The sequence below is a fragment of the Schistocerca serialis genome, chromosome 1, assembly GCF_023864345.2.
Source record: "Schistocerca serialis cubense isolate TAMUIC-IGC-003099 chromosome 1, iqSchSeri2.2, whole genome shotgun sequence".
NCBI classification, from domain to species: domain Eukaryota; kingdom Metazoa; phylum Arthropoda; class Insecta; order Orthoptera; family Acrididae; genus Schistocerca; species Schistocerca serialis.
The window spans coordinates 423353802-423425890 of record NC_064638.1 but is presented as its reverse complement, the minus strand read 5'-3'; positions in this window follow the sequence as shown (position 1 = coordinate 423425890).

Sequence of the window (72089 nt, the reverse complement as noted above, 5' to 3'; positions counted from 1 at the left end):
CGTGGGAATAGCTGTGGAGAAATTGTTATTGTTGGAATCTGAGAACCTGTTTAATCCTCATGGTCGATTGCCGGTGACACCCTTAACACAATACAGAATTCCGACTGGAGGTAAATCACCTGTGTATCGACGAACTTATACAGTTCCCAATCACTTACAACTGTTAATGGAAGAATTTATCAACCAGTAACTGACTATGGAAGAATTTGTCAACCAGCAACTGAAAGATGGCATAATAGAGTGCTAGTCTCTGAGGAGCTGCTGTCTTTATTGTATCAAAGAAGTCATCAGCCATAATGAAGAAGTATAGATTCGGTTGTGATAATAAAACAGTGACAGGTGTATATCTCACATCTAAAATTACAGGAACTCTGGTTAATTTACATTAGTGCTAAGTACTTTTATACAATAGGCCTAAAGAGTGTGCTGAGGGGACCTAAATAAGGAGTATATTTCGGCCAACTGACACACCTTATGTTAAAGTCCACTAGTAGGGGTCCAGATATTTTTGATCAGATGCTGTATGCACAATGTAGATCACACAGCACACTATGAGCAACTAAAAGCGTGTGTTGTACTCAAGAGAGAGGATGCATACAGTACCCCTAGCTGAAAATCTACGGCAGTTCATTAAAATAAAGTGTTGGAATTGCACTGCAGCTCATGATTTCTTACTTATATTGTGCTATGTAATATGTAACAGCGTTTGGCCAGAACTACATTGTCTTTCTTCCATGGAATCCTATTTAAGTTCCTATAAAACACATGCAGGTAGCTGATCATAATATACTGTCATGATTATAAATCTCTGACCGTTTTGACAGTGTTAGAATTATCGAACTTAAATGAGGGAAAGCTTTGAAATTGACAGGATATGCTCCTAGCAAAATATAGATGGCTGTCGACAATGCCACCTGACAGAATTTCTGTTAAGTTATTTGAACAACTTTAATAATGTATAGCGCTTTTTCACTGTCCCTATGTACAGCGAACGTTCACTTTCTAATTCCCTAATATATCTCTATAATAACTACAGATTTAGGGTATTACACCAGTTGTCCCCTCCCCCATGAACTATGGACCTTGCCGTTGGTGGGGAGGCTTGCGTGCCTCAGCGATACAGATAGCCGTACCGTAGGTGCAACCACAACAGAGGGGTATCTGTTGAGATGCCAGACAAATGTGTGGTTCCTGAAGAGGGGCAGCAGCCTTTTCAGTAGTTGCAAGGGCAACAGTATGGATGATTGACTGATCTGGCCTTGTAACAATAACCAAAACGGCCTTGCTGTGCTGGTACTGCGAACGGCTGAAAGCAAGGGGAAACTACAGCCGTAATTTTTCCCAAGGGCATGCAGCTTTACTGTATGATTAAATGATGATGGCGTCCTCTTGCGTAAAATATTCCGGAGGTAAAACAGTCCCCCATTTGGATCTCCGGGCGGGGACTACTCAAGAGGATGTCGTTATCAGGAGAAAGAAAACTGGCGTTCTACGGATCGGAGTGTGGAATGTCAGATCCCTTAATCGGGCAGGTAGGTTAGAAAATTTAAAAAGGGAAATGGATAGGTTGAAGTTAGATATAGTGGGAATTAGTGAAGTTCGGTGGCAGGAGGAACAAGACTTCTGGTCAGGTGACTACAGGGTTATAAACACAAAATCAAATAGGGGTAATGCAGGAGTAGGTTTAATAATGAATAGGAAAATAGGTATGCGAGTCAGCTACTACAAACAGCATAGTGAACGCATTATTGTGGCCAAGATAGATACGAAGCCCACACCTACTACAGTAGTACAAGTTTATATGCCAACTAGCTCTGCAGATGACGAAGAAATTGAAGAAATGTATGATGAAATAAAAGAAATTATTCAGATTGTGAAGGGAGACGAAAATTTAATAGTCATGGGTGACTGGAATTCGAGTGTAGGAAAAGGGAGAGAAGGAAACATAGTAGGTGAATATGGATTGGGGCTAAGAAATGAAAGAGGAAGCCGCCTGGTAGAATTTTGTACAGAGCACAACATAATCAAAACTAACACTTGGTTTAAGAATCATGAAAGAAGGTTGTATACATGGAAGAACCTTGGAGATACTAAAAGGTATCAGATAGATTATATAATGGTAAGACAGAGATTTAGGAACCAGGTTTTAAATTGTAAGACATTTCCAGGGGCAGATGTGGATTCTGACCACAATCTATTGGTTATGAACTGCAGATTGAGACTCATGAAACAGCAAAAAGGTGGGAATTTAAGGAGATGGGACCTGGATAAACTGAAAGAACCAGAGGTTGTAGAGAGTTTCAGGGAGAGCATAAGGGAACAATTGACAGGAATGGGGGAAATAAATACAGTAGAAGAAGAATGGGTAGCTCTGAGGGATGAAGTAGTGAAGGCAGCAGAGGATCAAGTAGGTAAAAAGACGAGGGCTAATAGAAATCCTTGGGTAACAGAAGAAATATTGAATTTAACTGATGAAAGAAGAAAATATAAAAATGCAGTAAATGAAGCAGTCAAAAAGGAATACAAACGTCTCAAAAATGAGATCGACAGGAAGTGCAAAATGGCTAAGCAGTGATGGCTAGAGGACAAATGTAAGGATGTAGAGGCTTGTCTCACTAGGGGTAAGATAGATACTGCCTACAGGAAAATGAAAGAGACCTTTGGAGAGAAGAGTACCACTTGTATGAATATCAAGAGCTCAGATGGCAACCCCAGTTCTAAGCAAAGAAGGGAAGGCAGAAAGGTGGAAGGAGTATATAGAGGGTTTATACAAGGGCGATGTACGTGAGGACAATATTATGCAAATGGAAGAAGATGTAGATGATGATGAAATGGGAGATAAGATACTGCGTGAAGAGTTTGACAGAGCTCTCAAAGACCTGAGTCGAAACAAGGCCCTGGGAGTAGACAACATTCCATTAGAACTACTGATGGCCTTGGGAGAGCCAGTCATGACAAAACTCTACCATCTGGTGAGCAAGATGTATGAGACAGGCGAAATACCCACAGACTTCAAGAAGAATATAATAATTCCAATCCCAAGGAAAGCAGGTGTTGACAGATGTGAAAATTACCGAACTATCAGTTTAATAAGTCACAGCTGCAAAATACTAACACGAATTCTTTGCAGACGAATGGAAAAACTAGTAGAAGCCAACCTCGGGGAACATCAGTTTGGATTCCGTAGAAACACTGGAACACGTGAGGCAATACTGACCTTACGACTTATCTTAGAAGAAAGATTAAGGAAAGGCAAACCTACGTTTCTAGCATTTGTAGACTTAGAGAAAGCTTCTGACTGGAATACTCTCTTTCAAATTCTAAAGGTGGCAGGGGTAAAATACAGGGAGCGAAAGGCTATTTACAATTTGTACAGAAACCAGATAGCAGTTATAAGAGTCGAGGGGCATGAAAGGGAAGCAGTGGTTGGGAAGGGAGTAAGACAGGGTTGTAGCCTCTCCCCGATGTATATTGAGCAAGCAGTAAAGGAAACAAAAGAAAATTTTTTTATTAAAATTCATGGAGAAGAAATAAAAACTTTGAGGTTCGCCGATGACATTGTAATTCTGTCAGAGACAGCAAAGGACTTGGAAGAGCAGCTGAATGGAATGGACAGTGTCTTGAAAGGAGGATATAAGATGAACATCAACAAAAGCAAAACAAGGATAATGGAATGTAGTCTAATTAAGTCGGGTGATGCTGAGGGAATTAGATTAGATTAGGAAATGAGGCACTTAAAGTAGTAAAGGAGTTTTGCTATTTGGGGAGTAAAATAACTGATGATGGTCGAAGTAGAGAGGATATAAAATGTAGGCTGGCAATGGCAAGGAAAGCGTTTCTGAAGAAGAGAAATTTGTTAACATCCAGTATTGATTTAAGTGTCAGGGAGTCATTTCTGAAAGTATTCATATGGAGTGTAGCCATGTATGGAAGTGAAACATGGACGATAAATAGTTTGGACAAGAAGAGAATAGAAGCTTTCGAAATGTGGTGCTACAGAAGAATGCTGAAGATTAGATGGGTAGATCACATAACTAATGAGGAAGTATTGAATAGGATTGGGGAGAAGAGAAGTTTGTGGCACAACTTGACCAGAAGAATGGATCGGTTGGTAGGACATGTTGTGAGGCATCAAGGGATCACCAATTTAGTATTGGAGGGCAGCCTGGAGGGTAAAAATCGTAGAGGGAGACCAAGAGATGAATACACTAAGCAGATTCAGAAGGATGTAGGTTGCAGTAGGTACTGGGAGATGAAAAAGCTTGCACAGGATAGAGTAGCATGGAGAGCTGCATCAAACCAGTCTCAGGACTGAAGACCACAACAACAACAAACAACACCAGTTGTTAAATAACAATGTATAGCAGTCTGAAAAAACTATGTGGAGCTAACAGTGTTATAATATACACATTTCTTTAGTTCCTACTTGGTGCAATGTATATGCTACATATGTCATAAACATACCTTTTGTTCCGCGTGTTTTTGAAGTATAGCAACTGCACAGTGAATTTTTTATAATTATACCCGATTTTGTAAAGCGTTATACAACGTTCTCAAAGTACCGGCGTTCGTTTAGCCAGGACATTGTGTTCCAAGAAACAGTTCCTTCTTGAAACTGATGACGATACTGAAGAATAAAAAAAGATATATCTTTTATCTGCAATGGAAAGCCCAAAGACTTTATGAGGGACTTCTGACCTTGGTGGTTGCATGTGGTATCTACAGCCTCTATGTGTTTACTAAACAGGAGTTTATCCTCTTTTAACTTTTACGACAAAAATGTATGTGGAGTTCTATGCAGGGGAACCTTGCTAGGAATAGTACGTACAGGGGTTGGGCGAAAACAACGCGTGCTCGATCATAAACGCAGATGGCCCTGTTGCATTTGATCTTGAAACGGCACCTGTTTAGTGTCCTCAATATGTTGCAAGTGTCTCTCGTGGTCATAACAGTGTTCTGTGCGGTTGTGAATGTATTACGTCGGACCTAAGTAGAAGCTGGGCAAATTGTTGGTGGTCATATGGTGGCTGGTTCGATAACCTAGTCAACTGAAATGTTTGGTGTTTCAAGAGACACCATGTCGAAGATTTATACGGCATACACGGAGAGTGAGAAAACACATCCACCAAGTCACAATGCTGACGAAACTGAGTGTTGAGTGATCGTGACAGCCGGTCATTGAAGAGCTTGTGACGAAAACTGGGAGGACGATAGCTGCCAAAGTCACTGCAGAACTGGATGTCGAGAACCCTGTCAGCACCAAAACAACACGAAGGGGGCTCCATAAGCTGGGGGCTGCGGGAAGAACTGGAATTGCAGAACCACGTACCAGGGATACAAATGCCCTTAACAGGAAGACGTGGTGCTGAAGCTATAAAACCTGGACTATGGCGCAATTGAAGACTGTTTTTTGGTCAGATTAGTCTTGTCTCATACTGTTTCCAACTTCTGGCAAAGTCTGCGTCTGATGTACGTCATCCCAAGACTATGATGCAGGCTGCTTGCTGCCAAAACTGAAAGATGGGGGGGGGGGGGGGGGGGGGAGGATCGGTGCTGATTTTGGCAGCCAAATCGTAGCATTTGACGGACACGTGATCAACTATGCAAGGTTACATTACTGCCAAGGTTTGTGTGACCATTTTTTCTGATCAGTGCCCATCTCATGGCACAATGTTTGCTCGCTATTGGTGATGTTTTTCAAGATGAAAGGGCCGTTTTCCACACAGCTCGAATCGTCCAAGATTGGTTTTGTGATCATGAGGATGAATTTTGTATCTCCCTTGTACACAACACTCAGCTAGCAGCCTCTGTAGTCTACTTTGGAGAGAAGGGAGCAAAATCACCATCCGCCTAATCATCGTCACCTGAACTGACCACTATTTTGAGAAAGTATGGTATAAGATTCCCCTCAAAATCTTCCGAGACCTGTATCTACCCATTCCAAGACGACTGGAACCTGTTTTGAATGTAGGCTTTTTTCCATCACCATACTAGGCAGGGTAAAGTGTGTTTTTTGGTGTTTCTGTATTTTTGTCCACCCCTTTATGCCAGGGTGATGGAGTGTTAATAATGACGTCAAATTCCCGTAAATATTCCAGATGACTTAGGGGTAGCTATAAAATTACTGTGTGCTTTAGGTGTAGGACTGGTGGCTGCTCCCTACATACAGAGGTCAGGCCATATGCTGACTCTGGTGGCCAGACCAAAGAGACCCAGAGACCCTTATCTGTTCCCAGAGTGAAAGGTACAGTGTAATTCGTTTACGCACGTGCACTGCTGTCTGTGTGTCACCCGGCACACACTTCCTTGCACAGCAGTCACTTAGCTGTATTTATTGCGAGAGGAGCACGGCTAGCGCAGTAGGTGGTAGCCAGTGGTATGGATGAGGTACTGTCACCACATGGCCCTGACACTCTGGTGGCGGCATGATGCAGATGAGTGCATTTATGGAGAGGTCCAACGAGAGGACTTCACGCATTTTAGTTGTTTTAAATAAAGGTGTAACAGTTCCTATTATCACAAACTGCCTATTAGCTTCTATCTCGGATTCTTCGGTCGACGTTCGTCTGATGATTTTACTGACGTTTCACCAGCACGAGTGGCTGGCATTGTCAAAGCTTCACCCTCTATTGCTGGTGGTGAACTGGAGCCGAGCTCGCGGCCGCAGACTATATGTACCTGGTGCGCAAACGTCCGAGGGCTTCTCCGCGGCCATTTCCGGTGCGGTTCTCCTCTTGCTACCTGCGACGGTCGTTCGCTGCAATACGGATCCGTTTACCTGAAGGCTTTCCTCTTTCTTTTTGAAACTATTCGCGTGTTTTTGTATTTCTACAGCTTCTCTGAACAAGCGGGTGTGATAGTGCTTCTCTACAGCCAGAACTTCCGTGTCGGCGAATCCACTCGGGGCCGAACCGCACAATAACCCTGGGTTCGGCGTGGGGCACTGAGAACTATGGCGGGACGAAGCCTTTCCGTCGTTTCTAGGTCCCCAGTTCAATACACATACACACACATGGCCATCCTGAGCCATCAATTCTGTATTTGCATGACAGTGTTGGGATCAGGACCAAGGCGAGAAGTAATATCGTGGAACTGTAAACTGAGGTCGCTGGTTCGAATCCTGCCTCGGGCATGGGTGTGTGTGATGCCCTTAGGTTTAAGTAGTTCTAAGTTCTAGGGGAGTGATGACCTCAGATGTTAAGTTCCATAGTGCCCAGAGCCATTTGAACTGTAAACTGCATTCTTGATAGGCCAGAATCCTGCCGCTGTCGGATATCCATGTGCTGGTAGATGTTTCTCCTTCTTACATGAGACATAACATGATACTGTCACAAACGACCGTCACTCAACTGCGATTTCTCAATGAGGAATCCGCTGCATAATCTTATCTTGTATGCAAAATGTAGGTGGCGTTGCTCCAACCTGCTTTGCGTTGTTGTAATAAAAAGCACACTTCATGCCAATATGTCGTTAGTTACATGCCATCTTTATGGTGTTGCAGTTTTAATGGACAGTTGCGTACACTATCTCATCAAGAGCATCTGGCCATACAGGGTGGTTCAGGAGGAACGTCACATAATTTTAGAGGTGATTCTACAAGAGAAAACAAAATGAAAAAATTCTATGAACATGTGTCCGATTTTCGATCGTTATGGAACTAGGGTGGGTCAAAGACTACACACATCCATGAATGAATATGAAAACAAATGTGAATATTTATTACCGAAATGCTATGTAGGCGCGGTGGTAGACGAGCAGGTCCATTGTGTCCATGAATATCAACATGCCACATACGTTCACCCTGGCAGAATACGCAGACATATTCTTTGCGTGCGGGTACTGTGTAGACAGTGCCCGTGCGGCTGTGACAGAGTACTAGAGACGATTTCCCGACTGACGAACCCCCAGTACCAGGGTATTTCCCAGGTTTTTTAAAACATTATCTGAACCCAGAGTACTACCCAGTGTACACATAACATCTGAACGTGAGGCCATCCAGTCAGTTGAGGAATGGGAAGACATTATTGCAATGGTACAATGGAGTCCCACCTTCAGTACACGGCACAATAGGCATTATGCGATATTCCACTAATGCAGGTGTGGCGTACATTAGATTCCAATGGGTTGTACCCATTCCAAGTGTAGCCCATGCAATATCTGTGTCCAGGTGGCTCGGTAAGCAGGCTCATATCCGCCCATTTCCTGATAGAAGACCTATCTCCACTTTTGGAAGACGTCACATTAGAGCAACAATGGGAAATGTATCTGCAACATGATGGATCGTCTGTTCACTGTACCAGGCAAGTATCCCATAATTTCAATAACACATTTCCTCAATGGTGGATTGTCTGTGGCAGACCCCTTAACTGGTCTACCAAATCACCTGACGTAACCCTATTAGACTTCTGTTTATGGGGCTGGCTAAATGGGAATGTGTACATTACAAAGGTGGATACACATGAAGAACTTGTTGCTCGCATCATTGACTCTGTTGCCCACATTAAAGCCCACTGAGATGATGTTCGATGTTCAACATAACATACCTTCCGACAAACTGGCATGTGTATTGGGGTGGGTGGGGAACTTTCTGAACGCCTCTTGTAGGATGCATCAGTCATCTGTCCCACCATAATTCTGTCCACAACAGCGCCTACGCAGCATTTTGGTAAGTAATATTCACACCCTGAGAGGTGGCACACCACTCTCTCACTTTAACAACATTGTCAGTCAGGTTAACATTCATACTGTAGATGATGATCTCGGTGTTCCCAGTACTACGTTTGGTATGTGTGGTTTATGACTTTTTTACTTGGGGAAACTGCTGGCAGAATGGTCTTATAACTGCATGTCTAACCTGTAGAGAACTTGTACCCAAGGTGCTATAGTGGAGGCAACAGTGAACAGGGAGAGAGATGAATCGGGGGCCATAAATGCTGAAAGCAGCGACCTGTCTGTGTGAGCGATTCTGGGGGGTAGTGCTCAGTGGATCTTCCCTGCAGAGGGACTTCTCACCGATGCCCTTTCCTCCTTCCACTTAGGTCAGACAGAAGGGCGCCACCTCACTAAACATTTTACCTGGGCCAGGCAGCATTCCGTCACGAAGGCAGACGGATGGCAGAAAGTGGGCGAAGGAAGCCATTTAAGAGAGACTGCTGTAAACTGAGCTTTTGTGCAAATGGTGGGAAGGCCATAAAACCCCACACATTCTTATGTTAGTAGTTGGAACAATAAGAACAGAGAGTCTGGTGTGGAGGCAAGACTGTAACCAGCCCTGACGCCAGGAAGTCGCCAGGTTTGCTTAGCGAGTGGCAAAAACATATATTTTGTGGGAACGACTGTCTAAGAAGCGTAAGCCTTCTTTCAGAAACTGGAAATGGTCAGCCGAGAAAGATTAGATATCCCCGTAAGTACAATGTGGGGGCGGTTTTGCTTTTGCTAATTTGGCTCCCATACCGAGGCTTGGTGGAAAGTGGTTGTAATTCTTTGTTTTCTCAGTTTTGTGGTCCACCTCTGGTGGAGAACTTCAGCTCTTTCCCTAGTGGGTGAGACTTGTGGTATGTACCTTTTGGCGCACTAAGAGCCAGTGGCATTTTCCAACTGTACTGACAGTGCAACTGCATATCATATCGGACATGTCGTGTGTCTGGAAGGTGAACGTATTCGTCTTGAGTCGGCTGTCTGACGTTTGACAATTCCAGCACACCCCATCGCGCCTGTGAACCAATGGTTTGGCCAGACAAGCAAATGGGTGCACCTCACACTGAAATGTGCCGGGATTTCAGGGCTCTGATAGGGGAGTTTCCTGCATTCTGATAATCAGAGTCGGCCGGAGTGGCCGCGCGGTTGTAGGCGCTTCAGACTTGAACCGCGCTACCGCTACGGTCGCAGGTTCGAATCCTGCATCGGGCATGGATGTGAGTGATGCCCTTAGGTTAGTTAGGTTTAAGTAGTTCTAAGTTCTAGAGGACTGATGACCTCAGATGTTAAGTCCCATAGTGCTGAGAGTCATTCGAACCATCTGATAATCAGAATGCCAGACTGTAGTTTGCCAATTTTCGTGGATGTGTCAGAACTTTACAGCGGGCGCATCACACTGCTCTCGTCCTGAGCGCGCCGTCTTCTGCTGCTCGCTGAATCAAGGTGAAAGGATAAAACACTGCTGCACCAACGTAGGGCTGTTAAATGAAATTCACAGCTCTGTGTTCTCAGGTGGACCATAGATTGTGGCATACTTGGTCATAGTTGATTCCATTTGAACGGAGTTTGGTCTCACAGTGGTTTCATGAAAACAAAGTCAGACTGCGCGGCGCACTAAGAGCCAGTGGCATTTTCCAACTGTACTGACAGTGCAACTGCATATCATATCGGACATGTCGTGTGTCTGGAAGGTGAAGGTGAAGAATTTGTATAGCTTCCACTGCAATGTATGCTTTGCCAATCAAACACCATTCCTTTTCTGATTTGTGTTTGCCATTTTTGTGTAAGATTTATCAGCTATTTGTTGTTACAAAAGGATTAGTAAAACTAGTCATTAATTTTGTAAACTTTTTAAACATCAATACAATTTTAATCGTAAAGAAGAAGGATTAAAATTGGATAAAATATGGCGGTCGACGTTGCATCAATCACCTGACAATCGATTGCCTGCAATCGAGAGAACAGACGATAGCCAGAGATAGCTGCACATCGACGCCACGTGACGCGTGGTGGCGCCCCCTACGATCTCTATATAAGCGGCGGCCCCAGCTCCTAGCAGCCAGTCGTCGACTCACCTCGGAAGATGTTCTCCGTAGTTGAGAACGAAACGTCAGGGAGAAGAAGTTCTACAGATCGACCACGGCAACTTAGCCCGGAAGTGTTTACTGATAAAGACGCCGGCCTTGAAAGCCTACATGGAATGATTTTTCGCCACTGTTCTCATTCATACTCCCTCTACTATTCACTGTTTTTATTTTATTGTGGTGTTACATGGGTACACCGACAACTTAAGGTTCAAGGCTATGAAATTTGTTAATTTGTTTAATAATTTGAGGACTTGAAGAAACGGTCGCTTAAGGCTCTCAGTATTTTAAAATGTCCATAGTACACGGGGAGCGGACAGGACTTGCGTGCTCCGGTTTTACCGGGTATTTGTGCGATCTCGGCTCGATTATGGGTGCACAGTGTATGGGTTTGCGATACCTTCTTATTTAAAGATGCTGGACGTGGTGCAGCACGAAGGGATTTGGCTGGCCACTGGGGCGTTCAGAATAAGCCCCTTACCAAGCCTCAGTGCAGAGGCTGGTGAACCACCACTTCATGTCAGGCGACGGCTACTTACGGTGCGCCAGGTATATAAAACACTGTCCACTGCACGCACACCTGCGTACCATACCGTTGCTCGGCTTTCACCGGCACGGCTTTCTCATAACCGGCAATGAGCAATGAGGCCCCATGGGATTCACGAACGGGATTGCCTTTTAGATATCAGCGTGGCTGGTCTTAGTGTTTTATGTCGAGGTTGGAGCAGATTTCAACCTTGGCTCCTCCAGATGCCCAGGCTTATTTTAGATTTGACTAATTTTAAGAAAGATAGTACGCCAGATTTTAAAGTCCAGTCTATGTTTCTTAACACTTTAGATAAGCATGACGGTTTCACAGTCGTTTACAATGATGGCTCCAAACAAGGGAATTCCCTTCGCTGCTCTGTAGTGTTCCTTGAACATTTTACTACGATTCGCCTTCCTGTAGAATATAGCGTTTTTGCAACGGAGCTCCACGGTGATCCCGAAGGTACTGGAGCAGATGCGTCGTATTTGGAGCAAACGGCTTCTTACCTGCCCCGATTCCCTTAGTCCTTAAAATCGTTACAGAACCTGCACCCAGTTGAGAAGTTGGTCCGGCTGATATATGACCACCTGTACTTGCTCCAACGGCGGAGTAAGCAGGTGCCAGATCAGGTAAGGTTATGGGGCACAAACAGGTCGGGCTGCCAAGGAGGCCTGCAGAGGACAGGATATGGCACATTGTCCTATTCCCTTGTAGGGTGTCGATTCTGCACTGCAAAGGAAGGGCATGCAGTTGTTGGAAGAGGAATGGCTGACGGTGACAGCCAATAACCTGCGGTTGGTGAAGTCAGGAACCCGGCCACGGCGTTCCTCCTGCCAGTTGCTGAGGTGGTGTAAAGTGATCCTCACGCGTCTTATAATTCGACACTTTCCTCTCACACATAGCTTTTTACTACAGCGAGAGGATCCCCCGTTTTGTGATGCTTGTGGCGTGCAGATCTCTATCCGCCATATTTTAACGGAGTGAATTTATCCTATGATTCAAGGGCAGAAGCACATATTGGTGGGGATCTGCCTGTATTTTAGCTGATGATGAGACGAGTGTAGCTAAGGTCTGTAAGTTTTGTGATGTGTCTGGACTCTGGCCTAATCTTTTAGGCAGGAGGTTTTAGTGTGTTGCAGAGTGGCTGGCTTCTCCTGTCTTTCTTGCGGTCTGCCTGCCTCATCCATCTGCTATATTGTTTTAGCTCCTTATACCATTTTCTTACTGTGTCGTTAATGTCCTACTACTGACGCAATACTTCGATCCGTGCTTCTGTGCGGGTACGCACATAGTTTTCCAACTTTTGTTACCTGTGTTTTATGTGCTGTTTTATCTTACTGTATTGTGTATTTTACTGACACTCGTCTCAATCTGTTTTCACTCGGGCGATAAAGACCTTTCTGTCGTGCGTCCATACAAACATCTTCATCCATCCTATTAATTTGAGTTCTGAAAATGAGTACAGGCATAGGGCAACAAAAGTGTCATAAGTAAATTCACTACTTCGTACATAAAAATTAAGGGTGTAGCTCAGGATTTGAAGGTTACTGAGATGATAATACTTTTCTTTGTGTAAAAAATAATAACATTTGGCATCAATCAGACATATATTTATGATTAAAGCAAACCAGTTTGCAACTTGTCTTCATAATCATTCATGGATCTGTGTCGTATTCAACCTGGTCCAGTTCCTTAACAATCGAAAATCGGACACATGTCCATAGGACTTTTTCGGCTTATTTTCACATGTAGAATTTCCTCTCAAATTATGTGACGTTCCTTCTGAATCATCTTGTATGTTAGTGGACATTAATATGGGGTGCGTCTATCCTTCATTTTTACGACGGCTTGAATTCTCTTGGGGAATTTTTCAATAGTCTGAATGTCTGTGGAGGAATGGCTCCCCATTTTTCCTCAAGAATTGAAACCAGAGAAGTTAATGATGTTGGATGGCGGAGTTTGGGGCGAAGTCAACGTTCAATCTCATTCCAGAGGTGTCCCATTGGATTCAGTCAAAACTCTGCACAGACCAACACATTTCAGGAATGTAATCGTCCATAAATCATTAGCTCACAGATGATGATTTTACGACAGAGTGCATTGTTATGCTGATACAAACAACAATCTTCTCTGAACTGTTCCTCTACTGTGTCATGTCCTTAGGCATTTAGCATTGTCTTACACACAGTAAGGGGTTCATACCCCAAAACGAACACCACCCCTGTAGAGTCACATCAGCTCCTCTGTACTTCACTGTTAGCGCTGCACACGGTAACAGGTAACGTTCTACACGCATTCGCTGAAAACAAATCCTGCCAGCCGCTGTGACCGAGCGGTTCTAGGCGCTTCAATCCGGAACCGCTCTGCTGCTGCGGTCGCAGGTTCGAATCCTGCCTCGGGTATGGGTGTATGTGGTGTTCTTAGGGTGGTTAGGTTTAGGTAGTTCTAAGTCTAGGGGACTGATGACCTCAGATGTTAAGTCCCGTAGTGCTTAGAGCCATTTAAATTTGAACAAATCCTGCCATCGAATTACCACAGAGTACAGCGTAATTCCAAATCGCTCGTTTCCAGTCTCTCAGTGTCCACTAGCGTCGTTCTATACATCGCACCAAGCGTCGCTTATAAACGAGTACAGGAAGTGTGGCTTGTGAGGAGGACTTTCTTTACAACTCCCTACGCTCAGCCACAGTGCTAGCTGGAGTACTGCCAGCACTTTGCAACTGACGAGTCATTCCTTCTGCTGGTTTTATGCGATTTTTTACCATTACCGACCGCAACGCTCGATGTTCCCTGTCCATCAGCCACGGTTTTGGTTTTCCGAAACTCCTTCACCAAAGAAGACGAAGTAAATATTCCTCAATTCCAGTCAAGAACAACTGCCAAGATGAGAAACATAGAAGTAGATATCCTCGGTGTAACAAAGCAGCTTAAATCACTTAGTAAACTCAAGGTCTGCGGTCCAGATTGTATACCAGTCAGGTTCCTTTCAGAGTACGCTGATACAATAGCTCCATATTTAGCAATTACATACAACCGCTGGCTTACAAAGAGTTCCCTACCTAAAGACTGGAAAACTGCTCAAGCCACACCTTTACCCAAAAAGGTAAATAGGAGTAATCCGCTGAATTACAGGTCCATATCACGAACGTCGGTTTTTAGTAGGGTTTTGGAACATAAACTGTGTTCGAACATTATGAATTACCTCGAAGAAAACGATTTATTGACACATAGTCAGCACGGATTCAGAAAATATTGTTCTTGTGAAACACAACTAGCTCTTTATACTCATGAAGTAATGAGTGCTATCGACAGGGGATGTCAAATTAATTCCACATTTTTAGATTTCCAGAAGGCTTTCGACACCGTTCCTCACAAGCGTCTTCTAACCAAACTGCATGCCTGTGGAATATCGCCTCAGTTGTGCGCCTGGATTCGTGATTTTCTGTCAGAAAGGTCACAGTTCGTAGTAATAGACGGAAAATCATCGAGTAAAACAGAAGTAATATCCGACGTTCCCCAAGGGAGTGTTATAGGCCCTCTATTGTTCCTGATCTATGTTAACGACATAGGAGACAATCCGAGTAACCGTCGTAGATTATTTGCAGATGATGCTCTGTAATTTACCGTCTTGTACAGTCATCAGATGACCAATACGAATTGCAAAATGATTTAGATAAGATATCTGTATGGTGCTAAAAGTGATAATTGACCCTGAATAAAGAAATGAGTGCTAAAAGAAATCCGCTAAATTTGGATTACACGATAATTCACACAAATCTTAAGGCTGTAAATTCAACTAAGTACTTAGGGATTACAATTGCCAATAACCTAAATTTGAAGGATAACTAGACAATGTTGTGGGTAGAGCAAACCTGGGTAGAGCAAACCAAAGACTACCATTCATTGACACAACACCTATAAGGTGCAACAGGTTTACTAAGGAGACTGCTTACACCACGCTTGTCCGCCCTATTATGGAGTATTGCTGCGTGGTGTGGGATCCGCATCAGGTGGGACTGACGGATGACATTCAAAAAGTACAGAGAAAGGCATTTCGTTTTGTATTATCACGAAATAGGGGAGTTAGTGCCACAGACATGATACGTCAATTGGAGTGGCAATCATTAAAACAAAGGAGTTTTTCGTTGCACGATAAAATAAGAGAAATCAGGTCTCGCACAGAAAAATTGAAGTGCTCATTTTTCCCGCGCGCCGTTAGAGAGTGGAACGGTAGAGAGACAGCTTGAAGGTGGTTCATTGAACCCTCTGCCAGGCACTTCATTGTGAATAGCAGAGTAATCACGTAGACGTAGCTGAGGTTGTTCCTTGGCGTTTCCACTTTTCTTTCACATCACCAACAGCTGACTTGGCCAGCTTTAGAAAGGTTGAAATGTCCCTGACTGATTAGTTACTCAGGTGTCACCCAACGGCTAGTCACGGACTTTTCTGACCGACCGACCCAATCTGCGTTTACTGATTCTCTACTGACAATTTTGGAACGGTGGTCCGATCATTTAATATTAAAAGACTACTACCAAGGTGTGGACGGGGTCAAGGGATTGACATATCAGACGTGATTTAAGACATAAATAATTTATTCATAACATACAATACGTAACACCAACTACGTAAATTCTACTTCGATGCTTACAATTGCCGAAAATGGGAGGGCCACCACTTTCGAATTGGAAAGGCTTTAATTTAAGAAACTAAAACACCTATTATAAATTTTAAAAATAATAATAACACAACACATAAGTAAGCGCTAAGTGAACGCACCCTTAAATCTTTAATTATTAATCACAAAGCGTGGGTTTACCACATTTAAATTCTCATTGCAATATAAAACATAAATACATGAATTCACAACACAGCATGGCTTCAAAATTTCTACCTAGAGAACCTATGGTCCTAAAACTTTGGTATTACCTTCCAGCCAATCACATTAATAACTTATAAACACGGTTGGTAAAATACAAACGTTTGCACTATAATCAATTTTAATAACCCACAATCACTCAAAAACAACATCAGAAGTTCGATACGGAGCATGTAAGCCTGTTTATACAATCTTTCTGAAGAAAAAAAGGCACGAGCGCCACCATTACAGAAGTGCGCTAGTTGCTTTTAGGATAGGTGCTCCCATTAGCTTAATCACTGAGCAGATATTTACTTAAGCGACAGGTAAGATAGTTAATGCAAATAGAAGGTATTTCTAAAGTTCTTTTTCTTTCTCCCTTTTAACAAGGGGTTTTTAGTAAGGTGGAAATTGCACTTTGAGGAGACGCCATAGCAATCTAGCGGGCACCCCTTCACGAGGACGTCATGCCACTACACACGTACTAAACTAGCCGCGTATCCGCTGTTCAAGCCAAACGTCAACAACACAGTTCCATGTTCCTGACACCCAAATAGTCGGGTTCAAAACAAAACCAAATCTCCCAAGAGCGCAAGATCCAGCATAGCTTCAGAACAGATCTTACTTCATGCGGTTGCCTTCACAAATACAGGTATCGAAATGAAAACAAGAACGTGTAACAACATTCCCTAATAAGCGCAATGTTCTTCTTTAGGTCCTGGTAGCGCTAGACAACGCTGACACGCCAATGTTAACAAACCTCTAAGGCAACACCCTCCAACTGACAAGCCGAAACCAATGTGACCCCTTATCAGCTCCGTGACAGGACTCGAACCCCCAACTACTGTCAGTGCAACTCACTTAGAATAAATACAGTGCAAATAGTATGGTGGACACATGTACCCAGGGATTAACAGAACACCAGACTGAAGTAGAATTAACCTTAATAATACAGCACTAGATGTTGGGAGACAAGGAACTAACTCCCCACCCGAAATTCTGCAACCACAAGGCGGGAGGATGAACTACCAAAATATAGAAGTGCAAACGTACACAAATAACTACCAAAATACACCACTACACCGGTTAGCAACGATGCGTGGAGGAATCTGCACTGTCAGAATTACACCAGTGAACAGAACAGAGGATTGCCACACCGGTGGCCACAAGGCGGGAAAGACGACTGGATGCACTCAATCCCAAAGGACGACCAACTTGAACATTCACACTTAACTTCTTTTCTCCTTTCGACGCACTTCTTCGTTTGTGCGGGACTGCTGTGCACAATTCTGAGACGTCCCCAGTCGTGCCGGCAGACACCGACCCAGCCGAACTGCTCCCGCACTCAAACCCTCGCCCATGATGGTTACTGTTTGTTTGCCTTCGTCGACGCAGGCGATGATTAGACTGCCATCCGCCTCCCGCGGACAACCAGTGAAGAGCGGACAGAGGGGCCCAACCAGGCCGGCGTTCCTCCACAGGTAGAAGTGCGGGTTCGATAGCAACACCCGTACGCGGAAGGCAGGATGTCGACGTCACCAGAGCAGACACGAAGGCCACTGCGCGACAACCTCCTCCAGCGTGATCGAGCTCGCCTATAAATAGTACAGGCGAAAGAGTCTGCTGCAGTAAACACGTGAGTCGGTCGTGTTACCATCCTACGGTTTCTAAGTACACCAAAGACAGAACTCGCAACCGATAGTTGGTACACTACGGGCGGGAGTTCAAACGAAAGAGCTTCGTAAAAGACCAACCTTGAACAACCGCGGAAAAACGAAATAGAAGCGAAGAAATAAAAGACAGCAACGAGACGCTAGAGCCCGATCGCGCCCAAACACTGTCGATTACCAAAAACATTGGCTCCACACGATGCTCGGGAAACGAGCCATGGAAAGATGGAAGTACACACGGCTCAAACGTAACACTCCTCGCCTCCTTTTACATTGGGCGCCTCTCGTGAATCTAGTGGTAAAATCCGCAGGGGTACTTTTTTCAGATAGTGTAGAAGCAAAATACATATTAACATTGTTCCGTTCTGTCTCTGTTTGCACGTGTAAAACATTAGACGATACAACATCGTTACGTCACGGGTCAAAGCCGACGCCTGCTATGGGTAGGTTCAACCTAAATCTGAAATTTAAGTTAATAACTTAGGCGAGCGAGTAGGCGGCGAAGCCACGAGTGCAGTTCCTCCGCCTGACGCTTTCAGCTGGAGGTAACTAGAAACGTGCGCTGTGGCCGTGGGGCATACCGAGAGAGCAGTAGAATAACAGCAGCCATTAGCGCTTGCTCATTTGCAGCGGTCAGTGCCGCGCCCGGAAGCTGATACTCATCCTACTTTAACGACGGAGAGCGGTGCGGCCCCGGGCAAAAGTATTCATAATACAGCCCACTAACCTCTGCCCATTAATGCCTTGGTGCTTTGTTTTCCCCCTCTCAGTATGCTCTCTGAGGTAGCGGCTGTGATTCCTGTCTTTCCGCAGTGAGTACTGGCATCACCATGCCCAATGGTCACAGACGACGTTTATTTATTTCATAATGAATGGAATTAAAATGAATCGCAAGACAGCTGTAACTGCTGGTTTCTTTATTATCAAAACTGGTTTCGCTGCATTAAAACAGCATCCCTAGGTGAACTACATAAGAATCAAAACATTATAAGAATATTTTTAAAAATTTATTTACATCTACATCTACATCCACACTCCGCAACCCACCTGACGGTGTGTGTCGGAGGGTGCCTTGAGTACCTCTATCGGCTCTCCCTTCTGTTCCAGTCTCGTATTGTTCGTGGAAAGAAAGACTATCGGTATGCCTCTGTGTTGGCTCTAATCTCTCTGATTTTATCCTCATGGTCTCTTCGCGAGATATACGTAGGAGGGAGCAATATACTGCTTGACTCCTCGGTGAAGGTATGTTCTCGAAACTTCAACAAAAGCCCGTACCGAGCTACTGAGCGTCTCTCCTGCAGAGCCTTCCACTGGAGTTTATCTATCATCTCCGTAACGCTTTCGCGATTACTAAATGATCCTGTAACGAAGCGCGCTGCTCTCCGATGGATCTTCTCTATCTCTTCTATCAACCCTATCTGGTACGGGTCCCACACCGGTGAGCAGTATTCAAGCAGTGGGCGAACAAGTGTACTGTAACCTACTTCCTTTGTTTTCGGATTGCATTTCCTTAGGATTCTTCCAATGAATCTCAGTCTGGCATCTGCTTTACCGACGATCAACTTTATATGATCATTCCATTTTAAATAAATCCTAATGCGTACTCCCAGATAATTTATGGAATTAACTGCTTCCAGTTGCTGACCTGCTACATTGTAGCTAAATGATAAGGTATCATTGTTTCTATGTACTCCAAGCACTTGTCTACATTGAGATTCAATTGCCATGCCCTGCTACATGCGTCAATTCGCTGCAGATCCTCTTGCATTTCAGTACAATTTTCCATTATTACAACCTCTCGATGTACCACAACATCATCCGCAAAAAGCCTCAGTGAACTTCCGATATTGAGCACAAGGTCATTTATGTATATTGTAAACAGCAACGGTCCTACGACACTCCCCTGCGGCACACCTGAAATCACTCTTACTTCGGAAGACTTCTCTCCATTGAGAATGACATGCTGCTTTCTGTTATCTAGGAACTCTTCAATCCAATCACACAATTGGTCTGATAGTCCATTTGCTCCTACTTTGTTCATTAAACGACTGTGGGTAACTGTATCGAACGCCTTGCGGAAGTCAAAAAACACGGCATCTACCTGGGAACCCGTGTCTATGGCCCTCTGAGTCTCGTGGACGAATAGCGCGAGCTGGGTTTCACACGATCGCCTTTTTCGAAACCCATGCTGATTCCTACAGAGTAGATTTCTAGTCTCCAGAAAAGTCATTATACTCGAAGATAATACTTGTTCCAAAATTCTACAACTAATCGACGTTAGAGATATAGGTCTATAGTTCTGCACATCTGTTCGACGTCCCTTCTTGAAAACGGGCATGACCTGTGCCCTTTTCCAATCCTTTGGAACGCAACGTTCTTCTAGAGACCTACGGTACACCGCTGCAAGAAGGGGGGCAAGTTCCTTCGCGTACTCTGTGTAAAATCGAACTGGTATCCCATCAGGTCCAGCGGCCTTTCCTCTTTTGAGCGATTTTAATTGTTTCTCCATCCCACTGTCATCTATTTCGATATCTACTATTTTGTCATCTGTGCGACAATCTACTATGAATTATAGCCTTTTTTCTAACATTCTACAGTTGGCCACATTTACAGTCTACATTTTGTTTCTCTTGAGGACTACAATAACAGTTAATACAGAGAGTGTCTCAAACCTTTTGCGTCAAACTGAAACAGGTGATAGTGGGCCCACAACAGACTATATTGAGATAGAGAACCAACGGTTGAAAATGCATAATTTATTGTGTTATGGACAACACAGCATACACCGCATAACAACAACATAGCTCATAGCAATTGTACAAAGTAATGACCTCCAGTTTATGTCCATCCATGGTAACCGCACTCTGTCACACTCTCTCGGAAGATTTGGTGTTTGTTGTACCAGGAGAAAGGCAGCTTGGACCCTAGCGTGCAAGTCTTCATCCTAGATCGGGACTGTATGGAGGACGTGCAAGGCCTTCCCAGATAAATTTCTGCAGCTTAGTGGGCAGGCCAATATGTTGCCAAGGTTGTTTCGACTACGTTGCAGAAGTTCCACTGCGAAGCCGTAACACATCCTCCATACAGTTCCGATCTCTCCCCTTGCGATTTCCATCTTTTGAAGCCCTGAAGAAAGTCGTTTGTGGCCGTTGATTTACTTCGGACGAGGAGGTGCACGCTTAAGTACAATCATGTTTCCGGAGGCAATTGCAAACATTTTTCATGAAGTCACTGGCGATTGTTTCTCACCGTGGGATAAGTGTATTAATACATGAAATGTATTAATACATGAAATGCATTCGCAGTTGCGAAATCAGCTTTATAATGCTAAGACAATAAATATTTGTGCCTGACCAGTACTCGAACCTGGATTTCCCGCTTATTGCGAGCGGCCGCCTTACCATTTTTCCCTTCTATTCTTTCCAATCTGGGGTGGATTAGAGGGGGTCAGTGGGCAGAGCGGGTAGGGGTCGCAAACCGAGTCCTGGCCACAGTGTCCCCGTCACACTTTGAGGAAAAGGAAGAGAAGGATGCGACAAACCATTAAGAAAAGCAAATATCGTAGTCTACAGTCGTAGAGCAACAATTGTGCTTTTTTATGTATGAAGTACCAAAGGGGAACACCTATGGTACTCCATGCTAAGTCGGAGGGGAGAACTAAATGTCGCTTCTGGAGGGTGGTGGACTGGAGAAAAATGAAAAACAAAATAGTAACAGACACGGCGGATGTGACGCAGCATTGTACATGAAATCGGGTCACCTGATTACCTTCTCGTTTCGGCTCATGTTGTACAATGTTCGTTAAAGTATGTAATCAGTCATATCAACTTCTCTCACCGGGGCCTTCCAGACTCGGTGGACGGTGCAAGACACTCCATAGGTAATTTAAAATTGTGGGTGGCGAAAAATGGCCTGACGATGCTCTTGGAGATAACAGAAATCAAGAACGTGTTCGGGGTAGTCATGGTAGAGATACTTCACGGCCTGGTCGCGGATCCACAAGACTGCATTCGTTCGAGCCCTGCATTAGGCAGAAGAATCATCTGTGCGCCGATATGGTGCGGCGTTAGCGTAGGACCTGCGCTAAAAATGTTGCGCACAAGGTATCACACTTGCCCCGCGTCACCAAGTGAGACGGTGTGCGCCGGTATCCACCTCGTGGCATGCCGGGCGAGTGAGTGAATCCACCACCTGGATCATATAAAGACGTTCGTGTCTCACATAGCCGCACGGAGTGGCCGCTCCGTTTGAGGCGCCATGTCACGGATTGCGCGGCCCCTCCCGCCGGAGGTTCGAGTCCTCCCTCGGGTATGGATGTGTGTGTTGTTCTTAGCATAAGTTAGTGTAAGTTGGGTTAAATAATGTGTAGGTCTAGGGAACTATGACCTCAGCAGTTTGGTCCCTTAGGAATTCACACACATTTGAACATTTTTTGTGTCACATACTTCCTCTTGACAGCCACTTACCACGCGGCTTGTCCGTCAGAGTCAAGTAAGTGATGGTGTACCGTTCTCCATATCACTCTCCACCGCTTATGGGATACCTGGACTCGATCACTTAAGGCCAGTGGTACGAGTGTAGTTTATCGCAGTGTCGCTTCACCGTCGCCAGAAGTGGGCTCAGAATCACTTGGCGCAGGTAACTGTGATCCAAATAAAATTTTCCAAGGTGGCTGAAGGGAGGCGAGAGGTCCCCTAACAGTCAGTGGGTCGGGAGAGGCCACTCCCATCGCGATCGATAACGAACTTGAAAGGCTTCTGGGTCTCGGGATAGCGTCATTCATTCATAATCAAAGCGAGCTCGGTCCCGGGTTCGAAACCCGCCACCACTTAAACTTTGATTAATTGTTAGTATTGGCGGCCGAAGTCTTGCGGCATAAGAAGTCACCCTCATACTGCCAACCGCCTTGTCAAAGTGAACGGAGGAGGAGACAGAGGTTTAGTGCACGCTCTTGTCCTCGGGGTGTGAAACTGCCACTAAAGGCGGAATAATCAGCAATGATCAATGGCGTGAGGATGCAGAAGGCAATGGAAACCACTGCATTAAAGACACTCAACATGTATCCACAGGACATGTGGCCTGTAATTGGAAAAGTATCATGACGAACTCTCCATTGGCAAATGATTCCGGAATAGACCCCCATTCGGATCTCTGGGAGGGGACGGTCGAGTTGGAGGTGACCATGAGAAAAAGATTGAATAATCAACGAAAGGATAACGTTCTGCCGGCGGGAGTGGCCGAGCGGTTCTACGCGCTACAGTCTGGAACCGCTACGGTCGCAGGTTCGCATCCTGCCTCGGGCATGGATGTGTGTGATGTCCTTAGGTTAGTTAGGTTTAAGTAGTTCTAAGCTCTAGGGGACTGATGACCTCAGAAGTTAAGTCCCATAGTGCTCAGAGCCATTTGAACCATTTTTTGATAACGTCCTACGAATCGGGGCGTGGAATGTCAGAAGCTTGAACGTGGTAGGGAAGCTAGAAAATCAGAAAAGAGAAATGCAAAGACTCAATCTAGACATAGTAGAGGTTAGTGAAGTGAAATGGGAGAAAGACAAGGATTTCTGGTCAGATGAGTATAGGGTAATATCGACAGCTGAAGAAAATGGTACAGGAGTAGGATTCGTTATGAATAGGAAGGTAGGGCAGAGAGTGTGTTACTGTTAACATTTCAGTAATAGGGTTGTTCTTATCAGAACCGACAGCAAACCAACACCGACAAGGTTAGTTAAGGTATAGACGCCGACGTCGCAAGCCGAAGATGAACATATAGAGAAAGTATATGGGAATTTTGAAAGGGTAATACAATACGTAAAGGGAGACGAAAATGTAATTGTCGCGGGGGACTGGAATGCAGTTGTAGGGGAAGGACCAGAAGAAAATGTTACAAGAGAATATGGGCTCGGGACAAGGAATGAGAGAGGAAAAAGAGTAATTGAGTTCTGTAATAAATTTCAACTAGTAATAGCAATACTCTGTTCAACAATCACAAGAGGGGACATGGAAAAGGCCGGGTGATAGGGGAAGATTTCAGTTAGGTTACATCAAGGTCAGGCAGAGGTTCCGAAATCAGATGCTGGATTGGGAGTGCCCAGGAGCGGAAATAGAGTCACATCACAATATCGTAGTATGAAGAGTAGGCTGAACTTTAAGATATTATTCAGGAAGAATCAATATTCAAAGATGTGGAATACGGAAGTACTAAGGAATGATGAGATGCGCTTGAAGATCTCTCAGGTCATAGATAAAGAAATAAGGAATAAAATGGCTCTGAGCACTATGGGACTTAACTTCTGAGGTCATCAGTCCCCTAGAACTTAGAACTACTTAAACCTAACTAACCTTGAAAGGTCTCTGTTGGATTCCTTTCATGTTAATTTCTTAAGTCTGTTGTCATTTACGGCATAAATTCCTCTTCTAAATTTACTGTGGTGTTTCTGACTATCTGGGAGGAGACTGAGCAGTGAAACGTGTTACTTGTACGCCTAAACAAGAACGATCTGTCACACTACTACACTTTAAAACACAGTTTATATGTAATTCATGTCACACAGTCTCATACGGAACCTATTCCGCTTTCTTTTATATACTGTATATGATAAGATACTGTCATCCCCCTTCCCTTCTGTGTGAGAGGATGAATGAGCAAATGTATTTCTAGTTGCATGCTTGAGGGTAGCAGACAAGGCTGTCTGCTAGAGAACAGTAGGACCAACGTCGGAACAGGTAGCTACGCTTTCTAAAAGCAAAGAGGTTTCTATTCTTAGTATGGTCCTGGCCGTCCGTTGTCATGTTGGTATAGGAAGCTGCCCCTCTGGCCACTTCCGTTTGTATTTGGGAAGCACGCTCGGTAGGAGCGCAGGTCAGTCTGTCGGTGGCGAGCGTCTGAAGTGGTAAGATCTCCGGCTAAGCGCGTGTCTGCTAAGTCCGTAGGACAATGGATTTCTTAAGTTCAGCCTAACTGAAAATTTAATCACTTTTATTTCAGGTTTAGCTCTAAAATATCTAATGTTATCTTAAATTGCAGCGCAGTGTAATTCTCGTGTGAAGTTCAGATTATTTTCCGGTAGTTGGTTTGTCACTACTTTGTGAGTAAAGTGGAACCACGTGTTGATCAGTAACTGTTTGACCCATCAGGTTAATAGTAAGACGTTAGTAACCAGTTCGAGGTTTTTCTTTTGTAAATTGCTTTTCGATCTAATTTATTTTAATTATCAAAATTATTGTGGAGTTATACGCTTTGTGTAAACCAAGTTGACCACGTGAAGCATGTGGTGTAATCATCAAAGTAGCCCTCAGCTATTCTTTTTGGGAAGATTTCACAGAGAGTTGGTATGAATTTAGTATACCAGTGTGTGGTAATTACATGACGGACAGGATTGTGCTACGAACGTAATTTCTTTGGGTGAAAACTGAATCTGTTGGTTGTCGTTAATTTCCTCTTGCTTATGTTTCAACGTTCTTCGTGTGTTATTTTATGAATGCAGTGTTGTATGCAGTCTCCCAATCTTGGCTCCATATTTTATGTGTTCCATAAGATTACAATCTCACATTTTCACAGTCCTAAATAAGGCACTAGCCCAGTTATAACTCACGTTTAATATGCTGAAATTTCAATGATCAATCTTAAAATAAATTTCCAAATATAAACTGATTTCTTTCTTTTTATTTAAATTCTCCTTTTATATATATATATATATATATATATATATATATATATATATATTACCCGTTGTTGTATGACAATTAAAAGATTATAATCAATGTTAGTCTGATTGGGAACTTGGTAAACCTAGACTAGTTACTTGGTGAAACAGTTGCGCAGTAATGCACGGTTAACTTCCCCAGACAGCTCACAGCTTTTAACCCGCTTTTATTGTCCATCAGTACCGCTTTCATCATAGCAAATTAAAGTAACAACATTACAACCTAAGGACATCACACACATCCATGCCCGAGGCAGGATTCGAACCTGCGACCGTAGCGGTCGGGCTGTTCCAGATTGTAGCGTCTAGAACTGCTCGGCCACCCAGGCCGGCAAATAAGGAATAGCCCCGTAGGCAGTAGAGTCGAAGAGGAACGGACATCTCTAAAAGGGACAAACACAGAAGTTGGAAAGAAAAACATGGGTACAAAAAAGATAGCTGAGAAGAAACCATGGGTAACAGAAGAAATACTTCAGCTAATCAATGAAAGAAGAAAGTACAGAAATGTACAGGAAAATTCAGGAATACCGGAATACAAGTCGCTAAGGAATAAAGTAAATAAGAAGTGCAGGGAAGCTAAGACGAAATGGGAAGAAATCGAAAAAGAAGTAATTGTTGGAAGGACTGACTTATCACATAGGAAAGTCAAAACAAACTTCAGCGAAATGAAAAGCAAGGGTGGTAACATTAAGACTGCAACGGGAATTCCACTGTTAACTGCAGAGGAGAGAGCAGATAGATGGAAAGAGTACATCGAAGGCCTCTGTAAGGGGGGAAGATTTGCCTAATGTTGTAGAAGAGATAGGGGACCGAGTATTAGAATCAGAATTTAAGAGAGTTTTGGTGGACTTAAGATTAAACAAGGCAGAAGGGATAGATAACATTCCATTGGAGTTTCTAAAATCATATGGGGAAGTGGCAACAAAACGACTATTCACGTTCGTCTGTAGAATGCATGAGTTTGGCAATATACCGTCTGACTTTGGGAAAAATATCATCCACACAATTCCGAAGACTGCAAGAGCTGACAGGTGCGAGAATTATGGCACAATGAGCTAACAGCTCGTGTATCCAAGTTTCTGACGAGAATAATATACAGAAGAATGAAAAAGAATATTGAGGCTGTGTTACATGAAGATCAGAATGGTTTTAGGAAAGGTAAAGGCACCAGAGAGGGTGATAATGGATGTAAGACTAAAGAAAAATCGAGGCAAATGGGACTTAACTTCTGAGGTCATCAGTCCCATAGAATTTAGAACTACTTAAACCTAACCTAAGGACATCACACACATCCATACCCAAGGCAGGATTCTAACCTGCGACCGTAGCGGTCATGCGGTTCCAGACTGTAGCAAAAAAAAAAAAAAAAAAAAAAGAAATGATCGAGACACGTTCATTGGACTTGGCCACCTGGAAAAAGCGTTCTACATTGTAAGATGGTGCAAGATGTTCGAAATTCTAAGAAAAATAGGGTTATTCTATAGGGAGACACGGGTAATATTCAATATGTACAAGAGCCAAAAGTAGTACGAGTGGACGACCAAGGACCAAATGCTCGGATTAAAAAAGGTGTAAGACAGGGATGTAGTCTTTCGCCCCTACTGTTCAATCTGTACATCGAAGGAGCAAGGATGGAGTGGAATTAAAATTCAAGGTGAAAGGACGGCAATGATACGATTCGCTGATGACATTGCTATCCTGTGTGAAAGTGAGGAAGAATTACATGATCTGCTCTAATGAGTACAGAAAATGGGTTGAGAGCAAATCGAAGAAAGACAAAAGTAATGAGAAGTAGCAGAAATGAGAACAGCGAGAAACTTAATACCTGGATTGATGGTCACGAAGTAGATGAAGTTAAGGAATTCTGCTACCTAGGCAGCAAAATAACCAATGATGGACAGATTCAGGAGGACATCAAAAGCAGACTAGTACCGGAAAAAAGGATATTCCTGGCCAGAGAATTCAAACTTATGCCTTAATCTGAGGAAGAAATTTCTGTGAATATACGGTAGTGAACCATGGACTGTGGGAAAACTGGAACAGAAGGGAATAGAAGCATTTGAGATGTAGTGCTGCAGCCCAATGCTGGAAATTAGGTGGAGTGATAAGGTAAGGAATGAGGAGGTTTTGCACAGAATCGGAGAGGAAAGGAATATGCGGAAAACACCGACAAGGAGAAGGGACAGGATGATAGGACATTTGTTCAGACATCAGGGAATGACTTCCATGCTACTAGAGGGAGCTGCAGAGGGCAAAAACTATATAGGAAGGCAGAGATTGGAATACATCCAGTAGATAACTAAGGACATAGGTTGCTACTTTGACATGACTAGGTTGGCAGAGGAGATGTTGTCGAGGTGGGCAGCATCAAACTAGTCAGAAGACTGATGACCCAAAAAAAAAAGAATAGACAAAAAAGGTTCAAGAGACAGCTAAGCTGCAGTTCGAGGTGGGTGCAGATATAGATGGCCACCGCCATGTCATTGACTTTTGACGAGCCTGAGGCTCTCTCTGTCCTTGGGTGGAGCGAGGGAGTCGTGTCTAATTTTAAAGAATATCCTTGTGCTGACAAACGAACCTTAAGCGGCCCTATTACTATATGTCAGTGGGTATGTCATGGTAGAGATTGTGTGACATGAGGAAGTCGCGATGCTTACACATTGACATAATGCGTGAGTCGTGCGCGGTTCGTGTTCGTGTCGTTTATTGCTTGACATCTTTTCTTTGTGGTACTGCCATCCCGTTTCTTATTCGATTTACTGGCGTCACTAAGTTACTGGCTTGCCTGCCCGTGAGTGGCAGCAGCAGCGCTTAGCGATAAGAGCACTGCCATACTATCTTTGGAGCGGCTGCTAGTATTTCCGGGTCGTCGTGTGTCGGGAGTTCAGTCGGGACGGAGCAGCAGTGAGGTCCGGACAGCCATGAGTCGCTAGATCGTTGATGGCACAAGTTCGTCTCAATTGACGATGTGTATTTGGTCGCCGACTGCATCCGGGTTCTCTGTGTTTCAAATTGTGATTCCTCCTAGCTTGTTCACAGTGACTGGTTTTAATATTGTTCGAGTTGTTTGTGGAAGTGTTTCGCGGAACCGTGTGTAGCTTGTGTGGTTTTGACTGAGCAGTTATTTTAATGCTGTCTGCATGCTGGATTGAGTCAGTCGATTGGGACGGAGCAGCGAGGAAGTCTCTGTGGCGTGAGGCCAGGACCGCTGGCAGCATGCACACATTGTCAGATTGTAAGGCGCTAGCTGTGAGAGCGACAAAGTTCGTTGCCCACCGAACCTAGACGCTGAAGTTGAGTGATCAGTTAACCTGTTATGAAACCTCAACTATTGTGACATTTCTTCGTTCATTTGTGGGTTGTTGCTCCCTGGGCCATTCGGGCTAGCAGCAACATATGGTGTGTTGGAATCAGCGAAATCTTGCAGCCATCTTCCTATATTGAGATTAATTATTAAATTGAGTGTTACTTGCCAGTGAAGTGCAGCAGAGGTATTTTCTGCCCTGTGGCCGTTAATGTCCCAGTTACCTGTCCTGGTCGTTAGCGTAGTTTTCCGGCAGTGTGCCTTTCCTCGTCGTATTGATGCTGTCCGGCATGGCGTGTAGTTCGACAGCCTTTGAAGTTGTTTGGTTCATATTTTGCTTAGAGTGGTTATTGTTCCCTTGGCTGTTTTTAGACGCTGTTCATATCCTTGTCCTTGGCCGATGTTTTCCATTATTGCGCCGTTGGTCGTATGGAAGGGAATTGGTTAAATTTGTTGGTCAGTCGTTGGGCCGTCTCTAGTTTGGGTTGCCATCCGATTATTTAACTTCAACTCTTGGCTGCCTGTCTCACCTCACCTTACGTTTGAGCTACCTTCTCAGGCTGACCCTTGGAATACTTCTGAGCACCACTCGTTCTGTTTGTTTTAGACTGTGATTTTCATTTTAGTTTGAAGTATTGTGCGAAACCTGCAGCCATGTGTTAATTCTCTCTTTTTAAATTTTACATAAACGCCTACAGCTGTCTTAAATTAAAATTTTGAAGATTGATTTTATTAATTTTTTTCCTTAAAATTTGTTCTGTCTGAAATTGTTCATAATCCAGGGCCTAAGCCGTTAGTTGTTCGATGTGTTATGTGTGGCCTTCAGCCAAGGATTTAAGTGAACCCCTTTTAATAAGGACTTCAGCTGTGTGTATTCTTTAAACGAAAATTTTTTTATAAGAAGGAAGGTGTTTATTTTCAATTGTTTGTCTGACTTGTTGTTCAGGCCTTCAGCCATTGTTTCAGATTTGTTTGTGGCATTCAGCCGTGCAATAAGTTAATATTTCTTTAATTAGGCTTTCGTTCGTTCTGACGTAAATTTAAAAAGAAATTTCTTAGTAAGAAAATTTTTTTATTGATGTGTTTTAGTTATAGTTGTCCTTCAGACACGTAATGTAGGCCTTTAGCTGCTAATTGTTTTCAATCGCATGTTTTTTAAAATTTTGCCTTCTGTTTTGCATTGCTTTTGATTTCTAAGACAGGCTTTCAGACTTCTTGTTTTTGGTGTGGTTTTGGGCCTTCAGCCCAGAAAGTATATCAAGCTTTCTTTAACTAGGTCTTCAGCCGTACTGTCTAATCGTGATCTTTTGGGGGACTGATGACCTTAGCTGTTTAGTCCCCCTTAAACATCCCAACAACCACCACCGCGATCTTTTAAAGCGGTGTGTAAATAAGTAGTTCTTAGAAAAATAAAGTGTGTTTGATTGTGCAACTCACAGTAACTGTTCACTGCCCCATCCACAATTGTAACCTTATCCTGCGCTCTGTCTGACTACGTACCAACCAGGTACCAATGCGCTAACTGTACGGTATTGAGTAACCAAAAACGTTAATCCACAATGCTAGCCCATGTCTATTGCAATAAACGTTTACAGTTCAATGTTATCGCGCTCCGGATTTCGTCTGTGAAGTCCTTTCCTGGGCATCATAATGTGTTGGTAAGCCGAAAGGGGGGCAACGGACTATCGTGCAAACCCGACCCTAAAGGCAGTGCGAGTGACTTCTCGAAACTGAGTTTACTTCCTGATGCCATTCCATGTGTTGCACTCTAGGAGATGGCCTCCGTCGTGAATGAACCGTGAATTTACTTTCAAAATCTGTTCTTAAAGAATTTACTTTATTTACTAGCGATTCATAAAGAACATTAGCACATTTAATCACACTAGGTGAGCGTGGAAGTAGTTGCCAGCGAGTAACTGATGACAATGAAATTACCTTTAACAAATAGGGTTTTTATTCATAAAAGCCTTTTCAAAACAGATCTAAAATTTATGAGCAGAAAAGCACCCTCGATATATCAAGTTACAATTTTATTTAGAGGCAGAAAGAACAATATTGACAGTAGGAGCCTTCGGGCTGAGAAGCTTGTCGCTCAACACGGCCGTAGTCACGGCCGCTCACAACAACCTCTCAAAGGCTACACTCGTGCAAATCTGCAACACACCAGATTACTTTCACCTAAAAATTTTAACAACTCACACAAACACATTAACTATGCACCCCGTAAGAGGGTTGGAAATGGTACAAACACTCACACTAAGAAATTATTTGCCACTGAAAGTGCAATTTGTTTTTAAAAGATCTCTTATGGTGGAAGGGTGGCAACTTTATAAAAATGTCTATTTAAATAAAACCCATGAAATTCAGACTTACATAAATGTACAACATGCTTTACATTACACATATACCGCCTCGCAAAATGATAGGCAAGATTTATTTTTTATTTTTATTTATTTATTTATTGTTCCGTGGGACCACATTTAGGAGAAGTCTCCATGGTCATGGAACGAGTCAATACATGAAATTATAACACGATTGTAGAAACAGATAAAATGAAACAAGTCGTTAGTTTAAATAAAGAAAATCAAGAATGTAACACTGGAATTTGCTTAATTTTTTATCTCTTCCAGGAGCTCCTCGACAGAATAGAAGGAGTGAGCCATGAGGAAACTCTTCAGTTTAGACTTAAAAGTGTTTGGGCTACTGCTAAGATTTTTGAGTTCTTGTGGCAGCTTATTGAAAATGGATGCAGCAGAATACTGCACTCCTTTCTGCACAAGAGTCAAGGAAGTGCATTCCACATGCAGATTTGATTTCTGCCTAGTATTAACTGAGTGAAAGCTGCTAACTCTTGGGAATAAGCTAATATTGCTAACAACAAACGACATTAAAGAAAATACATAATGTGAGGGCAATGTCAAAATTCCCAGACTACTGAATAGGGGTCGACAAGAGGTTTTCGAACTTACACCATACATAGCTCGAACAGCCTGTTTTTGAGCCAAAAATACCCTTTTTGAATCAGAAGAATTACCCCAAAAAATAATACCATATGACATAAGCGTATGAAAATATGCGAAGTATACTACTTTTCGTGTTGAAATGTCACTTATTTCAGATACTGTTCTAATGGTAAATAAAGCGGCATTTAGTTTCTGAACAAGATCCTGAACATGGGCTTTCCACAACAGCTTACTATCTATCCGTACGCCTAGGAACTTGAACTGTTCCGTCTCGCTTTATAACATGCCCATTCTGTCTGATTAAAATGTCAGTTCTTGTTGAATTGTGGGTTAGAAACTGTAAAAACTGAGTCTTACTGTGATTTAGCATCAAATTATTTTCCACAAGCCACGAACTTATATCATGAACTACATTATTTGATAATGTTTCAATATTACACACAAGATCCTTCACTACCAAGGTGGTGTCATCAGCAAACAGAAATATTTTTGAATCATCTGTAATACTAGAAGGCATATCATTTACATAAATAAGGAACAGCAGTGGCCCCAGCACCGACCCTTGGGGAACGCCCCATTTAACAGTGCCCCATTGGGACTGAACATCATTACCACTCTCAATATTGCGGAGGATTACCTTCTGCTTTCTGTTCTTAAAGTAGGAGGCGAACCAATTGTAAGCTACTCCCCTTACTCCATAATGTTCCAACTTCTGCAGTAATATTTTGTGGTCAACACAGTCAAAAGCCTTCGTTAAATCAAAGAAAACACCTAGCTTTCACAACCTTTTATTTAATCCGTCCAAAACCTCACAGAGAAAAGAGACTATAGCATTTTCAGTTGTTAAGCCATTTCTAAAACCAAACTGTACATTTGACAGCAAATTATGTGAATTTAAATGCTGCAGTAACCTTGTATATACAACCCTCTCGATAACTTTAGCAAACACCGATGGCATAGAAATAGGTCTATAATTGTCAACATTATCCCTGTCTCCCTTTTTATAAAGTGGCTTCACTACCGAGTACTTTAATCGGTCAGGAAACCGACCACTCCTAAAGGAAAAGTTACAGATATAGCTAAGTACTGAGCTAACATATGTGGAACAATACTTCAGTATTCTGCTAGATACCCCGTCATATCCATGAGAGTTCTTGGTCTTTAGTGATTTAATTATTAACTCAATCTCCCTCTTGTCAGTATCATGGAGGAGCATTTCAGGTAACAGTCTCGGAACACTTTTTTCTAAGAGCGCTATATGATTCCCTGTTGGGACTAGGTTTCTATTTAGTTCACCTGCTATATTCAGAAAGTGATTATTAAGTACTGTACATATATGCGACTTATCAGTAACACGGACATCCCCACTACGCACTGATTCTATATTCTCGACCTGTCTCTGCAGACCAGCCACTTCCTTTACGACTGACCATATGGTTTTAATTTTATCCTGAGGCTTAGCTATTCTATCTGCATACCATATACTTTTTGCCTTCCTAATAACTTTTTTAAGCACCTTACAATACTGTTTGTAATGGGCTGCTGCATTTAGATTTTGACTGTTTCTAACGTTTTGATATAATTGCCCCTTTGTTCTACAAGATATTCTTATTCCTTTAGTCAGCCACCCAGGCTGCCTGTTTGTGCTAGTACCCTGTTTTGAACGTTCTAACGGAAAGCAACTTTCAAAGAGCACGAGAAAAGTCTTGAGGAAAGCATTATATTTATCGTCTACTGTATCAGCACTATAAACATCTTGCCACTCTTGTTCCTTGATAAGGTTTACAAAAGTCTGTACAGCAACTGGATCAGCTTTCCTAAAAAGTTGGTAACTATATTTAACATGTGTTGCAGCACAAAAATCTTTTAGACTTAAAATTTGTGCATAATGATCTGAAAGGCCATTCACCTTTTTGCTAACAGAATGCCCTTCTAATAATGACGAATGAACAAAAATATTGTCTATGGTTGTTCTACTGTTCCCTTGCACTCTCGTTGGAAAGAATACGGTTTGCATAAGATTATATGAATTAAGGTCTACCAGCATCCTTTTCCTTGCACAATCACTTATACAATTAATATTGAAGTCACCACTTATAACTAACTTTTTGTATTTCCTATAAAGTGAACCAAGAACCTCCTCTAGCTTTAGCAAAAATGTTATGAAATCGGAGTCGGGGGATCTATAAATAACAACAGTAAGAAGTTTAGCTCCACTAAATTTAACCACACCTGCACAACATTAAAACACCTTTTCAGTGCAGTACTTTGAAACATCAATTGACTCAAATGGGATACCGTTTTTCACATACATGGCTACTCCCCCACACCGCAAAGAGCTCCTAGAAAAGCTGCCAGCCAACCTGTATCCTGGTAAAGGAAGCCTCTGAATTATCTCCTTATTTAAGAAGTGTTCAGATATACCAATAATTTCAGAGTCAACATCTATAAGCAGTTCACTAACTTTATCTCTAATACCCTGTATATTTTGATGAAATATACTAATTCCCTCATTAATCGGATACCCAAGCTTTGTAGAAAGTGGTTTCTTTGTTAGAGAGACTTCCCTTAAGCAGGAATACCTATCAGCTGACTTCAATCTAAAAAAGGTACAGCTCTAACACCCACAACTACCGGAATTTTCCCATGAGTGATCCCACCACCCCCGCCTATGCTGTCACCTATAAGTTTTGCCAACCTCCCCTTCCCATACCTGTTGAGGTGCAGGCCATGTCTAGTGAAACCCGTCCTACTGATAGACTCCACTGACACCACTGAAATGTGACTCATGGCTTCTGTCATCAGCGCACCCCCAAGTCTCATGTTATTACGCCTGACGGCTATATTAAGATGAGGCCGATCGTGACGCTGAAACAGTTCCACGAAATGCACATTCGTGTTGCCAGTCTGAGTGACTATCTTTTCCAGGTCACCATCTTTGTCATACTCCCCATCCCTATCAATACTATTACCAGCCCCACCCACAATCACTACCTGATCCTCTTTAGTAAAATCCCTACATAACCCCCCTATGTTAAAAGTCACCTGAGCCAATCCTGCATTAGGCTTCACAATGCTGGTGACCTGGTACTCACTCCCCAAAATTTCCTGCAACTGCTGGCCTACACCTCTACTATGAGAACTACCTAACAGCAGAACCTTCTTCTTTCTCTTAGACTTTGCAACTGTCCTAGCCACCGTAACTGCTGAGGTCTGCTGCATACTTCCTACATCTACAGCTACTAGAGATTCCTCTCCACTAGACTCTGACAGTTGGTCATATCTATTACAAACACCAATAGTAATACTATCTGAAAATCTCCTTCTTCTAGCAGATCTCTTGCCAACAGCCAGCTCCCATTCCCCAACCCCCTTCTCCCTCCTCATTCTATCTAGCTCCTCCTGTGCGTTTTTCAACTGCACCTGAAGGGCACAAATCTTACGCTCCTGCTCCTCTATCAACTTACTCTTGCTACATAACCTGCAGTTCCAGGAGAGGATCTCACCAGAATGCCCACTGGCTTCCCCACTGCATTCCCCCCAGTGAAAATACTTCGAACAAGTCTCACACCGCAATCCACTACTCACGAACCTACGGCAAAGCCCACACTTCTCACTCATGGTAAAATTTTACAATTATTGAAACAAGAAAACAACTTTATCTAAGTTCCGCTACTACAATAAGAAGATGTTAAAAACTGACTACAATTATCACAAACTTGCTCTACAAGGGAAGTAACTACTATTATTGACAGTATTAATCAACAACAAATGAGAATATAACAAAATACTAACACAGAAAGAAAATCAAACGTCTAATGACAGTAACGAAACTGAAAGCAGTTCGCAAAAATTTCTTCTGAAGTTATTTCACCGGAAAACACCAAGAACACCGGTTGAAGACTACTAAAGTTCCTAAATAAACTACTATACACAAACAATTAATTAGTACTTAGCTTTCGATTCGCCGCTACAGCTGCAACTGGTCAGCGCGGAATGTAAACACGGGTAAGAGGTTAAGTTGCCCGATACGAAACACTCACAAATATCAGGCCACAACACACGAAATGCAGAGGTGAATGAAGAAACCACTAATAAGTCACTTATATAGTAAATATTGTCACAAAAACAGTTAAAATATATATCTGAAACCTAAAAATAGATGAAAACTTAGAGAGCGATCTCACACGCAGTCACGCGCTTATGACGTCACACCAAAACATGTTTCAGGAATTCGGCCTTTACACCTTAATTCTATAAATTCGTTAACACCGAATCCGACAAACATGACAGAGGCAGCTACTAACGTATGGCAGATTGACAGGGGGATTACTGAACAACCCGAACCACAGATTGCTCTAACCCTCCCCAACTCCACAAGGGAAACACAGACCACCCAATTCACAAATAACCACCTTCCCGCGGGTGGGCAAATGGAAAATAATGGTGGGACGACCCCAAAACAAAGCGGCTGGTGACCTCACCTAGAAAACAAGTAGAATTTAACAAGGAAATGAAACAACATATATCCAATCACTTCTAATAAACTGCGATTGCTGGCGAAGACCTGGCGCAGCACCCCCAACGCTCTCCTGAACCGTCCGCTGCCAGCCGCTTCAACGGACGCAGGAAGGCGAGCCGATCTCCCGTCTCACGGCGTCGCAGCTCGCCCTGGCCAGCCCGATGTCGAGGTTCCGCTCCTGTTGCTCTCGTGTCAACCGCGAAGCCACTACCCCTTTCTATACGGCGCTGCCCACTGGACTCACGTGGGGACCTCACATGCGCCGACGCTCAACGCGGACAAGTCATTTCGTGTCTCAGTGCGCGACCGACCAACCGACCGATCCAACCGCCAATGACAGTCGCCCGAGCAACTCGAGCAGACTGGTGGCCTAACGCGCAGACTCAGATGCAGGAACTCAGCCCCGACCGGGCGACCACTAGCTGAGTTCTATTACTGGCGGAGTGGCAAGACTCTTCTCATTTTCTGGCTTAAAGTTTGATTCAAACGACAGACAGACACTAACTGCCGCACAGATGCGAACGAGAAACAGACCAGCAACTGGCGACGTGAGACTGACCTATCCTCACTCCGACTGACCAACTGGTGCGACTCTCTGGTTTTTTTTTTACTTTATTGTGATTTTGACACCTGAACAATCAGGTAGGCTGGCAGCGGCATACAACGCCGCCAGAGGATACACAAAGAGGAGAAACACTGAGAAGACACATAAGTTACAGAATGGTGGGCAATAAAACAGTAGACACATTAAGACAAACACGGAGCCGTTCACACTCGACGATAATCCACACTGCAAACTGTTGATACGATGCACAAACACTGAAGAAGACGATGGCACTGGTGAACGATGGAGTGCGACGGTGAAACTCTGAACACTAAACTTGACGGCACACACGAAACACTGATGGCGGTGATCTCCGGCGCGCGAATGTCCACTGAGCATGTGCGAGTCTGGGGACCTGCCAAGAGGGGAACAGGGGTGAGGTGGGGGAGAGGGGAGAAAAAGGATGCCAATGGCTGAGGAGACGGGGGCAGGAGGAGAGGGACAGGGGAGGGGAGGCTCAGGGGTGGAGGGGGGGGGAAGCGAGGAGGGAGGGAAAGGGAGAGAAGGGAGGGAGGGTGCCCAGAGGAGCAAGCACAGGAGGAGGGCGGGAGGATCAAAGTTGGTAGGAGGGGTAGATGGAGGGGAGGAGGGCATCATCAGGGAGGGGGAGCTGGCGGAAGCCACCTTGGGAGAGGGTGGAGAGATGGAGACCGGGTGGGACGAGCGAATACAGGCGTGGCAGTGGGCGGGGGTGGGAGAGGATCGGGGAGACGAGCGGGTGAGGAGGATCGAGCTTGCGGGAGGTGTACAGGATCCGTATCCTTTCAAGGAAAAGGAGGAGATGGGGGAAGGGGATGAGATCGTACAGGATCTGTGTGGGGAAGGGCAGACGGATGCGATAGGCGAGGCAGAGAGCATGACGTTCAAGGATTTGGAGGGATTTATAAAAGGTAGGGGGGGCGGAGATCCAAGCCGGATGGGCATAACAAAGGAGACTCTCTGGCTCATAGCGCCGCTTAAATGCACGTGAACAGGCTACCTTTCCCCTTTCCCACCAGAGGGAGACACCAAAGCTGCGATTGCCACAGCGGCGCCACCGCCAGAAGCGGAGGGCGACTGCTTCACACTGTGCCTGCGGCGTGCTCTTCAAAACAGCAATTTTTACCACGTCTCAATGCCATCAGTTCCACGGACGATGAGCAATACGGTATCTGCATTAGCCATGCATTGGTGAGCTCGACCGCGAAATCAGAGTCCTGTTAATAGTTAGTGCAGTACATGCGACAAATGTTCTAAGGCCAGTGCATAAAGCACCATAGATAAAGGATAGCCCTGGTGCACCGAATAGTTGATGTGGAGGGTTCCTGTCAGGCAGCCATTGACAAATACCCTTGATGGCACTCCATATAGGAGGTACACAGTCCCAACAATAAAGATATTTGGATATCGCGTATTGCTTAGTACTGCAGTGTGGTAGTTGTGGTCGAATCTATCGAATGACTGACTAAAATCGAGTGAGACTAGCGCGCATGGGAGGCGATGGATTCATGCTAGGGAGATTAAGTCCCTTCACTGGCACAGAACAGACCTGATATTGTATAGACCTCCTGGCGAAGTATGGTCGTTGGAGATGACATGGCGGATTGAACATCGTATAGGGTCTGTCAGCATCTGTGTGAAAATTTTCCAGTCAGTGGTACGCACTGTCAAAGGTCGAAGTTTCATATTCCGTTCCCACCTTTAGGTTCGCATATTGGCACTATCAGACATTCACAGAAAGCCTCAGGTGGGCACGTGTTGGAGGAAAGTAATTCTCTACAAACTCCAAAGAGTTGCCAGGCGAATTTTCTCCCATTTCGTTTTTTTAATGTTAAGCTAGAATCAGCTCAAACAAATCACGTCTTTCAGAAATGTAGACATTAGGAATGAATTAAAAGTTGATTAAATAAACAAGAAAATGCACCCAAAGAGAAAAATATGGTGGGAAAATTTATGTAAAAAGGCCTAAAATAGTCTTCCAAAACAAATCATTGACCACGAACCTAGAGGGACAACAAGGGGTGAGGGGGGTGGGGGGTGGAGAGACCACGTAATAAATAGCTGGACTTCGTTGACTGGAACAAGTGAAATCACCTAATCCTTGTTAGGAGTTACACAACATTGCAACAGTATCTCTCACCGCCCACAATTTTTCTAGCAATTTAAAATAATTAAAGGTTGCAAAAAAACAAAGCATCTCGTGCAGACGGAATTGCTGCAGAACTCCTGAAATCAACTGGCCCAAAAGCTTCGAAAAAAAATTATACTGATCACGCAAAACATATGGAAAAGAGAAAATTTCTAATGGTATCTCTTACATAGAAAGCATTAGTAATTATGGAGTGATTTCCCTTCTGCCTGTTTCACATAAAATTCTATTTAAATGTCTGCTGGACTGAGCACAACAATAACTTCAATGCAAAACTGACGAATATCAAACAGGTATCTGACCAAATAGTCTGGACCTCAAAACCACTGCAGTTGTTAGTGAAACACTAAATGATACATAATCTAAGGCAAAATTCAGTGGAGAAATTTAGGAAGATTTTGAAATGAAAACAAGCTTGAGACAAGGTGATAGACTCATTCCATTACATTACAACTGAGTCTTAAAAAAAGTTCTCCAGTAGTACGGAAAAGTGAAATCGGAGCTTAAAATGGAAGGAACCATAAAATTAGGAAGAAGCTGCTTAGCTTTAGCAGACGACCTGGGAACTCTAAGTCTGGACATTGAAACAGCACAAAAAATAGAAATTCTTAAAGAAAGAGGTCAAGAGTAGGATACCAAAATGATCGCAGAAACCAGGATACATGTATGTAGCTACCTGGCTTCAAAAATTCTAAAAGCTCCGAATACGGCGAAATCAAGAGAATTTCTTATTTCAATCTGTTGGGCGCAACTATTCAGGAAAATGGCTTGGAAAAGACTGATTAGGAAATTCGTTGTCACAGGCTAACAAAAGATATCTATAACAGAATTAAAATAAAATAAAATGCATCTCGATACACCGAACTGACACTGCAGCATGCTGATCAGGCCCGACTGTCTTTATGGGGATGAAACACTCATTTGAAACAGAAAGAGGGACACTGAAGAAATCCAAAAGAGAGAACGAAAACTAATCAGAAAGATTTAAGTCCAAATAATACTGAAGACATGGCAAATAAAGAAACTGAGAAGTATGCCAGCATTATTATTCGCATACCAAAAAATCAGCCCGATGTTCTAAGGGCGTATGAAATGCATGGAAACAATCAGATTAACCAGGCATTGTGGAATGCTGCGAGATCTGCAGTTAAGCTAAAACTGAAGCAATAAAATGGGCAGGTGCAGATAAAGAAGACGTGAAGCGAGTGGAATAACACAACTTAATATATTAGACATACTATTTTTAGACGGAAAATTCACACTGGGCAGCTTGTCTGGTAGAAAAACTGTAGACGACCGGAATAGCTTGGACAGACGAGGGAAAAAAAACCGTTGTGAGATAGTGAAAATATTGTAATATGGGCGCAAAGAAAAGTTAGAACAAAACCCTGAAAATGCGTCATGTTGAACATTGCGCGCCCTCCGGCAGGGCCCAAACGTGAGTACTTTGCGTGCTCCTGCATTTCCAAATTGCGTTATCAGAGAAGTTGGAGTCACCGTTATCTGGTATGTTTTCAAGCGGGAACGGACACAAAAAATAAATACATGTGTTAGAAAACTGCCAAATCCTTTACTGTCAGTGATACGGAGCTAGACAGTGGTGTTCGAAAACTCTAAGTACATCGGATAATTAAACTTTGGCTTACATTTTGTCATCAGAACATGTGTGGCGTATTTGGGACACTCATCCTAGTATTGAAATGGCTGTCCGCAACTCGTGATCTTGTGGGCTCGATTCCCGGGGGGTCAGGGAGTTTTGCTGCCTCGAGATGACTGGGTGTTATTGTGTCGTCTTCATCATCATGATTCATCCCCATTACGGTCGGAGGAAGGCAATGGCAAACCACCTCCGCTAGGACCTTGCCTAGTACAGTGGTGCGGGTCTTCCGCGTCGTCCCCTACGCTCCTCGCAGTATGGGACCTCATGATAATCACGTCTTTGCCTCAGTTCTCTAATAGGATGTCCCCTGCGCTGTTTACGTCATGAAATTGGTCCAATTGGCCTAGAATGAATTCTGCACAGGTCAAACACAGTTGTGTCCCTGCAGGTTTCCGGCATCCTCCCACGTGTTCTCGTTCCCCGGCCTGTGTTGGGGCATGCCAGTCCACGACGTCTCCCGCAGTAGAACAGCCCGGTAAACGATTCGAGGGGGAGCGGATAACAAGAGAGAAGTTGCGGCTGTGCGGCTGTTCCACTTCGATAACGGCCATTAGACGTCTCTGAGAGATAAGCGCGGCGCCGTCTCCGCTAGCTGTCTCGAGTTGTAACCCCGTGCCGATTCTCGGGGACTCTACTCGAACTCTTATTTACAGCTTCTCGCATGTCGCACACTACGATCTCCGGTGTGTTTCGCTGATACCTGCGACTGCAGATTTTATTTTATGTAAGAGCATATGTAGCGTAAATTTCCTCGCGCGCATATCGGCGCGCGTGACACGATTGTCTGGGAGAGCTGTGGGCTTTTCCCCTCATTATTCTCACGTTTTATGGGGTACACATTGCTCGTGCGGCGCTAGCCGCGGTTCCGTCTTTTGCCGAGATGTGTGTGTGTGTGTGTGTGTGTGTGTGTGTGTGGTGGGCCTGCGGACAGCACACCACGCTGCCTCCCTGCTCCCCTCTGCCCCTCCCCCGCGCCACAGATAGCGATCGCGGCGGCGTGGTGGGGGTGGGCCGCGGCTCAGACCAGCAGTCCGGTCGCTGACCCGACCCTGCGCACCAGGCCGCAAGTGTAGGCTCTGCGCGCCGGCAAATCCTCGGTGCGCTTGTAAAAATGCAAACTGCTGACTTAGTGAAACTTTACGAACATGTTCTCAGACTGAAATGTATTATAACGAACGAGAATTTCGGGGACCTTTGGTCAATAGTAGTTTACGATATTAAGCCTATATGAAGAAATTTGCGATCCCTGAGCTACATTTTACCTAAAATTGCAAGTCTGAAGTACAAGAGACGAGCCTACGGTACATGTGTACTCTATGGCAATTGTTTTACACTACTGGCCATGAAAATTGCTACACCAAGAAGAAATGAAGATGATAAGCGGGTATTCATTGGACAAAAATATTATACTAGAACTGAGATATGATTACATTTTCACGCAATTTGGGTGCATAGATCCTGAGAAATCAGTACCCAGAACAACCACCTCTGGCCGTAATAACGGCCTTGGTACGCCTGGGCATTGAGTCACACGGAGCTTGGATGGCGTGTACAGGTACAGCTGCCCATGCAGCTTCAACACGATACCACAGTTCATCAAGAGTAGTGACTGACGTATTGTGACGAGCCAGTTGCTCGGTCACCATTGACCAGATGTTTTCAGTTGATGAGAGATCTGGAGAATGTGCTGTCCAGGGCAGCAGTCGAACATTTTCTGTATCCAGAAAGGCCCGTACAGGACCTGCAACATGCGGTCGTGCATTATCCTGCTGAAATGTAGGGTTTCGCTGGGATCGAATGAAGGGTAGAGCCACGGGTCGTAACACATCTGAAATGTAACGTCTACTGTTCAAAGTGCCGTCAATGCGAACAAGAGGTGACCGAGACGTGTAACCAAGGGCACACAATACCATCACGCCGGGTGATACGCCAGTATGGTGACGACGAATACACGCTTCCAATGTGCGTTCACCGCGATGTCGCCAAACACGGATGCGACCATCGTCATGTTGTAAACAGAACCTGGATTCATCCGAAAAAATGACGTTTTGCCATTTGTGCACCCAGGTTCGTCGTTGAGTACACCATCGCAAGGGCTCCTGTCTGTGATGCAGCGTCAAGGGTAACCGCAGTCATGGTCTCAGAGCTTATAGTCCATGCTGCTGCAAACGTTGTCGAACTGTTCGTGCAGATGGTTGTTGTCTCGCAAACGTCCCCATCTGTTGACTCAGGGATCGAGAAGTGGCTGCACGATCCGTTACAGCCAGCCATGCCTGTAATCTCGACTGCGAGTGATACGAGGCCGTTGGGATCCAGCACGGCGTTCCGTATTACCCTCTTGAACCCACCGATTTCATATTCTGCTAACAGTCATTGGAACTCGACCAACGCGAGCAGCAATGTCGCGATACGATAAACCGCAATCGTGATAGGCTACAATGCGACCTTTATCAAAGTCGGAAACGTGATGGTACGCATTTCTCCTCCTTACACGAGGCATGAAAACAACGTTTCACCAGGCAACGCCCGTCAGCTCCTGTTTGTGTATGAGAAATGGTTCAAAATGGTTCAAATGGCTCTGAGCACTATGGGACTTAACATCTGAGGTCATCAGTCCCCTAGAACTTAGAACTACTTAAACCTAGCTAACCTAAGGACATCACACACATCCATGCCCGAGGCAGGATTCGAACCTGCGACCGTAGCAGTCGCGCGGTTCCGGACTGAAGCGCTTATAACCGCTCGGCCACCGCGGCCGGCTGTATGAGAAATCTGTTGGAAACTTTCCTCATGTCAGCACGTTGTAGGTGTTGCCACCGGCGCCATCCTTGTGTGAATGCTCTGAAAAGCTAATCATTTGCATATCACAGCAATTTCTTCCCGTCGGTTAAATTTCGCGTCTGTAGCACGTCATCTTCGTGGTGTAACAATTTTAATGGCCAGTAGTGTAAGTTTCACACTTTCCCAAGTTTTTCTGTTGTACATTCTAAGACGAAAAAAATATGACTCACCAAGACAGACTTACCCAAACGGTAATCGGTGTATGTGATGCACGTGTACAGACTAACAAATGACTGCAATTACAGAAAAATTGGATGATTTACTGCAGAAATAGAGATTCACAAATTGCGCAAGTTAATGGCGCTTTGGTCCATATCTGACCTATATGCACGTAGTTATTAGGCTTGGCTTTGATAGATAGAGTTTCTGGATGTCCTCCTAAGTGGCCCTGCCTGCAATGCTCCAAACTTTCTCAACTGGGCAAAGATCTTGCGCCTTCAATGGCCGAGGCAGGATTGTCGACCCTTACACTGGGCGACAATCGGTGTCCACCACTGTCCAGGGCAACGACAGGCAAGTCTTCACTGGTTATCGGGGCTCATTTCGAAGCAGGATTCATCACTGAACAGTATTCTACTCCATTCAAAGAGATTACAGGCCGAAGAAGTCTCTGGAGCGCCCTCGGACAACGGAGGGACCCCAATCTGACTGTTGGACGCCATATGGCTAGACAACCAGGAGTGATGGACTGGAGTGCCATCTCTTTTCATAGGAGGAACCCTCTCGTTGTCATCCGCGGCATCGTTACAGCGCAGTGGTACGTCGACGATATGTTAGGCTCCGTTTCATTGCCCTTTATGGCAAGCCATCCTGGGCTTACATTTCTGCAAGATAATGCGCGTCCGCATATGGCGAGAGTTCCTACTGCTTCCTATTGTGCTTGTCAAACCCTATTTGACTAGCAAGCTCGCCGGATCTCTCCCAAACTGAGAATTTTTGGAGCATTACGGGTAAGGTCCTTCAATCAGTTCGGGATTTGGACGATTTGACGCGCCAATTGAATTGAGTTTGAGTTTGGCACCATATCGCACAGTAGTACATCCAACAATTCTACGAATAAATTCCAAGCCGAGTAACGGCTTACATAAGAGCCAGAGGTGGGTCAACGCGTTATTGACTTGCTCAGTATGTGAAGTTCTCTCTCTCTCTCGAATAAATCATCCAATTTTTCTGAAATTTTAATCATTTGTTTGTCTGTATATGTCCGTCACGTCCATTTCTTTGCCATTCGGCTAATTCCTTCGTGGTGCTTCGTTTTTTGTCTTAGTGTACTTTGGGACAATATTTTTAGTTTTGATTTTGAAATAAGTTACTTGTCCTATTAATTCTGTTTGTTTTATTCGACCAAAAATAACATATATTTCGCACTTTACACTTTTTTGGTTACGAAATTGCTCATAACATTTTATTATCTATTAATCAAGAACTGTTACAACTTTTCCTAAGCAAGCTAGTCATATGAGAGGAAATGTAAAGTATTGTTTTGGGGCTGTGGCACAGAGTGTAAAGTTCACAAAACTCTATTTCTAAATATGTACAATAACATATAATTATTCTATTTTTAATAAATTTTAATAATCTGAAGAGGCGTATTTTCTTTGTTACTGTTCACTCACGTATGCAGGAAACAACGTGGAAAAGTTACTTTGACCAATGCAGTTTTTGGAACAATCTAGGACAGTGGTCCTCAAACTTTTCTACTCAAGTGCAAATACTGACATTGTAGTGTGACGGCTTGGTGAGCATGAGCAGTGGTCTAGGAGGGGGAGGTCCACTCAAAGAGAAATTGAATTTGTTTATTGATAGAAACTTACGACTCAACACTTTGAATCTACATAATGTACTGTATCACATGAAATATTTTCACTGAAAAAAATATTGCAACTAAATGCATTTTTCTGAAGGCTTACGTAGTGGCCAATCTTCCGTACCTAAGCTGGGGTCGTGGCCAGTGCCATGACAACAGGAACCCTTGTTCATTGCTCTGATTTTCAGACACAATTTCTAGGCATCTACCTGCCCTAGTACACGAATGAATACCAAGTGGCTTACATTAGACCAAATACAACAGAATAGAGAAGGTTTTAAGTAATTTAACTTAATTAATTAAAAATCATCACACGGGGGATAAAATGGTGGTTATAGCTTTATATATAAAAGGGTTTAGAAGTCACTTTCATCTCTTGTACTATGCATTTTTTTATGTGAAAAAGTCTGATTGAAGTCACCTTGGCCACTTTTCCCTATCTGACGCCATCCCAACATCTGTGATCCAGACAAGAAAGTATTAAAGAAATACTCGTAACAACTAACTACATTTGTAGGTAAGAAGATGCAGTTCAAACACTGACACTGTAAGCAGTTATTACTTTCCGTACAAGTAAAGTAACAAGGATAATATAAATGGCTTACCTTAAATCGGACGACTCAAAAAAAAAAAAAAAAAAAAAAAACGACGGAACAAGCTTCCTCTGTCGGTCTTGAGCGATGATACTGATGCTGTGTGTTAGAACTGGCGTGACCACTTGTCGGCAGGCAGTAGCACGCTTCACCGCAAAAAATGTGTGAGGAACACTTTTAGCACGCTAGCCACTTTACGACATATTTCCCCAGCTATCTTACCATTAACTGGTAACTTACGCAATTAGTGCGTTATTTTAATTAACTACAGTGATTGCAGTCTGAGACATGATCACAAAATATGTTTACTAAATGTTTTTAATTTCATACTTCTTCTAGTCATTGCGTTGTATGACAACAGCCACAATTTGATTTCATACTACTTGCTACAAACATGTAGAACATTTGAAGATATAATCAGCATTCAAGAATCCGTGTTGCTTCTTTTTGAAATTTATACCATAGCAGGTGATCGGTGCAAATGGTGCGCATGTTCGTGAATTGTCAGCACTGCAAAACAGACATAAATTATTCCCCCTCCACATTCATTAAGCCCGTACTACTTGCCACTCTGCCCTGTCGTAAGCGACGAACATTACTTACAAAGGGAAAAAATGGTTCAAATGGCTCTGAGTACTATGGGACTAAACATCTGTGGTCGTCAGTCCCCTAGAACTTAGAACTACTTAAACCTAACTAACCTAAGGACAGCACACAACACCCAGTCATCACGAGGCAGAGAAAATCCCTGACCCCGCCGGGAATCGAACCCGGGAACCCGGGCGCGGGAAGCGAGAACGCTACCGCACGACCACGAGCTGCGGACTGGGAGCAGAAACTTAGACGGAAAAGAACGATAACGCCTTTAAAGGACATCACACACATCCATGCCCGACGTAGGATTCGAACCTGCGACCGTAGCAGTCGCGCGGTTCCGGACTGAGCGCCTAGAACCGCTAGACCACCGCGGCCGGCTACAAAAGGGATCACAGATTTACTTCAAACTTTGTACACCCTTAGTAGCCCATTAAACAAAATAACGTACAAGTAGAGAGGTGCACTAATCTGGCAATTCCGAGAAAATCGCAAGACAAGTTTTACGCGTCTGTTATGAACTCATGTACAGGGTTACAAACGATTGAAGCGATTTCACAGCTCTACAATAATTTTATTATTTGAGATATTTTCACAATGCTTTGCACACACATACAAAAACTCAAAAAGTTTTTTTAGGCGTTCACAAATGTTCGATATGTGCCCTTTTAGTGATTCGGCAGACATCAAGCCGATAATCAAGTTCCTCCCACACTCGGCGCAGCATGTCCCCATCAATGAGTTCGAAAGCATCGTTGATGCGAGCTCGCAGTTCTGGCACGTTTCTTGGTAGAGGAGGTTTAAACACTGAATCTTTCACATAACCCCACAGAAAGAAATCTCATGTGGTTAAGTCGGGAGAGCGTGGAGGCCATGACATGAATTGCTGATCATGATCTCCACCACGACCGATCCATCGGTTTTCCAATCTCCTGTTCAAGAAATGCCGAACATCATGATGGAAGTGCAGTGGGGCACCATCCTGTTGAAAGATGAAGTCGGCACTGTCGGTCTCCAGTTGTGGCATGAGCCAATTTTCTGGCATGTCCAGATACACGTGTCCTGTAACGTTTTTTTCGCAGAAGAAAAAGGGGCCGTAAACTTTAAACCGTGAGATTGCACAAAACACGTTAACTTTTGGTGAATTGCGAATTTGCTGCACGAATGCGTGAGGATTCTCTACTGCCCAGATTTGCACATTGTGTCTGTTCACTTCACCATTAAGAAAAAATGTTGCTTCATCACTGAAAACAAGTTTCGCACTGAACGCATCCTCTTCCATGAGCTGTTGCAACCGCTCCGAAAATTCAAAGCGTTTGACTTTCTCATCTGGTGTCAGGGCTTGTAGCAATTGTAAACGGTAAGGCTTCTGCTTTAGCCTTTTCCGTAAGATTTTTCAAACCGTCGGCTGTAGTACGTTCAGCTCCCTACTTGCTTTATTCGTCGACTTCCGCGGGCTACGCGTGAAACTTGCCCGCACGCGTTCAACCGTTTCTTCGCTCACTGCAGACCGACCCGTTGATTTCCCCATACAGAGGCATCCAGAAGCTTTAAACTGCGCATACCATCGCCGAATGGAGTTAGCAGTTGGTGGATCTTTCTTGAACTTCGTCCTGAAGTGTCGTTGCACTGTTATGACTGACTGATGTGAGTGCATTTCAAGCACGACATACGCTTTCTCGGCTCCTGTCGCCATTTTGTCTCACTGCGCTCTCGAGCGCTCTGGCGGCAGAAACCTGAAGTGCGGCTTCAGCCGAACAAAACTTCATGAGTTTTTCTACGTATCTGTAGTGTGTCGTGACCATATGTCAATGAATGGAACTACAGTGAATTTATGAAATCGCTTCAATCATTTGTAATAGCCCTGTATTTGTGCGTACGGGCCGGCTGTAAGAAGTCAGTGTGATCAAGTGGTGAAGCTGGTACGGTAGCTCAGCGTGTTCGGTCAGAGGGACAGCTGCCCTCTGTAATAAAAAAAAACTGATTAAGTGGAGCACCAATGAACTTGAACGGGTGTCATAAAACGTCCGATCCGTACAAAAGGAACGAACAAAATGACATCAACAAAGAAAAGTGGTTAGTGTTCGCCGTGAACAAGTCACGGGCGAGGCGGCGGTTCGAATACTGCTACCACTTATTTTATAACCTATATTCTTTTTTCATCACTGATCACATTATTTAATTTATGTGACAATCGAGAGGTGATATAATGGAAAAAACTCACGCATATCTGCATGAATTTGCAGTGAATTTCATATGTTATTTGAGTACTTAAAATTTTTATTAAATTTTCAAGGAGGAGGGACGGGGTCGGAAAACCGAAGTTAAACTTCGATAAATAATGATGCGAATGATGTTTTTCAGTAAGATAGTAAGTCCCAACGTGCCAGACCACAACAGTAATGTACAATTACTCGTCGGATGTCCTCTCGACATAACCTGTTGTAGGGTGGTGTTTGTCATACAGTCATGGAAAACATAAATTGAAACGACATCTACTACATCGAATGAATGCAGTTTTCCCGCATTTACAAGGAATGTTCAAAGTTTTATAAGGGAAAACATAGGTCGTAGACATTTCTCTTCCTTCCGGTTCTATAGATTAAAAACTGAGAGCGAGCAGGAGCCGCACCGTTGCCTCATACATGTTCGTCTTACGAAGCTCGAACGCTAATCACCTGACCATCATCAACTCTAATGGCCGGTGCCAACTCTGAGATACATCAGTTACATAATAGACGCGTAAAACTTCTCTTGCTATTTTCTTGGAATTGCCAGAGTAATGCACTTTACTACTCGCACATTATGTTGTTTTAATGGCCAGCTAAAGATGCCAAAGTTTGAAACAAACCTGCGATCCCAGTGTCACGGCCTCCCCTTGTTTGATCACCGGATTCAGCAACGTCAATCAAAATTAAACACTTCGAAAATGTTACTGTCTCCCTAAAGAATTTTAGCCGTTACTGGGCAAGAAAAATACTCCTTTAAGAAGCTCTTAACATTAGTTGACTGCTGTTGGTCGCTAGAAGCGCATTGTAATAAGATACCAAAGAGAACCGCAGGCGGCACGAACGGTTGATTCGGGCAGTTTGACAATCACTGATCCAGAACTTCATACTGTAATACATTGTTTGCCATACGCGGTAAAAGTAACTTAGTCTTTTTCTGGATCAGAGGTCGTCAAACTGGGTCCGAATAAAGTATTTGTGCGACCCGCGGTTCTCGAGTTTGTGACACTTGCACGGAAAGGATTGTACTGACATTAGTGAGGAGCCCACGGCTCTGTAGGTAGTGGACAGGGTCTTTCAGAGGAAGAAGAATACACCGCCCTATTCGCGACGTATTCTGGGGAAGGCCACAGCTCATTTCCTGCACAAAGCTCCATGTCCTCACACAAGTTGCAGTGCGAAATTACAATGAAATCTAGACCTTTAGCTGCTTACAGGCGTTAATAAATATCAACGGATGCAGTTGAAAATGTATACCCCGACAGGGATTCGAACCTGGGATCTCCTGCTTACATGGCAGACGCTCTATCCGTCTGAGACACCGGGGACACAGAGGATAGTGCGACTGCAGGAACTTATGTCTGGCACGTTCCCCGTGTGACCCACATCCCCAACTTACTGTCCACACACTACATTTGTAGTGCCACTGCCCACTATACTCATTACTCGCGGCAGTCTGTCTACCGATTCCCGTAAGAGTTCGGGCAATGTGAGTGCATCCGCACTGAAGATCATTGGCCGGTAAGCCTTATCTATATGAACATGGTACCTGTTCTTCATATAGTTGTAGTGTGTGTCGCTTTCTCCGATAGTTCGGTACTGCAGTTGACCTCTGACTGGCAAATAGTGTTCCGTGTTTCAGTGCTGAGGTAATGGAGTTCACCGAGACCACCGAAGGGAAGCCTTTACTGATATACGATGGGCACCAGTATATGGTTGACTACACAAACAAACAAGAAGTAACTTACTGGTGATGCGTAAACTTTAAAAAGAATAAATGCAAAGGAGGAATATTCACAAAAAATAACACAGTTTTAGCGGAAGGTAGCCACGTTTCTATTCCAGACGAAGCCGTAAATGCAGTGCGAAAACATTTTGTCAGCGCACAGAAGCGGGCGAAAGAAACACATGCTACAGTTCAGTCAGTTTACATTAAAGAAATGGGGCTGCTCTTCAATCGAGGCTATTACTTAGGAAAATCGTTACCATTAAACGAAAGTGCCAAATAATCGTCACATCGCATTAGGCGAAAATGTATTATAACTACGCAAGATCCCACCGATTCTGGAGGAATATTCTTCTGATGAGTGACGGTAGCAATTTTTTACTGGCGGATGACAACAGAGGACTAAATGGCAGATAACTGACGTTTGCCAGCGTAAAGGAAAAAGCGTGTTTATCAAATTGGGAGTCATTCTTTGTGGATGGAACGTTCAGGAATTCGTGCAAGCAGTCTGGAAAGTTGTTTATACTCCACGTCGACCTCAGTAGTTCTTGGGAGGGAAAAAACACCATAACAGCCGTTTACGCTTTTCTGACAAATAAAAAGGGAGAAACATACGAACGTTTTCTTTGAAGCAATTAAAAGTAACGTGCCTGGGTGCAGCCCTGCATCTATGATGATGGAGTTTGAAATTGCCGTTGCCAAAACAGATAACAATTTGTTTCCTGGAACAGTGATTAATGACTGCAATTATCATTTTAATCAGTGTTTGTGGAAAGAAGTTGGGGCCTTGTAAGGAAAACTAGGAAATACGCTGTCGTACAAGAATGTGTTCTGTTCTAGCACATATTCCCTTGGAAATGTTGGATGTTGGTTCGCTGTGTATTCAGGAGAGCACGTCTGAAAACCAAAAACATTAGTACTTTCATACCTATTGTGTGGCTCGATAACAAACATACGCCATGAGAGACGTGGAACTGCAGTGGAGGGTGCCATCGCACTAATAACATCTCAGGAGACTGGCACTGAACAACAAATACCTTAATATCACAAGTTTATCCGAATGTTTACTCGTTGGTGAAAAGTCTTAGAGAAGATGCGAATACCATGACCACCAGCTTGACCAACTAATTTATACTTCGAAGCTAAAACAAAGTCAGCAATGAAGGCCGACTAGACGACTGCAAAGACTTTTAAAGAAATTCGAAACTGATGGGAACTTAAAATTATTTCTGACTTGTGTGGTCTACCTTTAGAAGTTACAAAGACGAAAAAGTCAGAATCATTGAAAAATTTGTTATTATTCAAAAGTAGTTTAATGCAATTATTGGCAATCTCGTAAATATTGAAAACAAATTTAATGGGGGCCGGACGAAAAAAAGATATCTCCTCTTGGTGCTCCCTGGAAAGGACACAAAGCCGGTTAAATATCCCTTGAAATTTGTAAAATATTCTCTAATGAAAATTGACAAGACTATCTCAGAGGCCACGCTTTTTCTGTGGAATAATTGCAGCTTTCACCTTGAGAGGTTCTTGTAATCAAAATCTGTATTGGCGGATACCGGATACAAAAATCGTTGCAGCGGAAACGCAGGGGAATGACATTCAGTTAAATTCATACTTTGTCCCCCCGTTAGCAGATGTGCAAATCAGGATGAAGCTGGTGAAGACAAGAAAATTATCGTAAATAAGTGACTGGTTACACTTTTGCAACCCTTCTACAGAGGTTGAAACTAATTTCCAGGAATATGTCATAGACCACAGCAGGCCTGTTGATGATGCGGCTTGGTTATGAGCCCTCGCAGTAAAATGGGACGTTGTTAAGTTGGGTTGCGCCACTCGTTGTGTGGAATGAGTTGCACGCAAGTGGTTTCATGCATGACGAGGCGCGGCGACACCATTGTACACTTCAGTTTCGTCGTTTTGTGGGTCTCTGAGTCGTGTAAGAAATGAAAGTTTTGGCAGCTGCACGTCAAACGAATTGTGAGGGAGTTAAAGCTTGTTGCGTGGAATCGCTGCACAAGAAAAAAGTAAGAAACGTGTTTCGATTCGTGACTGGATGAAGAAAAGACGTCAGCTCGGTTGCTCAGCTTCCTTGCTGAAATATTTATAACGGAAGATCCAAGAAGTTGTTTTAATTATCTTACAATGTCACCAGAACTGTTCACGTTTCTTCTAAATAGAGTTAATTATGCGATAAGGAATAAAGGTACTGTAATGCATGAAGCACTGTCGCCAGAACTGAAATTACATATCACATTGCGTGCATTACAATCGCCACTCGGCATGTTATAAGATACGGTTTTAGTTGGTGATGACGCTATTTTACTAACTCAATAATTATTACTGTTAATGTTAATAATTATTGAACATTCGCAACAACAATTATTCGGAGCAGGCTGCATTAAGAAGAGAATGGTTTGCAAACTACTCTCTTGAAGATAGATCTGTACAGTGACAATATTTCAAAATTCTAACATATGTGAACGGGAAGAACTGCAGCGACGTTTTAAATAGATGAATGTTGAATATAGAATGCAGCTCCTTGAATTTGTGTAGTCTTCCCTCCTGTCAACAATATTCCTTAACAAAGAGTTGGCCAATCGAACGATGGGATTTTAGTCTTGTAGACGAGAGCATTGCCACAGCTAGAATTACGCTTGCTTGTACTTTTCTTAATTCAGTTGTATATGTGCTAACACAATAAATTTTGCCCTGCAGCTCAGATATTGTCAAAGCATCTATGTTATGATCGCACATGACGGTCTCAGCGGCAGTAATATGTTGCTTATTTTTGTAATCCGCTTCACTGAAATCCCACGAACACCTATGCAAAGCATAGATATCCAAAAAGCAATCATTATTCTCCATTCTCCACTTGACATTTAAGTTTGTCTACATTCTACGAACACACATAACCTCAAAACTCATGTAACTAGTGTCGCCGAAGTTGGAACACGCCGAAAGTGTTTAGTTTCACCAACGAGTTGCGCAGACGCGCGGCACGCATGCTCAGTGTCCGGTAGCGCAGTTTCCTGCAACCTGGTGTCGTCGTGTAAACTAGGCTTTACGCAGCGCAGCACTGCCGGCTGGTAGCGCAAGAGAAGTGCAACGTGCTGCCTTCAGGGAAATGACAATGCAGTCTTAGATATGAACATACAGTACACACGGCGCAGTTCTAAGGGGAGACTCCACGAAAAAATTTAACTGTTCTTCTATTTTGTCGATAGCAACTAAATTTTTAAATCGCGTCTGTTATGTAAAGGTGCAACAACACTCAACTTTTAAAGTCCACATCTTCATTGGTTTTCGAGCTTTGAATTCTTAATATGATATAACAGTATTCTTAAAAACCGGCTTTTGGTACTCACACTACATTTTTCACACACCAAATTTTGTACTTACATTCACGAGACATAGTTGAACGGTTCCATGCATTCATTTTATGAGAAATATTAATCATTTGTTTTCAGTGTTTGTTTCAAATTTCAGCCTTAAATTTTCTTTAGCTATCGGTACGTAAAAGTGACGATAAAATAAATGAGTTTTTCGGTAATATAAATGCTTAGAAATTTGCAAATGCATCAAGATTACTTCCTGAAAAAATTTCGTGTAGATTGGTTAATATTTATAATATAGTTGGTACTGAGCTTAGAAAGACAAACTTATGGTAAAATTGATTTTAACTTTTTATCAAGAAACGAATGTTACAACAAGACATAGCCTTTTTCTTGAATTTTCTGAGTAATAATCTACTCACAATCTTCTAGAGGACGTGCAGTAGTAGGGATATCTGTTGCCAATGCCTGTTTCCTTGGAGCTTGTTGCATGTCCTGAAAAGGGTTTCAGTGTTTGCCTAAATTTATAATTATACAGTCAACAGGCAAGGTAACTGATTTCCAGTGACTGGCTGCCAATCGTTTTGCATCAGTTTTCCTGGAAGTCGTGTAACTTGTTTCTCCCAGTTTGAGTTTATGCCAAGTTCATAGTAAAGGTGGTTCTGCTTGATGGTGATAGAAGTCAAAAATTGTTTTTGGCAGCTTTTGGTGTGTCACAGCCCTTTCTACAGCCCATGTTTCAAACGTTTCTCAGACGTAGTTGAGCTAGAACTTGTACACCAAAAGTGTGAGGTTCGCATGATTACTTTCATAGCAAAATTAGTCTCGCAGGCTTCTGTTTCCTCACAATATATTTTCACGACTTTACAAGTCTGCAGCTACGATTATGTCGATATTCAGACTTCCATGTACACGATATTTTTTATATGCAGCGATGAGAACAAAATCCACCACAGAAGCTCACTGCCAGACTTCAACTTTAGAGCTTGTCTTCGAATTAGATTACTCAAAAAGTGGTACCAGACATTGGTCCGTTAGTGAAATGCAAAATTAGTAATGTTCATTGACATTGTGTGTTTTTATGTTTAATGCTTGAATAAGATATGAATATGAATTTGTCAATTTAATTTCGTCCTAAAACGGCAGTCATCGTAAGGCTGAAACACTCGTAAGAATACCACGTTTCTCACTTAGCTGCTCCCCCCCCCCCCCCGCCCCTTCTTTGTATCATAAAAATATTATAAGAGATGGTAAAATTCATAGTCAGTTCTCATTAATACAACACTCTTAAAATTAAGTTTGCCATGAAACACATTAATGAGCCGCCATGACGCAATACGTGGTTGCTCACTACCGTGTTATGAGCGCGATCCAGCTCACAAGAGCTGCGACAGGCCGATTAGCCTGGCAAGATCCCCGAGCTTCGTGCAAGCAACACTTCGCGCAAATGTCACCCCGTGCAAGTGTTCCAACCCCGCGGCCCTTAGCCGTATTTCCTAGCCCCGGCTTCGCACGTGTTGCAATTAAATATCTAATGCTAGAAAACTTGTCAGCCGTAGCCGTAATTTTGTCTGCGTAGAGTTATGATTAAAAGTCGGAGAAGAACATTAGGTAACGGAATATTATCATTTTCAGACGAATCACCGATGTAAGCGGCAGACGCCACCTGGCGGCGTTGTGCGGCGCCGAAAGGGCGTCAGCGGGCTGCTCGGATGCGACCCGCAAACAACGCGAGCCGCGCGTCACTGGCCTCGGGTGGCGTTCGCTCGTCGGCGCCAACGTCTCTCAGCTTACCTTTGCGAACCTTCGCTTTCAAAAACGAACTGCTTCAAAAAACATTACCGTAACAGGTTGTCCAGTCATTTCGAAGGCGCACTGAAGATTGCATGCACTCCAAACGACGCAAATATAGACGATACAAACAAAGAAGGATACAATCACAAATCACATTAATTAACAATTTTATTTTTGTACATAGGTTTGTTTTGCAATCGGTACAAACAAATTTCGAGATTCGAGAACGAAGCTGTAGCTTTCTTATAGCCTTTGGCATGTGAAGGGTATCGGAAATGAAGGGGCTCATAAACTTTTTGTAATGTTTGAGATTAATCGCGTTAGAATGAAATTTATGAGACCATTTGAATAATGTGGCACAATTTTTTAATGATACAACTGGCTGATCTAGCACAAACGAACTCTGAAATCAACTTCAGGAGATAAATACGGTGATCTCTGACTTGTTTCTGATAGTGACTCGAAACGATCAGGTTACTATGCAAGCTTCCGACTCTTTCAGTTGCAGTCAATACTTTAATAAAGATGGCAAAGGTGATGTTAATCAGGACACTGGGAGGACTTGTGGTCTAAATAACAACTGATTTATTCACTCTTAACTTCACATGACAGAAGATGGCTAAAGAAACGCCACACAAACATGTCTATCTGACAAACGCTTTCAATAATATGTGGTCTATGGTGAACAAAGGGATTAGCTGTGGATCAACACACCAAACTAACCAGAACTAAACGCTTTATCTGGCGTTGTCAATACGTTTTACGGCCCAAAACTAATCTACTATCAAGAATCTATACTATTGCATAAAGAAAAATATGGTTCCAAAGAACAGGGTGCTGACAAGCATATGTTGGGGGCCTACGCCTTACCAGCGAATGCTTTACCCTTCTGATGGTGAAGGCGGCACACACCGATGCGCTCGGCGACTGCAGTCGTGGACGGCGGCAATCTGTTATTAACGGCGCGCGCCCTTGAAATATGCCAGTACGCGGTCTCGCATTCGCGTGATTCGGAATGCAGATACTTCCCTGCGAACCTCTGAAACCCCAGTGGACTCCTGTGTGTAGGTGGACCCGTTTGCTCGCTTGGAGAATTTAGGAAAAAAACTTATTTTGCTATTTGGTTCAAATGGTTCAAATGGCTCTGAGCACTATGGGACTTAACATCTATGGTCATCAGTCCCCTAGAACTTAGAACTACTTAAACCTAACTGACCTAAGGACATCACACAACACCCAGCCATCACGAGGCAGAGAAAATCCCTGACCCCGCCGGGAATCGAATCCGGGAACCCGGGCGTGGGAAGCGAGAACGCTACCGCTCGACTCCCGTGAATGTTCGCTACAAGTTCAAGGTGGCAAAGTGGCACTCGCCAGCTGTCGACCCGTATGAATGCATCCTTGAAAATCTAATTGTTGCCAAACAGGCGCACAGCGATTTAAAATTCCTGTTCCTCGTACTGCAGGATTTTAATATCATAAACATGGCTGTTGATTGTCAGCAACTGTAGAATAATTGTATTCGACGAAGGAGTTAGTTGCGAATGGTAAGTAGGCCTACTTTCTTATTCTTCACCGGATTCGAAAATACATTGCCGTTTATCACAGATGGTAGCGGTTAATATTTTCTCAACAGAAATAACTGATTTACATCCAAATCCGGTAAAGAATAAGTACTTACCATTTGCAGCTGTTGACTATGCCCAACTCCTTCGACGAATCAAAAATATACTGGAGGAATTATAGCAGAAGCGCGAAAACCTGGCCGGTCACCTTTGTTGCGAAGCTTGGTACAGCAGCAAATAGATTTGTCGTTTCGGGGTAGGAGGACGTGACACAGGGGATGTTTCCTTGTTTGCCTTCAGTGCTGACAAGCCATGGGCATGTCTGCCTCATACCTGTCTGTTTGTACGGAATGAATTTCTAACGGATTCGCGACTGCGCATTATAGAGACGGCCAGTTTCAAATGCGACACATTTGTAGCAGGAAATAGGAAATAAAATTAGGGATGTTGTAGTACAATGCAGTGGGTAGAAGGAAAATGACAAAACATTTAGTGAACGTTTGTGATCGTGTCTCATGTTGCATAATGTAATTAAATATAAGTTCAATTACTGTTATTAATCAATTGATCGCCTGCTCAAAAAGACAACACAACAGCACTTCGTCAGACCGTTACAGTTCACAATTTTGAGTCAGCGAGTGAAACAGCAATCTGAAACAGAGAAAAGTCGACACGAAGTTTTCCGAAGGATGGCGAGTTTTAACGATTGGTACTTGGTCAGCAGAAAACCTTTCGCTCCTTTATTGTAGCTGGTCTATTGGGGGCTCATGACATACAAATTTATGTAGTAGTTAATAACATTTTTCTACGTTTGTGATAGCATTGTTAATATGTTAAACTACCGACGTTTGGGTCACTGTTGCAAGTGACCTTCAGTGACACTCCGAAGAAGGTCACTTCGAACAGTAACCGAAATGGTGGTAATCGGTCATAAAGCCAGAAAGAATTTTATTGACTGTGACAATGGCCGCTGAAGCATACGTTTATATATAATTTATGTACATTACATAGTAATAATAAGATCGGTGCATATGCGGCCGGAGGTGCCTCCCCACAATATCAGTATTGCTCTTGAGCAAAAAACGTTTGACGACTACTTGTCTCGACGCAGAGCGGTAAGTTAGTCCTTATGCTGTGGAGACAATCTGCGCCAAAAAAAGTTCTCGTGTTGGAAACTGTAAGTTCTATTGACAATGCATTCGAAATACTTTACGAATTTGTTGATTCAGGGCAGTGAACAGTATTAAATCTGTGTGTGTTTCCTTTCTTTAACGATTTGCAGAAAACTGGTGCGTAAATTTCATTGTTCTGCCAGGCTTGGTTTGGAAGTAAAAGAAAATGTGATGAAAATGTGAATAAGTATATTCAATAATTTTTAAGAAATCTGGACCTTTCCATCACCCCCTTGACATTCGCGAAATAAGATAAGTATTAACCCTTTTGCTCATTACATCAAGCATTTTAGGACTGTTTTTAAGACTGTTTGCCGTTCTGTATAACGACGTATTTACATAGCTATTACGAGTAGATGAAAAATACAATTAATTATCAGCAAATTTCTTAACAATGACTTTTAAATGGATGTGACGAGCAGCGATGTTAGAGTATGAAGGGGCTGCGAGGGCTAGGTGAGACAGTGGAAGCGGAGCCAGAATAGCAAATAGAGTCCGTAATGCCGTTCTTAAAGAAGGTAACTCTTCAGATGTAAAAGTAGCTTCGAGTGTACCCGAAGGGCCTGGCAAAGGACAATTAATATTTACAATATACAGAGTGTTTCAAAAACGTTCAAAATGTCCAAAACGACGAAACAATTGAGAGGCGGGCTGCCAGATTTGTTACTGACAGGCAACGGAAATTCATCGTGAATCCAAATGTGAATCTCTGGAGGGAAGATGGCGTACTTTTCGCGAGGCACTACTGAGAAAATTTAGAGAACCGGCATTTGAAGCTCACTGCAAAACGATTCTACTACCGCCGACGTACATTTCGCGTAAGGACGAGAAAGATCAGATAAGAAAAATTAAGGGCTCATACTTGGTTCAAGAATCATAAAAGAAGGTTGTACACATGCAATAAGCCTGGAGATACTGAAAGGTTTCAGGTAGATTATATAACGGTAAGACAGAGATTTAGGAACCAGGTTTTAAATTGTAAGACATTTCCAGGGGCAGATGTGGACTCTGACCACAATCAAAAATGGTTCAAATGGCTCTGAGCACTACGGGACTCAACAGCTATGGTCATCAGTCCCCTAGAACTTAGAACTAATTAAACCTAACTAACTTAAGGACATCACACAACACCCAGTCATCACGAGGCAGAGAAAATCCCTGACCCCCCCGGGAATCGAACCCGGGAACCCGGGCGCGGCAAGCGAGAACGCTACCGCACGACCACGAGCTGCGTACTGACCACAATCTATTGGTTATGAACTGTAGATTAAAACTGAAGAAACTGCAAAATGGTGGGATTTTAAGGAGATGGGACCTGGATAAATTGACAGAACCAGAGGTTATAGAGAGTTTCAGGGAGAGCATTAGGGAACGATTGACAAGAATGGGGGAAAGAAATACAGTAGAAGAATGGGTAGCTTTGAGAGATGAAATAGTGAAGGCAGCAGAGGATCAAGTAGGTAAAAAGACGAGGGCTAATAGAAATCCATGGGTAACAGCAGAGATTCTGAATTTAATTGATGAAAGGAGAAAATATAAACATGCAGTAAATGAAGCAGGCAAAAAGGAATACAAACGTCTCAAAAATGAGATCGACAGGAAGTGCAAAATGGCTAAGCAGGAATGGCTAGAGGACAAATGGAAGGATGTAGTGGCTGATCTCACTAGGGGTAAGATACATACTGCCTACAAGAAAATTAAAGAGACCTCTGAAGAAAAGAGAACCACTTGCATGAATATCAAGAGCTCAGATGGAAACCCAGTTCTAAGCAAAGAAGGGAAAGCAGAAAGGTGGAAGGAGAATGTAGACTGTGATATACTTGAGGACAATATTACGGAAATGGAAGAGGATGTAGGATGAATATGAAATGGGAGATATGATACTGCGGGAAGAGTTTGACAGAGCACTGAAAGACCTAAGTCGAAACAAGGCCCCGGGAGTAGACAACATTCCATTAGAACTACTGATAGCCTTGTGAGAGCTAGCCCTGACAAATCTCTACCACCAAGTGAGCAAGATGTATGAGACAGGCGAAATACCCTCAGACTTCAAGAAGAATATAATAATTCCAATCCCAAAGAAAGCAGGCGTTGGCAGATGTGAAAATTACCGAACTATCAGTTTAATAAGCCACGGCTACAAAATACTAACACAAATTCTTTACAGACGAATGGAAAAACTGGTAGAAACCGCCCTCGTGGAAGATCAGTTTGGATTTCGTAGAAATATTGGAACACGTGAGGCAATACTGACCCTACGACTTATCTAAGAAAATAGATTAAGGAAAGGCAAACCTATGTTTCTCGCGTTCTCAGCTTTTGACAATGCTGACTGGAATATTCTCTTTCAAATTCTGAAGGTGGCAGCGGTAAAATACAGGGAGCGAAAGGCTATTTACAATTGTACAGAAACCAGATGGCAGTTATAAGAGTCGAGGGGCATGAAAGGGAAGCAGTGGTTGGGAAGGGAGCGAGCCAGGTTTGTAGCCTAGCCCCAATGTTATTCAATCTGTATATTGAGCAAGTAGTAAAGGAAACAAAAGACAAATTTCGAGTAGGAATTAGAATCCATGGAGAAGAAATAAAAACTTTGAGGTTTGCCGATGACATTGTAATTCTGTCAGAGACAGCAAAGGACCTGAAAGAGCAGTTGAACGGAATAGACAGTGTCTTGAAAGGAGGATATAAGATGAACATCAACAAAAGCAAAACGATGATAATGGAATGTAGCCGAATTAAATCGGATGATGCTACGGGTATTAGATTAGGAAATGAGACGCATGAAGTAGTAAATGAGTTTTGCTATTTGGGGAGCAAAATAACTATGATGGTCGAAGTAGAGAAGATATAAAATGTAGACTGGCAATGGCAACGAAAGCGTTTCTGATGAAGCGAAATTTGTTAACATCAAGTATAGATTTAAGTGTCAAGAAGTCGTTTCTGAAAGTATTTGTATGGAGTGTAGCCATGTAAGGAAGTGAAACGTGGACGATAAATAGGTTAAACAGGAAGAGAATAGAAGCTTTCGAAATATGGTGCTACGGAAGAATGCTGAAGATTAGATGGGTAGATCACATAAGTAATGATGAGGTATTCAATAGAATTGGGGAGAAGAGAATTCTGTGGCACTACTAGAAGAAGGAATCGGTTGGTAGGACATATTCTGAGGCATCAAGGGATCACCAATTTAGTTTTGGAGGGAAGAGCGGAGGGTAAAAATCGTAGAGGGAGACTAAGAGACGAATACACTGAGTAGATTCAGAAGGATGTAGGTTGCAGTAGGTTCCGGGAGATGAAGAAGCTTGCACAGGATAGAGTAACATGGAGAGCTGCATCAAACCAGTCTCTGGACTGAAGACCACAACAACACGGAAGAATACAGACAGTCGCTCGCTCTATTTGCGAGTAGAATAGGAAAAGTTCAAATGGCTCTGAGCACTATGGGACTTAACATCTTAGGTCATCAGTCCCCTGGAACTTAGAACTACTTAAACCTAACTAACGTAAGGACATCACACAACACCCAGCCATCACGAGGCGGAGAAAATCCATGACCCGCCGGGAAACGAACCCGGGAACCCGGGCGTGGGAAGCGAGAACGCTACCGCACGATCACGAGATGCGGGCAGAATAGGAAAAGGAACAACTACTAGTGGTGCAACGTATCCTCCACCAAGCGGGGTATGTATGCAGGTGAGATTATAACCCTACCACTACTATTGTAATTTAGTATGGTTTTGCCTAAATAACAGAAAACCCTGTCTCTATGTAGCCACATATAACCCTCTTACTAAATTTAGTTTAGTTTCCAAACAAAGTATACTATGGGAGAATAGTCCTGTTAATAGGAAAAGATAATCAATAGAGTTACCCTTTTTACAGGATTTAACCGTGTGTTACATCTGATGGATAAGTAAATCAGACTCTTCAATTCTTTGCCCAAGATCTTACGCAGCGGTTAGAAAGAAACGAAGTATGAATAGTATTATATTGAAGCGAGGATAACTCAGTTTTAAGTTCATTTAGTAGTTTAGAATACGTCCTGTCGGTCGCCAGCCTATCCAGGCAATGAAACAATGAAGTATTGGAAAAGCAGAGGTTTGAAATTTGCCTATTTTTTCTACTGTTTGAGTTGCTTCTTCAAGTAAATATTACCCCACGTAAAGAACGTTGGTGCAGATGCTGGAATTATTTGACTACTATACATTACGTTTTTAAAAGAGAAATAGCCCAATAGATAACTTCAATGAAGTTAAACGAAATTTGGTCAGGGGGACCTTTAGTAAAGCGCTTTCCATAACCAATAAACTTAAATACTAGAGTACTTAGAGATTAAACCACACACTTTTTATTCTGAACATTTTACTTCAAGAAAACCTCTTTCTTACTGGAATTTACTTTCAGACGCTACGACTCTTTGAACTAACTCTGTTTAGTAATTTAACAGATTCTAGTAAATTAGCTCCACACTAATTGTATTTTACATAAGCAAAATTTTACTATAACAATTTGCAATAGTTATGAAAACTTTTAAAACAAATATAGTCTGACTTTATTTCTCTGTAATGTACTAAAGCATGGACGTGTTATTATTCTAACTAAAATTCTGTTTATGCCTTTCAGTGAAACAATTAAGACAACTTTTCTTTAACCATTGCTCAAGATGGAAATATTTATGAACCCTTTAACTGTATGATGCAATATTACATTTAAATCCACTCTATTCAATTTACAATATTCCACTGCTGAGACGGAACGTAATTTCGTTACTATAGGATTTGGTCCCTCACTCATGTACTTCATTATTTATACAAAAACAATTTAAATGGTGCCTCTTTATATTAACTTGGCACTTCATAAGTCTCTAAAACAGGCTACTCGGATTAATCAAACACTTAAACAATTTATACAGTATTTTAAATACATTACTCACATACAATGCAAAGAACTTCGACCTCCAGTAGAATGCTTTTATTTTACATATGCAGAAAATATAGTACCAATATGCGAAAATTTTAAGGGAAAAAATTATAAAAAATTTGGATGAACCGTAAGAAAATAGTGTTATAAGATCCGATTTCATAAAAAATATCCCCTACATAAATGAAAAAAAGAAGAATTAAGTAGATTTACATCTACATGGATACTCTGCAAACCACATTTAAACCTTCACAATTCTCTATTATTGCGATCTCATATTGCGTGTGGAGAGAACGAACACCTACGAGCTGAGATTTTCTTTATATAATCATGGTAATCGTATCTCCCTATGTGGGTCGGCGCCAACTAAATATTTTCGCATTCGGAGGAGGAAGTTGGTGATTGGAATTTCGTGAGAAGATTGCTCCACAGCGAAAAACACATTTGTTTTAATGACGTCCATCCCAAATCCTGTATCGTTCCAGTGACTCTCTCTCATCTATTTCGCGACAATGCAAAACGTGCTACCCTTCTTTGAACTTTTTCGACGTTCTCCGTCAATCTTATCCGGTAAGGATCCTAAACCGCGCAGCAGTATTCTAAAAGAGGGCGGACAAGCGTAGTGTAGGCAGTCACCTCAGTAGTTCTGTTACAGCTCCTAAGTGTCCTGCCAATAAAACGCAGTCTTTGGTTAGCCTTCTCCACAACATTTTCTATGTGTTCCTTCCAGTTTAAGTTGTTCGTAATTGTAATTCCTAGGTATTTAGTTTAATTTAAGGCCTTTACATTTGACAGATTTATCGTATAACCGAAGTTTAGCGGGTTACTTTTAGCACTCATGTGGGTAACCTCACACTTTTTGTTATTTAGGGTCAACTGCCAATTTTGGCACTTTACAGATATCGTTTCTAAATCGTTTTGCAATTTATTTTGATCTTCTGATGACTTTACTGGTTCATAAACGACAGCGTCATCTGCAAACAATCTAATACTGCTGCTCAGATTGTCTCCCAAAGTAGACGCAAAAATAACGGCGCCGTAGGATCAAAATGGGTTTAGAGCGAGACGCTCATGTAAAGATGGCATATTCACTTTTAAATAAGTCGTTGAAAAGAGGCTGTGCTGTTTGATATTGAATACATTCACACGATCTCTTTTTTTAACTGTACATGAGTGTTGGTGTAGTACTATGAATCTGGCTGCTGAGGTGAAATATACCCTGGATATTGAATTCGAGCCATTAATAACACAATATGACTTCAAAGGTTAATGGTGAAAGGGTGGGGTACTCGAAAGTAACACAACCTCATGCTAAACTGCATCAAAGCATGTAAAAATCCGCCTATAGAGCCCCAATTTGTACAACACGAATGTGTTGTTATCTGTTGATCACATTACCTAACAATTAGCAAGTAGAGAGCTTGTGTGGTGGAAAAAATAGTTTACGATGACGTTGTCTCTGCCGCCATGTAACTCGAAAGTTTTCATCTGAATTGCTTAAATGTTGTTGCGGAAGTTTAATGCCAGCGCTGTTGACATATGTAGCGCACAAGTATTAAATATTAGCTTAGCGCCTCCTGCTTCGCTTGCGTTTGCGTAGTAATCACATCAAATATTACTTTATAAACATGTATTGGGGCTACTGAAAATTAATGTATTAATGAGCCGTTACTTTTTCTATGCTATTCTGACATAGCCAATTTGTCGTTGTGACTGTTAAATAGATTTATGTGATTTAGTTCACATGCTGAAACACCTTCTAAACTTTTGACGGTAATTAAGGCTTCTAAAGCATAGCCTTTTCCAAATGTACTTCTGACAAAAAGCGATTCCGGTAGTTGGAGTCCAAGGTTTTTGTTAATAATGCCTTTTGAGCTGTTATGGTGATATTTCCACAGAAACTTTCATTCCCTAACACATATAGGGTTGGGAAATGAAAGTGGCCCGGAGAACAGAGCAACAGGGTACAAAGAAACGCAGCAGAGGAAAGTAAGTACAGTACTAATCTGGCTATAGCAGATGCTGAAAGTGACTATCATTCGTGCGTTGGTACTTCTGGGCCCTTGTCAGCATGTTGATGAAGGGGTATCGAAACTGGACTACTGCTGGAATTGCCGCAAGCTCATCCGAAATGTTCTGTTGCAGTTGTCGAGAGTATGAGGGTTGTTGGAATACATTTTAGACTTGAGGGCTCCTCACACAAAGTAATCACGTGCTTACAGATCACGTGACCTGGGTGGCCAGCTAGGGCCGCCACCAGACTGACCTCTGCTAACAACTCTGTCAGGAGTTGAGATTGTGTAACTTCCTGTTGGAAGTAACTTTAGGTCTTTTCCTCCTCCGTTAATACTGGCACAAATGGTTTCAAAATGTAGGCAATGTAACGTGCTGAAGTCAGCGTCTGATGAAAGAAGATGGACCAATAATGCGGCGTGCAGATGGGGCGTGCAGATGCTGCTGTACACCAAACCAAAATCTCCTGACCATGTAATGGTGTTTCGTGGAAGTTACGCGCATTGTCCGCTACCCAGAACCTGTGATTCAGTGAGTTGACATAACCACTCTGGTGAAACCAGGCTTCATCAGACCTAAAGAACAGATCCATGTCAAAGCCATTCATTGTTACCTCAGCGAATAGCCGCTCAAAAAACTGGAGGAGCTGGTTTTAATGCACGAACTACAGACACTTCGCATGGATGCATGTGCAGGTCCAGCTGGGGTATTCCTCCACAAGATCGACGTGATATGTCGGTCTCTTGCCACAGGGGTCGGGTTGATTTGGTAGGAAATCTGCAGCATTTTCTGGTGAACTGCAGCCAGGTTTTCTAGTGTGCGGGAACGTTTGTCTTATGCTATTTTTGGACTAAACGTTGCATGCCACTCTTTGCTGGCACTTTGACATCATTAAACTTCCCAGCAAGCATCTGATCACATCGTTTCCACGACTTCGTAGTGACGTAACTTACGACAACGAACACCCGCTGCTCCGCAATGAGTGCCGTCGTCCCCTTTGCACTGCTCCGCACTTCGCTCTGGACCGGTGTGGATCACGTGGCGGGCGTACACAAAGAGTGCGCTTCACGCCGTCTGGCTATATGCATACGTTCACGTCCAATCGTCCCCACTCGTCCGAGCCACTTTTATTTGTCTCTCGCTGTATTTCTTTATATCTAACCGAGAAGTGGAATACCAATTTCCATCAATTTAGCTCTTTTTCTAATATAACAAAATATTTTGCTAAACATTTTGATAATTTCTTGGCGACTGAATTTCCAAAAACAATGAAACATGAATTTTTAATTTCTGACAGTCATACCAAATACAAATTTTCGTAGGTTTAGCTTTGAAAAGGCTTTCATAATGAATAACTTCATAAAACTTTTCATCCCCTATTTCACTCCCATAGGGGCTGAATTTCCAAAAACGCTGAGAGACTTATTTTTTATTTCTAACAGAGAAGTCAGATATCAATTTACATCGATTTTTTCTCTATTTGTAATCGAGAAACCAAATACCAATTTTCGTAGGACTAGCTTTAAAATTGTCTTAATAGCGGCATATTTTCAAAAAACCTTACATCCCCTATTTCAACCCGTTTGTAGTGGAACTTCAAAAGTCTCTTCGTAAACGGCGCCACCAGAATAAGATCAACACCGTCTGCAAATTTCAGGTTTCTATCCTCAGTGGTTTGGGCTAGGCGATCATGAGCCAGTGAGTGAATAAGTCAGTCGGAACATTGCCCTTTGTATGTAGAGAGATAAATATTTACGCTTGGAGGCAAGGTACACATGGTAGAAATGTTGCAAAGAAATTCATGAAGTCTATACTTAAAAATAAATTTACAACCTTTTGAAAAATGTAGATACGTAGATGTGTGGTATGTTTTCTGCGGTGGTGATACAGCAGCCGTAAAGAAACATTTTTTTTTTTTTGTCTACTGACTGGTTTGATGCGGCCCGCCACGAATTTCTTTCCTGTGCTAACCTCTTCATCTCAGAGTAGCACTTGCAACCTACGTCCTCAATTATTTGCTTGACGTATTCCATTCTCTGTCTTCCTCTACAGTTTTTGCCCTCTACAGCTCCATCTAGTACCATGGAAGTCATTCCCTTATGTCTTAGCAGATGTCCTATCATCCTGCCCCTTCTCGTTATCAGTGCTTTCCACATATTCCTTTCCTCTCCGATTCTGCGTAGAACCTCCTCATTCCTTACCTTATCAGTCCACCTGATTTTCAACATTTGTCTATAGCACCACATCTCAAATGCTTCGATTCTCATCTGTTCCGGTTTTCCCACACTCCATGTTTCACTACCATACAATGCTGTACTCCAGACGTACATCCTCAGAAATTTCTTCCTCAAATTAAGGTCGGTTTTGATATTAGTAGACTTCTCTTGGCCAGAAATGCCTTTTTTGCCATAGCGAGTCTGCTTTTGATGTCCTCCTTGCTCCGTCCGTCATTGGTTATTTTACTGCCTAGGTAGCAGAATTCCTAAACTTCATTGACTTCGTGACCATCAATCCTGATGTTAAGTTTCTCGCTGTTCTCATTTCTACTACTTCTCATTACCTTCGTCTTTCTCCAATTTACTCTCAAACCATACTGTGTACTCATTAGACTGTTCATTCCGTTCAGCAGATCATTTAATTCTTCTTCACTTTCACTCAGGATAACAATGTCATCAGCGAATCGTATCATTGACATCCTTTCACCTTGTATTTTAATTCCACTCCTAAACCTTTCTTTGTAAGTAGGCTGTTTAGGTTCTTATATTGGTAACGACACATAGCGCTCTGTATGAAAATCACTGGCTGTGCCGTGTGCAGTCTGTGGCTAGTTTGCATTGTTGTCTGCCATTGTAGTGTTGGGCAGCTGGATGTTAACAGCGCGTAGCGTTGCGCAGTTGGAGGTGAGCCGCCAGCGGTGGTGGATGTGGAGAGAGAGATGGCGGAGTTTTGAAATTTGTAAGACTGGATGTCATGAACTGCTATATATATTATGACTATTAAGGTAAATACAATGTTTGTTCTCTATTAAAATCTTTCATTTGCTATCTATGCCTATCAGTAGTTAGTGCCTTCCGTAGTTTGAATCTTTTATTTAGCTGGCAGTAGTGGCGCTCGCTGTATTGCAGTAGTTCGAGTAACGAAGATTTTTGTGAGGTAAGTGATTTGTGAAAGGTATAGGTTAATGTTAGTCAGGGCCATTCTTTTGTAGGGATTATTGGAAGTCAGATTGCAGGTATGAAATATAAACTCCGTTACTCGCTCGTTACACTTGAAGGACAGATGTTGAATGGGCCGAAACGAGCGTAGTTGCCTGCTAACTTCGAAAGAAGGTAGATGCGGTCCCTAGCGCGACTTATAACATCGTCGAAAAATCAGTGCGAATGGGAAAGCTTTGGTACACCCTGTTAAAAAAACGGAAAAATGGAGACGGTACAATTGGAGAGCGATCCTATCTCTCTCTCTCTCTCTATATATATATATATATATATATCTAATATATATATATATATATATTGAGAGGCACCCACTTGCCTTTCTCATACTGTGGCATCAAGCAGTCAGGCCTGCAAGATGAGTGGTTTGCCAAGCGAGTGGAATCTTCCTTAATTTATCGAGCAACATGAATTCTCGTATCTTACTATTTAGTTACAAATTATCCTCCTGTATGAATAATACGCAACGGAAACACGCATCTGACTATCAGTGATTTATAGAACTCTGACTGTACACTACGCACTGGCAATACCACATTTACCTTTTGTCTTTGATTTAACGGCTTTTATATAAATTCGGGACATTACAATAACATACAATTTAATGAAAAAAGGCCACCAATCTCTTTCTTTTCACTATTTGATTTATTCCTAAACACACAAATTCTACAACCTACAACAAAATCACATGAGAAATTCCGCCCAGTGGGCATGGCTTTACGTTAGTGAATCTCTATACTATGGTCTCGTAATCTATTTACCGCAACAGTGCACTCCCTGGATCGGATGGTGGATCTTTTATTATACCTCACACTTCGCCTCTCACAATAATCCTCACGAAACTTTCCTCCAGATCGGGCGATACAGAAGGAACAGGCATACCCACAAATCTTTCGAAACTACCTTGCTACTCCCATGCAAAACACACATACCCAAATTACAAGACATACACAACACAACAATATGAAATATTACACAAAGAACGGTTACAACTTCATCACTTTCCGCTTTCCCACTTCAATCAATATTTATCCGTTTCACACGACACTGCCCCACTTTGTAATTCTACTTTCCTACTGTGAACTCTGGAGATAAACGCACGTCTTCCTGTGCAATGCAAGCCAAGTGGCGTTGCTGGAAAAACGGCCGACTCACCTTGATTCTCTCTCAGAGTTTAAATTCAGCGTCACACGGAATGATATTTCTTAAATACTTCAACTTATGATACACACGCTATTTCTTAAATATTTCAGCTTATTGTACACACGCTATTAATTCTTAAATATTTCAGCTTCATGTACACACGCTATTAATTCTTAAATATTTCAGCTTAAGCTCACGGAAGTATCTCAACTTATAACTACACGTGGGCTCTTTGTGACCGTTGGTTTACTACAATCCCCTTAAAATTACCTGCCTCACTTTGTAATTTTCCCCACAAAAGGTCCTGTGAAAGAGAAATTATTAATTCTAACTACTCTTAAATATTCCACATCCATACCATGCCTCCACTCTTTCATCACGGAGCACAACAAAAAAAACAGGTATTTACAGCAGAAGGTTCAGCGGCAGAGTGCTGAAACATGGCCGTATTCTGATTCTCTCGCACCTCTCTCGAAGTGGGAGAAGCACCTTGCTACCTTATTGGTCAGCCACATTTCAGACGCTCAAAGCTCTGGTAACTTCCATCTCTTTGGTCTCACCAAAGGTAGCCAAAGGATCGACTCAAAGATGATCATATATTCCGATTCCCTATCTGTGGTTAGCAGACGACCATACATTCATTCCTTTCACAGATCTCACCAAACTGGATGTAGGGATTTATTTTGAGGGAGTGCACATGTGATCAATTAAATGAATAAATTGTCATTCTTTCCCACACTGGTATCCGGCTTCGCTGTATTAATTGAAATTGAGTTACTTTTACACAAAAAATGTGTTGTTCTGACAAGAATTTCGTACCTATTTTCAATGTTGGGCGGTACTGTACCCTTTCACCACCGGCTACCCATGCAGAAAAAAATGGCACGGTACTATCCTTGCAATGCGAGGGTAGTTCCGAACATTTTTTTAAGAAAACTGTATTCGAACAAACGTAGCAAGTCATCAAAGTAACCAGGAGGAGACCTTAGCCCCTGGTGACCTCAAATTGACGACCAAATGTTGTTACTTTACCAAATTGGCAGTTGTTGCATTATTGTACTCTCCACAATCCGGAGTAACGTACACATACTAATTTACAACAATCTACATGACAAATAAAACATCACATCATAGAAATGAAAAAATAATCTTGAGATAAAATTTTGCTTTAGTTACTGGGATCTTCGTTATTTTTATGAGTAATCCAAATTTCAGTAATTCTAAAACAAATAAAAAATACTTTCTCTGTTGTCACACATATAGACGACAAGAACTTGCATTTCGACTAGCCTTCGTTACACTTTAATGTGAAATGTCACCACTGTGATAATAAAAATAAGTGGCTTCAGTCAAAACACCAACAAGATTATTACTATGGACGACATCAAAATACATCAGTTAATTCCGATATTTGTTGTGCAATGCAAACTCTTGTCCCCTGTGACAATCTTACTGATCAATGCTACATGAACCGCTACGTTAGTATTACGCCACTGGCTTATAATTAGAGCATCATTGTACTAAATATTCTAATAAACATGCTACGTGAACTTGATAACCCAGAACAGACAAAAAACAAACACTAACTATTCTGAACACAAATGTTGATGAAATACAATTACACTTGCTGTCCCTTCAGGAATGAAACACATAAAAAAAACATTTACACAATTACAAATACATTATTCCCTATCTTGCGAGTCACACGGAAACCTTTCATTCTGTGATTTTCTTGGGGTCAAAAAGTTGCTGATAGTTTTCCTAGAAACACTGTCTCGGTGTCAAAGCTCTCCCATGGTTACCCGGACGAAAGTCTTTAAGTCACTCAAATCGGCATTTTGAACACGCACCGAACAGTAAACTGTATCTCACATTAAACACAAATGTCATAGTCACTGTCAGAGTACCATCCACACGAATCTGTTCGTCCAAAAAAATGGCCCTACAACTACTATTACCCACGGTTCTGTCCTTTCAGTTCATGGTGTAATTAAAAGTCGTAAGTTTCAACAAACAGCACTTATTCCCGCACCAGTTCAAGAAATGTCTCCTACTACAGACGCAAATGTCAATGTCCCACTCTAGTTTCTTGCCTTCATACAATAATTGTTCACCAAACGACAACTGTCCTCTAAGTATACCAAGTGTCCCACGTGCAATTCACAAAGCACACTTAACAAGTCACTGCCAAAAGTTTATGGATCCCACCATTCAGTGGTCAAGACAAAACAAAACGATCGTCCTGTCTGCTAAAGACAAAATATTTTCCACCACTCACAACGTGGAAACACCAGTCCTTCACTTTCCACATTATGGAAAGTCGCAGTCATCTTGTTTCACGGCTCCACAGTCCAGTACTAGTTATTAGCTGCTGGTAAAAAAAAATGCTCGCCGGGCTCTGCCGCGCCTCGTCCATTCTGCTGTA